Genomic DNA, 72,089 nt, shown 5'->3' on the forward strand with positions numbered 1-72,089 from the left:
AAGACATCATGGATGAGATCACTGGATCATCGGAAATGGGGATAAATATATATATATTTTAAAGCTCATCTGAATGCGATGCTCACAAGTTATGTTCATAAAACGATCAGCTAGCTAGTAAACTAGCTTGGTTAGCTAACGTTAGTTTAGCTAGCTACAAATAGAAAGATGAGATAGATGGGTAATGGCGCATATTTAAGGCGTTAAACGGGAAAAATAGTGTTAGAAGTGGTTTTATATTATATATACCTCCTCCATTGTCCATATATTCACACACACACACCAAATGATTGGGATAACCTGGTTTGGTTCCATCTAGGTGTAGTCGCTCACCTCTCTTTCTCTCTTGTTAAGTGGGTGTGTGTTCAGTAGAGAACAACCTTGTCGAAAGTTCAGATATAAAGAAATTGTCTAGATATTATCTTATGTGTCTCTCTGCCAAGTAGGTCTAGCAATTAATCATATCACCTGTATTCATTACATTTGGCCTTCTACAATCTTCAATGTGTGCATTGTCATCCATCTGAACTCAACCCTGTTGATGCTGTCCTTTATGTTTTTTTATTGAAGCTGGGTTGTGTTCATTACGGCACACACCATAACAAAACGTGTTGCAAACAAAAAACATCTGATATTTCACAAGTTCAGATAGTATTCTACCTCCTGTTTCACTGTGTTTTCTTTCTTATTGTGCCTTCTAAACAGTACCCTGTCCTTTGTTGACTTCTCTGTCCATCTCTCTAGTGGCCTGTTGTTATTGTTGTATAGACAATGTTGTCTTCTGTTCTTATTTCCCCAGTGGCCTAGCTGCATTGGGCCGGGCTGTGAGGTGGTGGTGGTCTCTGGGTGCTGGTCTAGGCGGAGAGGCAGGAGGGGCCTGCAGTGGAGGAGTGGCTGTCGGTGTTGAGCTGGTGCCCATGCCAGTCCATCCCCGGGGGCCAGAGAAGGCAGAGTAGATAGCGGCTCAGCTGCATTGCTCTGCCCTCCCAACAGACACTGGTAGGAGGCAGCCTCAGCAACGGACTCACGAACAGGTGAGAAATGGATGAAGAAGGACGACACACAAAGAGAGACACACACACACGGACATGGTGCAGTACTATACTACAACAAACAGGCTTAATATCCCTTCCCCAAACACACATACAGATACACACACATGCTTTACTTATTTACTCAAGGCTCATTCCATGGGAAATTAAATGTGTAGGCCTATTTGATCTGACCCCCTTTTGCAAAAAATGTACATTGACTATCAGTCTGCAACTACCACAAGATGGTAGTATCTTCTTCCTTCCCATCCTGACTGATTTACAATTTTTGTAATTTAGCAGAAGCTCTTATTCAGAGTGACTTACATGACCAATTAGGGTTTAAAAGTACCTTGCTCAACAACACAGACAGATTTTTCACCTTGTCGGCTTGGGGATTCGAACCAGCAACCGTTCAGTTACTGGCCCAACTTTCTAACCGGTGATGTAAGATACCTGCCTTTTAATATTCTCTCTCATCTTCTCTAACACTGAGGAGGAGTAGAGATTATTTACATTGTCTGAAATATTTCACCTGAGGGATAAGAAACTATGACAACACAGATAGGAGGAGAGATATCTTCCACTGTTCAGTTCTCGCCACAAAATACTCACTCACTCACTCACACACATATTCTTACCCTGAGTCCCAGTCTGTTGGTGCCATCATTCCAACCCCTTGTCACTAATGGTGATGCCAAATGTTTGGCTTGACAATGACAGCAATGGAGTTGGCAAGAGCACACATCTGGGACTAGGCTACAGACACCTAGGCCTGTTCCCGTAGCCAACTTACACTGCACCACAAACACACATACTAACCCCATTACCTCTATGACCCCCCTCCGTTTAGGAGCAGTAACTGTGTGGGTCTCTCGGCCTCGGCCCCCAACAACCCGGAACCTGTCCGTCACTCCCGCATCCCTGACCTACCATTGCATGTGCAAGGGAGATATAAGAGGCTTATCCCGGCAAGAATGTGGGAAAAATGGGACTGTATGGAGTGGTGAGAAGGAGGAGGAGGAGCTCCCCCACTATTCGTGTCCAGAAGTAATTTAGGTGCTCTGTAGAGTTTCTTATGTAAATTGACTTGCGACATTCCTGGATTACTCATTATACTAATAAAGTCTGATTTAAAGATAAGATAACTATTGTAAAGTACATTGTGTCTGTAAATTGATAAAGTATGTATAAGCTGGAAGTAGAAGCCTAAGTGTTGTTGTCCATTAGTTTCCTCCAATTAGGAGAGGGGTGATAGTAAAAATAATAAAGGAAAATATAGATTTTTTTAAATATATACAGCACCAGTCAAAAGTTTGGACACACCTACTCATTACAGGGGTTTTCTTTATTTTTACTATTTTCTACATTGTAGAAATATAGTGAAGACATCAAAACTATGAAATAACACATTTGGAATTATGTAGTAACCAAATATATTTTTGGAATTCTCTCAACCAGCTTCATGAGGTAGTCACCTGGAATGCATTTCAATTAACAGGTGTGCCTTGTTAAGTTAATTTGTGGAATTTCTTTCCTTAATACGTTTGAGCTAATCAGTTGTGTTGTGACAAGGTAGGGGCAGTATACAGAAGATATCCCTATTTGGTAGAAGACCAAGTCCATATTATGGAAAAGACAGTCCATCATTACTTTAAGACATGAAGGTCAGTCAATCCAGAACATTTCAAGAACTTTGAAAGTTTCTTCAAGTGCAGTCGCAAAAACCATCAAGTGCTACGATGAAACTGGCTCTCATGAGGACCGCCACAAGAATGGAAGACCCAGAGTTATCTCTGCTGCAGAGCATAAGTTAATTAGAGTTACCAGCCTCAGAAATTGCAGCCCAAATAAATGCTTCACAGAGTTCAAGTAACAGACACATCTCAACATCAACTGTTCAGAGGAGACTGTGTGAATCAGGCCTTCAAGGTCGAATTGCTGCAACAACAAAAACACCACTAAAGGACACCAATAAGAAGAAGAAACTTACTTGGACCAAGAAACAAGAGCAATAGACATTAGACCGGTGGAAATTTGTCCTTTGGTCTGGAGTCTAAATTAGAGATTTTTGGTTCCAACCGCCGTGTCTTTGTGAGACGCGGTGTGGGTGAACGGATGATCTCTGTATGTGTATTTCCCATCGTAAAGCATGGAGGAGGAGGTGTTATGGTGTGTTGCTTTACTGGTGACACTCTGTGATTTATTTAGAATTCAAGGTGCACTCAACCAGCATGGCTACCACATCATTCTGCAGCGATACGCCATCCCATCTGGTTTGGGCTTAGTGGGACTATCATTTGTTTTTCAACAGGACAATGACCCAACACACCTCCAGGCTGTGTAAGGGCTATTTTACCAAGAAGGAGAGTGATTGAGTGCTGCATCAGGTGACCTGGTCTCCACAATCCCCCGACCTCAAACTAATTGAGAAGGTTTGGGATGAGTCGGACCGCAGAGTGAAGGAAAAGCAGCCAACAAGTGCTCAGCATATGTGGGAACTCCTTCAAGACTGATGGAAAAGCATTCCAGGTGAAGCTGGTTGAGAGAATGCCAAGAGTTTGCAAAGCTGTTATCAAGGCAAAGGGTGGCTATTTGAAGAATCTCAAATATAAAATATATTTTGATTTGTTAAACACTTTTTTTGGTTAAGCAGTGTGACAAAAAAGAACAACACAGAGTTACACGTGGGATAAACAAAAGTACAGTCAATAACACAATAGAAAAATCTATATACAGTGTGTGCAAATGGAGTAAGGAGGTAAAGCAACAAATATGCCATATTAGCGAAGTAATTACAATTCAGCAAATTAATACTGGAGTGATAGATGTGCAGATGATGATGTGCATGTTGAAATACTGGTGTGCAAAAGAGCTGAGGGAGGAGGTAGGTATGTTGGATGGGCTATTTACAGTTGGGCTGTGTACAGCTGTAGCGATCGGTAAGCTGCTCAGATAGCTGTTGCTTAAAGTTAGTGAGGGAGATATAAATCTCCAACTTCACTGACCCTAAACCCACCCAACCTGCGCCTGTGCATCACTAGTGACCACCTTGGCTGGTTATTTTGTTGGCTGAAATTAAGTGTATTTGTGTGTGTACAATAAAGCTGTGTATTATTGACTGTGAGCACAAGTCATGTAATTTCTGATTAGTTACACAATAAAAGTATATTTATTATCTATTTTTTATTATCTTTTTTGATGATTAGTATTGCATGTTTAATTCACAATTACAGAAATTAAGGTAACTTTGAGAAACAACACTTTATATCGGATTTGCCTCGAGATGACTTTACATATTCATGGTACGAGGCTAATAGCATGGCATCTCTGCATTAAATGCAGGCGGTAGAGGGCAACAACATCGAATATTCAAAAGAAGATTACAATAATGAGATGTATCCACCAATCCAAAGAAAGGATAGGCGGGAGCTAGACATCTCGCCTTGCCGCTTTGGGGATAACGATTCTCATTGTTCGGCCAGAAACTGAGATATGTGTCTTGTCAGTATATCCATAATCTTTGGCTCTAATAAATGTATTTAAAAAAAAAATGGAAGGCATCGGGGGGAGGCAAGACTAGGTGAGACCATTCTAGCCAATGCGAAGGGCAGATAATGCGTGTGAACGTCAGGCACAATGGTTTCCACTAGTTACCCCAGCCACAAAGTCAATACTGTCTCTATCGTAAAAAAAGATTTACGGCTGGGATTAGGCATAAAATTAGCACTGAAGGTAAGGTTAGGGTTAAAATCACATTTACGTAGTTAAATTGTAGAAATACACTTCGATTAGGACTTTGTGGCTGTGGTAACGAGTGTCAACTAGGCAAAACTCCGATATAAAGTGTTTTTCTCAAAGTTGCTGGGATGTCACGTGTCCTACTTCTATCAGTACACTCGTCACAACCTAATAATTACTCAACTTCTATTGATCAAATAAGCCACACGTAGCAAATAAACCATTCAAATTGTGTTTACCAAATTAGACACTCATCAACTTCCATTAAAAAAACTCGTCGCTTGGTGAGCAAGAAAAAAAACGCCACCTGCTGGAAAAGACAGATTTAGGGCCCAGGTATCCCTAGTTACCACAGCCACAAAGTAAAAATGAGCTATATAGTAGACAATCAAGAAAACAAAAAAAAGATTTTTGGCCTTAATTTAAGGTTAGGGTTAGGCACACGGTTATCAGTGTGGTTAAGGTTTGGGTTAGGTTTAAAATCACGTTTTAAGAACATACATTTAAGAAATGGGCGGGGTTATGACTTTGTGGATGTGGTAACTAGTGACGACCCTTATCCCTCTCTCTTCGCTCTTCCTCTCTGGTCCAATGAATTTCAACGTTCTACACGGAGACTCATAAGATGGCGACCGCGGAACCGGTGAGTACCTTTACCGACGAAAATATTTTATAACGTTATTGGAATCCGTTGTCCAATATACATTGTTATCCAGAATGTAATATTAATAGCTCGAATCTAATAAATTCGAAAGAAATGCATGTTTACATGGTCGTATTTTCGGCTATTCTTGCCCTTGTAGAAACTTTTTGTGCCACGACCCAAGCAGTGCAAAGACAACTGAGAGGGGAATGTACACTAACTATGTGAATCGCCTACTGTAGCTAACTAACAACAAGTTCGGTACATGTTGTCACAGCTGTTAAATTTGCGCGGTCGGGCATTTGCGCGTACCTACATGTTAGTAGTACATTTTCAACATTATGTATTTTGTCAAACAAATGTGTTTTAATGAAAGAAAAAGTGCACTATAAATGGTATAATTAGCTAGTTGTCAGGTTGGGCTTTCTTGGACTAGTCTGTTGCTTCTACTTTAGGCTAGCTAGCTAACTAGCTGCTAGACAGTTCACCAACTTGTCCAATCATTTCATTATGGCTGGTGCAATACATTTACGCACAACAGTATTTACACCATAGATGAAAGTAAACTGTTTATTTCATTGATTTGAAATACTGTTGGACCATCTAGCCTATGTAAATAGTGTCTGGAAATTATGTTGCAAAAAACTAAAGTCCGATGTCATTACCTATACTCACGTTCAACCCAGCGTTGTATATAAAAACGAAAACAATCAGACTTACCAATGACCCAAGACATGGCAGTCCTGCAAGATCATACTTCTTACTAATTTCAAGTTGTTTTCCACTAGGAAATCAATTTAAATCCACCCCAACATGCTGAAGAAGGAGCAGAAGCAGAGACTGGTCAGGAGATCGTGAGCCCTGAGAGCTACATCAAACACCCCCTACAGAACAAGTAAGTTTGACCCAGGCTACTGCTCTTTGATGACCATTACAGGCTGCTACTCGGTGTTAAGGAACGTTTACCTGTGAAACTTTTTTTTATATATTTGAGATTCTTCAAAGTAGCCACCCTTTGCCTTGATGACAGCTTTGCACACTCTTGGTATTCTCTCAACCAGCTTCATTAGGTAGTCACCTGGAATGCATTTCAATTAACACGTGTGCCTTGTTAATTTGTGGAATTTCTTTCCTCAATGCATTTGAGCCAATCAGTTGTTGTGACAAGGTAGGGGTGGTATACAGAAGATAGCGCTATTTGGTAAATGTCCATATTATGACATGAACAGCTCAAATAAGCAAAGAGAAACGACAGTCCGTCAGGTCTTTAAGACATGAAGGTCAGCCAATGTGGAACATTTCAAGAGCTTTTAACGTTTCTTCAAGTGCAGTCGCAAAAACCACCAAGAAGGAGAGTGATGGAGTGCTGCATCAGATGACCTGGTCTCCACAATCACCCGACCTCTACCCAATTGAGATGGTTTTGGGATGAGTTGGACCGCAGAGTGAAGGAAAAGCAGCCAATAAGTACTCTGCATATGTGGGAACTCCAAGACTGTTGGAAAAGCATTCCTCATTAAGCTGGTTGAGAGAATGCCAAAAATGTGTGCCAAGCTGTTATCAAGGCAAAGGGGGGCTACTTTGAAGAATATAAAATATATTTTGATTTGTTTAACACCTTTTTAGGTACTACATGATTCCGTATGTGTTACTTCATAGTTTTGATGTCTTCACTCTTATTCTACAATATAGTAAAAATAAAGAAAAACCAATGAATGAGTAGGTGGGTCCACAGTTTTGACTGGTACTGTATATACAGTGTGCGACTCACTTTATTGTTATAGCTAATAAGTGTTCATAACACAAGCTGGGTCTGTCTGTGTGATTACCAACTATGCATTTCACTTTGTAACTGCAGTCAAGCTCAGTTGAACTGCCTAAGGATTTGACATTGAATGAATATGGCACAAAGCAGTGAACCATGTGTCAATTCCCCCCCCCCCCCATCCATAACTTCCTAATTTGCTTTGAGGCTTATGGGCTGTTGATTACGTTTGTTTACCAGCCGTTTAATTAGCCAGTGTTTACTTTATGCAAATCCCATTTCTGTTTTGCCCCAACAGATGGTCTCTCTGGTTCTTCAAAAATGATAAGACCAAAACATGGCAGGCAAACCTCCGCCTCATCTCGAAGTTTGACACGGTTGAAGATTTCTGGGCGTAAGTATCAATAAGACTAAAGTAAAAAAAAAAAAAAATGATGACATGGATTGATGGAGTATGAAAAGGATAATTGGAGATTATACCAACATGTCTTCTTTCATCATCCTGATAGCGTTCAGTTCCTTCCCACTATACTGCAATTGTGTGTGTTGTACTAAGAAAATGATCTTGTCATTTCAGTCTGTATAATCATATTCAGTTGTCAAGCAATCTGATATCTGGATGCGACTACTCCCTCTTTAAGGTAGGTTTGTGGCATTTCAAAAAGCGAACAAGGAAGCCATTTTATTCCATGTAACTTCATGGTATCTTTGCAACTAAGCCTAATTGTAAAGTGTGCCTGGAAGGAAATTGTTCAGGACTGTTCAGCCATGGCATCTTCTCCTGTGGTTTTAAACCAAGTAAAGCTGTGTCTCTCCTCTGGTGTGACAGGATGGCATTGAGCCCATGTGGGAGGATGAGCGAAACAAGCAAGGAGGGCGTTGGCTGATCACGCTCAACAAGCAGCAGAGGAGACAAGACCTGGACCGCTTCTGGCTAGAAACAGTGAGTTAGTGTGGGTATATGTCTCAGTGTGTGTGTGCATGGACATTTTGGAATGACATACAGCCTCAAGCTTCTACCTGTGTAGCTGGATTAAGGAATTCTGTGATGCCACTGAAATGTTAATGTATGGTTCCATATTTTTTCCGGGCACATCACTTGTCCAGCTTCTCTGCCTTGTTGGGGAGGCTTTCGATGACTATAGTGACGAAGTGTGTGGCGCAGTAGTCAATATTCGCACTAAAGGAGACAAAATCGCCATCTGGACAGCAGACTTTGACAACAGGGAAGCCGTAACACACATAGGGTAAGTTGGATCAATTTGAAGTCAATGTTTCTTAGTGTAGTTAGCGTTCCAACTTTGCTCTTGCTTTATAAAACAGACTCCTCAGGAAAATGTATTGACTTACTAAAGTGTGTATAGTCTTAGTATTTCAAAATTATTTTGCTACCACCTCCCGTCTCATTGCCCTGTGTGTGTCAACAGGAGAGTCTATAAGGAGCGCTTGGGAATCCCCATGAAGATGACCATTGGCTACCAGTCCCACTCTGACACCTCCACAAAGAGCGGCTCCACCACCAAAAACAAGTTTGTTGTCTGAAAATGAACCGTGTGCCTTGTTTTGTTTTGTCTACTTTTCATTGTGGGTAGGTTTTGTTTACTTAACTGCAATGGCTGCGTGATGAAATCTGGGAAAAACTCATGACTATATACCAAAGCTTCGACAGAAACAGCCCTAGACCTGTGAACACAGGAAAAACGTTATTAACAGGACACACTACTTTCTCTGGAACCCCCCCCCCCCACACACACACACACACACACACACACACACACACACCTGCCAATGCTATTAATCCACATGTCATAGCCACACAGGTGAACATGCAAACCTCAAAACGCAAATGAATACCTTTCATAGAAATGTAAGATGTTCAGAGTTATAAAGAAAATTATTTTGTTGATTTATTTAATGGCAGGGAATTCATTTGAAATGCAAAAATAAAACGAAAACATTTTTCAGTGCCCTTGTATACAGCATTGTAATTGCTGTAATCATTAATGATGTTACACTTTTTTAATTTATTATACCAAATAGCTTTTTAGCAATTTTTTTTACTTGTTCTGTGCTATGGCCTTAAAGGTGATTTGTTTTTTGTAATACGTTTTTTTTTGCAACCAGATCTCTTTAAAAAAAAAAATGCTAAATGACATGTTATAGAATATCCTTTTTTGTGATGTCACTTGTTTTTGAGAAACTTACCCCAACCAGCAAATCACTTCTTCATCCTTGTGTAGTTTAGGGGCCGTTCTATAACATGCCATTTACATCAAAAATAGGGATTTGGTTGTAAAAAAAAAAAAAAGTCTTCTCCTTTAAACCTCAAGCGCATGTAATCAAGCCTTTCTGATAATTTCATGACTCAATTAGTCTTTGTTAACTACATGATTAAAACTTTGGTTTTGCAATTCGGTAGAAGCTGTTTTTATATTATGGAATACTTTTTGCAACTTGTAATTTGTACAGTCCTTGTTAGAAATGGTTTGATATTTGACTTACAGTGATGCTGTATTGCAATATATACATTTCTTAGTGATTGGTTTCTGCCTGCAATGGAAACACAGCACTAATGAGTCTAAATAAAGTTTTTCTGTGACTTCAGATCATTTTTAATTATATAATATCATATAGTATATGCCATTGCCATAGCTAGTTGATCTGCCCCTGTCACCCCTAGAGACTTAATGTAGAGCTGAACAATGTATATAGCAATATTATAGTCGCTACACCTACAGTATATCTCCTGTTGTATCATTTCATGAAAGCCTATAACAATGGCAACCCATGACAATGTCATGACACCAAATTAGAGCGCTCAAATACTTACCATTTCATGGCTCATGAAAGTATGAGTTGCCATTATGCCAGGCATGTTTCATTATTTTGTCCAAACACAAGTGCTACCAGTTACTTTAATAACTGCTGTTCAACATTCATACATTATGAAATGCATTTGGGTATTTTATTCCCAATTCATAAATAAACTGAGCTTTGCACTTCAGTTTGAAGTATTATCCAATTGCTTTACTGTTAGGGTCAGTAATTCACTCATCTGAATGAAGTCACCAAGTTTCATCTTTTCTTCCATCTAGAGGGTGCTATGACCCCATAGTGACGTATAGCCAATCTTTGTATAGGTGCTTATTTGACCAATCAGTATGGGACCTTGATTGTCAGTTCTCTGCAAACCAGCATCAACTAGATCCACTGCATACAACTAGATCTAAAAAATGAATGCCTGATCCAGTGATAACAGGTGAATTTTTGGCTTTCTGCCAAGGTTGCTAATCAAATGGGCAAGGCTACAATTTTGAAAATTGCACGCACAGTGGGTGTCTTTTCCAGAGGTGTTATTTTGAAATGTAGACTTTGAATCAGACATAAAGAAGTCCAACAAAAACAAACCCTTAACAGTAAAACTTTATTTCAAGGGTACCTATGTAAGGAGTGCTTAATTTTTAAAGTTTTATTTAACCTTTATTTAACTAGGCAAGTCAGTTTAGAACACATTCTTATTTACAATGACGGCCTACCAAAAGGCCTCCTGCGAGGACGGGGACTGGGATTAAAAATAAAATATAGGACAAAACACACATCACGACAAGAGAGACAACACAACACTACATAAAGAGAGACCTAAGACAACAACGTAGCATCAACACAACATGACAACAACATGGTAGCAACGCAACATGGCAGCAGCAGAGCATGGTACAAACATTATTGGGCACAGTCAACAGCACAAAGGGCAAGAAGGTAGAGACAACTATACATCACGCAAAGCAGCCACAACTGTCAGTAAGAGTGTCCATGATTGAGTCTTTGAATGAAGAGATTGAGATAAAACTGTCCAGTTTGAGAGTTTCTTGCAGCTTGTTCCAGTCGCTTGCTCCAGCGAACTGAAAAGACGAGCGACCCAGGGATGTGTGTGCTTTGGGGACCTTTAACAGAATGTGACTAGCAGAACAGGTGTTGTATGTGGAGGATGAGGACTGCAGTAAATATCTCAGATAGGCGACCTAAGAGGGTTTTATAAATAAGCATCAAACAGTAGGTCTTGCGACTGGTATACAGAGATGACCAGTTTACAGAGGAGTATAGAGTGCAGTGATGTGTCCTATAAGGAGCATTTGTGGCAAATCTGATGGCCGAATGGTAAAGAATATCTAGCCGCCCTTACCTGCTGATCTATAAATTACGTCTCCATAATCGAGCATGGGTAGGATGGTCATCTGAATCAGGGTTAGTTTGGTAGCTGGGTGAAAGAGGAGCGATTACGATAGGGGAAACCAAGTCTAGATTTAACTTTAGCCTGTAGCTTTGATATGTGCTGAGAGAAGGACAGTGAACCGTCTAGCCATACTCCCAAGTACTTGTATGAGGTGACTACATCAAGCTCTAAACCCTCAGAGGTAGTAATCACATCTGTGGGGAGAGGGGCATTCTTCTTACCAAACCACATGACATTTGTTTTCGAGGTGTTCAGAAGAAGGTTAAGGGCAGAGAAAGCTTGTTAGACACTAAGAAAGCTTTGTTGTAGAGCATTTAACACAAAAACCGGGGAGTGGCCAGCTGAGTATAAGACTTTATCATTTGCAAAACATATTTGATTTCAAGGGGGCACCAGGATAATAATTAATTCATAACTCATATACTGCATTCCAAAGCAGTACATAAACGTTTAATACATCATAGTACTATGGCATTGCTCTCAGGACTGCAGATGTTAGCATACACACAGGAGACAAAGTCCTGTTTAGAGTTTACATATCTATTCCGTTCTGTCCTTGTATTGTAGGCTATAGTGGAGAGGATGACAGGTGATCAATTTCCAGGGGGTCTGGTCGGGGCTTTCATTTCACTCCCGTCAGGATCAATGGGAGAATTTGTTATATGGGATTATGGGGATGGAAAGGATAATCAGAGAACCACTTAAGGACTTTCTAAGGTTGTGTTCCAAGGTGCGAAGGATTTAGTTTAATGCCTTTGGTATAGAATTACAGTCAGGTACATATTTACTGGCAGCCTTGATAAAGAAGAGCAAAAGAGACTGTATAAAATAAATAATACAAATACTGTGCTTTATTTTATTTATAAAAATGTTATAGGGAAATTATATTATTTTATACTAATACAATTGCTCAGAGAAAGACATTTTGTTTAACAAGTAAAAAAAATTTTTTTCCTAGGGGTCAAAATGATTGACACTCATGTTTTCAATACTCCAGCACTCTCCCCTTGCGAGGATAACAACACTGAACCTTTTTCTAAAATGTTTTATGAGATTGAAGAACACGTTGGTAGGGATCTTAGACCATTCCTCCATACAGAATCTTTCCAGAACCTTGATTACCTTCGTCTGCGTTTATGGACTGCCCTCTTCAATTAAAACCACAGGTTTTCAAATGGATTCAAGTCGGGAGACTGAGATGGCCATTGCAAAATGTCGAATTTGTGGTCAATTTTACCGTAGGTATGAGGTACTTTTCTGCATATGCTTCTGTTTTTCAACACCAAATCCACTACTGGTGTGCATGGCAAAATAGCTTTATTTTCTTGTCATCTGACCTTAGCATCGCTTGGAGTTTGATAAACGGCATTGGCACTTCAATTGGAACCAGTGCTATGATCAGATTACATGAAAATAGAGCTCTTTGGCAAAGCACACCAGTGGTGAAGTGTACTCTATCCAAAAGGAAGAAGCAGATGTATGGTTCTGGTTAGAGGGTGCATGAGCCAAAAGAGCATGGATGTTATTTCCTGAAATGGTACATTTGTTGAACTGCTAAATGTAGACCTGCATTGATATTTTATGCCATCTTGCATAGAATTGCAAATCAGAATATGTTGTTTACTTGAAAATACTAGATGGTATTTACATTTAATTATTGAAAACAATAGGGGTTGTACACTAATTATAGAAATGCTTGTGCCTGAATTATGGAACAGCTTAGATGTTTCCCACTGCACATTATGGAGTAACATTGATGTGTTATGCTTCCTACACAAAGCAGCATGGATGTCATGTCATAGTTCTGCCATTTCCTTAAGTCTAGGGCAGTGGGATGCTGCGTCTATTTTGGTCTCCCTCTTCAGTCCTCTGTGTCAGCTGGCTCAGAGGGAGGCAGCAAAGGCGGTCTGTCACCGCGGGGAGAAGCAGAGGGCTAGCTACAGTAGGGTAGCTAACCCTCAGAGATGCTAACCCCACAGGTACATGCTAATGAAGCAAACAGAATCAATAGCACAGCCTTTCCACCCCTATTTCACCTACTACCTCTATTACCACAGCAATCAGGACTCCTCTTTGTACCGTGCACATACCAGTCTCCAGAGATATAGTTAGAGGAGGATGTGTCCGAAAATATTAAGGAAAGAGAGAAATTGAATTAAAGAGAGCGAGATGGAGAGAGGTGAAAGAGAAAGCCAGGGAGAGGTATAAAAAACCTTTTTGAGCAGATGTGTCAGAGAGAAGCTTAGAGGGACAGAGAGAGAGGCTATGAAATAGAGAGGGGAGGAGTAAAAGCCCTCCCTGTAGGTTTTTCTTCACCCATTCAGAGCGCTGAGGTAGGGCGAGGGCTGATCACAGGTGATGAGCAAGAGTAGAGTGAAGAGGGGGGAGGATCAGTAGAGCAAGGGGGATAACTGAACCCCTGCCGCGCCTCAACAAAGGAGCTCACACCAATGAAGAGCCTTTCTCTATTTCTCTCTTTCCCTTTCTCTCTCTCTGCCTCATCTCAGCTCATCCCCCCTCAGTCGCCCGCCTGTTCCAGTGTTTTCACAAGGCTTTCGAGATGGCTCGTTAGAATAGTGGGAGAAATTAGGAGTGCAACCGTGGGAATGAAATGCACAGTAATCAAAGAGATAGTGAGATTAAAGTATATTGTTCCCATGAAGGGCAGAGTAGAAGGGGCTGACACAAAGCGGATTGAGCGGGCACTCGGAAGCTGTGTGTGCATGTTAGAGTAAGTCTGTGTGCGTGTGTCAGCTTGGCTGCGTGACCCTCAGTGAGCTAATCTGGAGTATGGATTTTGGAATGAGGAGCAGCACTTAAAGGTAAGAATCACCTCAAAATATACCTGTCACTGAGAATATACCATATTATTAAGGAATTGTCTTTTTTTCCAGAGGGGAGAATTCTTACCAACTGTACTCGTGTTTCAAATCTGTAACTGACATTTCTAACACAGGGAAGATTTGACTGGAATGATCCTTTCTCCAAAGTCTGTCTTCTCTTGCGCATAGGCACTCTTTCAGAAGGAGAGAGTGAGGGTAGGAGATTTCATAATTTTCTTGTTGAAAACCCTCCTGAAAAGGCGTATTTCTATTCTGTTGTGGATGGGGTATGTGGATAAGTGATATAGGGGCGAGTGGGAACTGTCTGGGTGAAGTGAAATGAGTGGATGAGGTACGTATATAAATTAGGTGGATGCTGTGTGTGAGACTATCAGTGGATTTGGGGAGTCAGGATGAAAGTGTGGTTGAGGTTGACAGAGCGGATAGCTCTGTTGATGAGGTGAGTTTTGTGGATATGTAACTGTTGTAATCAGATTATAAATCAGTGTATAAGTGAGTAATAGTGGGGATAAGATTGAGGAGGAAATTAATGGATGAGGAGTACTGTATGGACGGAATAAATTGATGAAGTCTTTGGATGAGGTTGACGACATGGATGAGGTCTATGGATGAGGTGTGTGTGTGTGTATGAAAAGTACATTGCGGTTGAGATGAACTGGATGGGATGAATGAATGAAGTATGTGGATGATATGAACTGCATTGTTGAGAAACATGGATGAAACATATGCAATTAATGAAAATTGCTGAAGAGGTGAACTGTATGGATGCGACTTATAGATGAGGGAGTCAGTTACCCACTGAGCTGTCCTGATGAGGTGAGCTTAGCGTATGAATTTCTTCTATGTGGATGAGTGCACTTTTGAAAGCTTGCAGATAAGGTGAGATATTGTGTGGCCATAGTCCTTCATGCAGATGAGTGCTCGCAAAACCCATAACTTAATACACACATCTCCCCTGACGTTAAACATGAGCAAATCCATCTGAATTATACATGAGCTATGCTACTGAAGAGGTCTCCAGGCTGGACCTACTGTCTGTCTATTCTGTCTGTTGGAGCTGCTAATGGAGGGAAGAGGAGCCCAGTTTCCAGTAAAGAGGCGTTACCGCTGCCCGCGCAGGGATATGAGAGAGTGTGTGAGGTGTTACCATGGCAACCTGTGGTAACGCCAAGGCAGCAGCTACTCTTGCTGGGGTACAAACAGAAATAAAACAATTACATCACAACAAAAATGTAGCCTACATGATAAATAAACCAATACATCTTACAGGACATTACACTGAACAAAAATATAAACGCAAGATGCAATAATTTCAAAGATTTTACTGAGTTACAGTTATAAGGAAATCAGTCAATTTAAATAAATTCATTAGGCCCTAATCTATTGATTTCACAATACTTGTCACGACTGTCGTATGAATAATTGGACCAAGGCGCAGCATAAGTAGAGTTCCACATTTTAATGATAGTGAAACTTCCAAAACAACAAAGATATAACGATCGTGAAATACGTAGCGCACATAGACTCATACAAAACAATATCCCCCATAGCAGGTGGGGAAAAGGACACACTAAGTATGATCCCCAATTAGAGGCAACGATTATCAGCAGTCTCCAATTGGGAACCATACACACACACCAACATAGAAATATGATACCTAGAAACCCCCCTAGTCAGTGACAATACTGGGAATACATATATGCATCTGTTGGTCACAGTCACTTGGGCTCCTGAGTGGCGCAGTGGTCTAAGGCACTGTATCTCAGTGCTAAAAGCAGCACTACAGATCCTGGTTTGATTCCAGGCTGTATCACAACCGGCTGTGATTGGGAGTCCCGTAAGGCGGTGCACAATTGGCCGGATGTGGCTGGGGTAGGCCGTTGTTGTAAATAAGAATTTGTTCTTAACTGACTTGCCTATTGAAATAAATAAAAGATACCTTAAAAAAAGTAGGTGTGTGGATCAGAAAATCAGGCAGTATCTGATGTGACCACCATTTTTTTGCCTCATGCAAATATTCCACTGTGCCCTGTGGAATGTTGTCCCACTCCTCTTCAATGGCTGTGCGAAGTTGCTGGATATTTGCGGGAACTGGAACACGCTGTCGTATACTTCGATCAAGAGCATCCCAAACATGCTCAATGGGTGACATGTCTGGTGAGTATGCAGGCCGTGGAAGAACTGGGACATTTTCAGTTTCTAGGAATTGTGTACAGTTCCTTGCAACATGGGGGTGTGCATTATCATGCTGAAGCATGAGGTGATGGCGGCAGATGAATGGCACAACAATGGGCCTCAGGATCTCATCACAGTATTTCTGTGCATTCAAATTACCATCGATAAAATGCAATTGTGTTCTTAGCTTACGCCTGCACATACCATAACCATATAGTTAAAGTGGAAATGATTGAGCCAATTGTAAGATGATCAGGTGGCCATCATGGTATGAGTTTCAGAATGGGAATTTAGCCGTGACACACCATGGTTAACACCCCTACTCTTACAATAACTGCCAAGGGATCTTTAGTGATTACAGAGAGTCCGAACACCCATTTAACATCCCATCCAAAAGACAGCACCCTACACAGGGCAATGTCCCCAATTACTAAATTGGGATATTTTTTTTAAACCAGAGGAAATAGTGCTTCCTACTGGCCTTCCAACATCACTTCCAGCAGCATCTGGTCTCCCATCCAGGTACTGACCAGGACCAACCCTGCTTAGCATCAGAGGCAAGCCAGCATTGGGATGCAGGGTGGTATGCTGCTGGCCACTCTGTTCACACTGCCTCCTATCTGCCCGGTACAGTTGAAACCTGGATTAATCCATGAAGAGCACAGTTCTCCAGCATGCCAGTGGCCATTGATGGTGAGCATTTTCTCAATGAAGTCGGCTACGACGCCGAACTGCAGTCAGGTCAAGACCCTGGTGAGGACAACGAGCACACAGATGAGTTTCCCTGAGACGGTTTCTGGTATTGGCATAAATTATTTGCTTGTGCAAACCAACAGTTTCATCAGGTGTCCGGGTGGCTGTTCTCAGACAATCCCGCAGGTGAGGAAGCATGATGTGGAGTTCCTGGGCTGCCGTGGTTACATGTGGTCTGTGGTTGTGAGGCTGGTTGGATGTACTGCCAAATTCTCTAAAACAACATTGGAGGCGGCTTATGGTAGAGAAATGAACATAGAATGTTCTGGCAGCAGCTCTAGTGGACATTTTTGCAGTCAGCATGCCAATTGCACACTCCCTCAAAACTTGAGACATCTGTGGCATTGTGTTGTGTGACAAAACAATGCACATTTTAGAGTGGCCATTTATTGTCCCCAGCACAAGGTGCACCCGTGTAATGATCATGCTGTTTATTCAGATTCTTGATATGCCACACCTGTCAGGTGGGTGGATTATCTTGGCAAGGGAGAAATGCTCACTAACAGGGATGTAAACAAATTTGTGCACAACATTTGAGAGAAACAACCTTTTTGTGAAGATGGAACATTTCTGGGATCTTATATTTCAGCTCATGAAACATGGGACAAACACTTTACATGTTGTATTTATATTTTGGTTCAGTTTACATTATTACTCTATTATTACACATTTACAATTTAACATGTACAATACTACAATAATACAATATTACATTGTGTGTGTGTGTGTGTGTGTGTGTGTGTAGAGTGAGTGTGATAGAGTGTGTGTGCGTATGCGTGTTTGTGTGCATGTCTCTTCACAGTTCGTGTGGTGCCATGAGGTGTTGTTTTATCTGTTTTTAAAATCTGATTTCACTGCTCACTTGAGTTTCTTGATGTGGAAGAGAGTTGCATGTAGTCATGGTTCTATGTAATACTGCACGTTTCCCATAGTCTGTACTGGACTTGGGGACTATGAAGAGACCTCTGGTGGTATGTCTTGTGGGGTATGTATGGGTGTCTGAGCTGTGTTAGCTGTTTGAACAAAAGGTTCACTGCTTTCACCACATCAATACCTCTCACAAAGACATGTGTTTTCTCCCCTGTATCAGAGAGGAGAACAGAACTATATCTCGTGAGGGGCAATGGGCATGTTGTTCTCTCATTTAGCTCTCATATCGTTTTTTGTTCCACACTTTGCAGCCATTTATTCAAGGGAAGCAGTTTGTAAAGCTTTGATTTGATAAAAGTTTACAGCCACATCAGACCAAGGATATGAGCTGAACACAAGGGAGTGGCAGATAGATCAGAATACTGATAACAGTCGGCACACTCAAGCATTTCCTTCTCTCGTACACTGAATATGGATGGTGTGCTACGTAGCACAGTTCTCTGAACGTAGTTGTGCCACTCATCTTCCTCTGAGGCAAGCTGGGGTGTTTGGTTGTTATTGGCGACTGGGTTTGTAGTTCTGACAGGGAGACGAGGCTCCTCTGTAGTGTCCTCAGTCTGGGATAATTAGAATTGCAGATGTAGTCTTCTGTAGGCGTTCGTTTCAACAAACTCAAGGTTTTCCTGTCTGCGGTGAATAGGTTTTGACTCAGAAACACTCTTGTGCAGATAATTCACAAGAGCAAGGGCATATTTGTACGCACAAAGGACCTATTTTGTCTCACACAGGCAGGTACGCTACCCATCGTACCACTGGTATCAATTGGACTGCCATGAAACCTGAATTGGTACAGAATACCCACCCCCGAAACACACACACATACACACACACTCACAACTGTATATGGAAGATATTTTCCAGTGCAGTACAGTATTGTATAAGAACTCATAAAGTGACATACTTTCTGGAGGGTGATTCCAGAGGCTCATGATTTCCCAGGTACTGGAATGTTGTCATGAAATGTAAACTTCATCTTGAGGCTGTTCCTTTATAGCTTGGTGGTTCAGATCTGTTTGTACTCCTCCCAGCCATGTTTGTTGACTGTTACACCCAAGTAACATGCATGGCTTGGCAACGATAGACAGATTTAGCTATACAGACAGCACATAAAAATAGGACTAATGTTATGACATTAAAAAAAGAAGGATGACACTAGTTTGCACCAGAGACTTCACATGCCCTATAATGGTTGTGACCTCTTTTGGTTTACTTACTGTTAATTTGATCCGTGGGCTATATCAGGAAATAATTACTGTTGACACTTTTTTTTGAACCACCTGTGTGTAACACACTTTGAATACATTATAAACCAACTCTTGAAATCCTATTGTTGATTCTTGTTGATATCTGGGTAAAAATTAGACATAAACTCTACATAGATGCAAATTCACTGAACCAGCTACACTGTAAAAAATTATTCAGGGGTGAATTGAAATTGACCCCCAAAAACCATATACTTAATAACATTTATGCAAGTCATTTAAATAATTTTTTTATTTCATTTTACCAAAACATTTCTGAATAAATCCAACTTAACATGTTGCTTAGAATGTAAGTATATTTTATAAGGATAACCACAGATAGAGAATATTGATTTAATTTACTGCATTTTAATAATATTTTAAGTTCTTGCAACAACTTGCCACATGGCTCTGTTTTTAGAGGATTGTGGTTAATTCAACATGATTATTTTACACAATGTTGTATACATTGAGTGTACAAAACATTAAGAACACCTTCCTAATATTGAGTTGCACTCCCCCCTACCCCTTTTGCCCTCAGAACAGCCCTAATTTGTCTGTGCATGGACTCTACAAGGTGTCTAAAGCCTTCCACAGGGATACTGGGGCATGTTGACTCCAATGCTTCCCACAGTTCAATGTCCTTTGGGTGGTGGACCATTCTTGATACACACAAGAAACTGTTGAGCATGAAAAACCCAGAAGCGTTGCAGTTCTTGACACAAACCGGTGCGCCTGGCACCTACTACCATACTCCGCTCAAAGGCACTTAAATGTTCTATATTGCACATTCACCCTCTGAATGGCACACATACACAATCCATGTCTCAATTGTCTCAAGGCTTAAAAATCTTTCTTTAACCTGTTTCCTCCCCTTCATCTACACTGATTGAAGTGACATCAATAAGGGATCACAGCTTTCACCTGGATGTCATGGAAAGAGCAGGTGTTCTTAATGATTTTTACACTCAGTATACATGTTTGAAGAAAGACATGTATACACTACTGTTCAAAAATGTTGGGTCACTTAGAAATGTCCTTGTTTATTAAAGAAAAACACTTTTTTGTCCATTAAAATAACATAAAATTGATCAGAAATACAGTGTAGACATTGTTAATGTTGTAAATGACTATTGTAGCTGGAAATGGCAGATTTTTTAATGGAATATCTACATAGGCGTACAGATCGCCATTATCAGCAACCATCACTCCTGTGTTCCAATCGCATGTTGTGTTAGCTAATCCAAGTTTATAATTTTAAAAGGCTAATTGATCATTAGAAAACCCTTTTGCAATTATGTTAGCACAGCTGAAAACTATTGTCGTGATTAAAGAAGCAATAACATTGGCCTTCTTTAGACTAGTTGAGTATCTGGAGCATCAGCATTTGTGGGTTCGATTACAGGCTCAAAATGGCCAGAAACAAAGAACTTTCTTCCGAAACTCATCAGTCTATTCTTGTTCTGAGAAATGAAGGCATGATTATCCATTACACGTCATGTCTGGTTAGATGGGTCGCTGCATAGCTATTTTCAGGTCTCTTCAGAGATGTTAGATCGTGTTCAAGACCGGACTCTGGCTGGGCCACTTAAGGACATTCAGAGACTTGTCCCAAAACCGCTCATGCGTTGTCTTGGCTGTGTGCTTAGGGTGGTTGTTAAATCTTGGTTTCATCAGACCAAAGAATCTTGTTTCTCATGGTCTGAGAGTCCTTTTGGTGACTTTTGTCAAACTCCTCGCGGGCTGTCATGTGCCTTTTACTGAGGAGTGGCTTCTCTCTGGCCACTCTACCATAAAGGCCTGATTGGTGGAGTGATGCAGAGATGGTTGTCCTTCTGGAAGGTCCTCCTATCTCCACAGAGGAACTCTGGAGCTCTGTCAGAATGACCATCGGGTTCTTGGTCACCTCCATGACCAATACCCTTCTCCCCGATTGCTCAGTTTGGCCAGGCGGTCATCTCTAGGAAGAGTCTTGGTGGTTCCAAACGTCTTCCATTTAAGAATGATGGAGGCCGCTGTGTTCTTGGGGACCCTCAATGCTGCAGAAATGTTTTTGTACCCTTCCCCAGATCTGTGCCTTGACACAATCCTGTCTCGGTGCTCCACGGACAATTCCTTTGACCTAATGGCTTGGCTTTTGCTCTGACATGCACTGTCAACTGTGGGACCTTATATAGACAGGTGTGTGCCTTTCCAAATCATGTCGAATCAATTGAATTTACCACAGGTGGGCCTCAATCAAGTTGTAGAGACATCTCAAGGATGATCAATGGAAACAACATGCACCTGAGCTAATTTTAATACATTTGCAAACATTTCAAAAAACCTGTTTTCGCTATGTTATTACGGGGTATTGTGTGTTGATTGATGAGGAATTGTTTTTATTTAAGCCATTTTAGAATAAGGCTGTAAAGTAACAACATTTAGAAAAAGTCAAGGGATCTACATACTTTTCGAATGCACTGTATATATTAGTATTAGGCAGCTTGTTGTGCCATGAGGTGTAATGGATCATGATGAACGGATATCAAAACCGTCAGGCAAATGGACGTTCAATAATAAGACCACCTATTTCCACAACCATCAGTCTTAATGACAGGCACTGGCAAACTTACCATTAGGCAGAAGAGGCAATTGCATCATCAATGGGCCTCATGAGCTGGGCATAATTATTACTTTGTATTAATAATAATACAAAAAATACAAAATAAAATCTTTAAATAATTTCTCCGCTTGAGGCCTCCACGTCCTCCGCTCAAGGAATTTCATCACGGTAGCACATTTAGAGATTGATTTATAGCCATTCATCTAAAATAATTCATAGATAAAAAATAAATTTAAAAAACACTTTCTGTTTGTCATAGATGGATAAGACTAATATGAGATGAAAGGCGAGTTCCTAAAAAGTGCCGAAAGCCAAGCTAGAGCTCTGTGAGATGTTCACAGCGATGGGGGCAGGTGTTCTGATCAAGAGAAACCTTCAGAAAATATGCACATTTTCTCTAACACTAAACATACAAATATGTATTTTACAGTTATAAGGTGAAATATTATAGTTAGTCGTTTTATAATTTTATTATACTATATTTAGAAAAAATATAAGTCATTTCAAGCCTTAGTCACACAGTTTTATTGAATAGGAAATACATAATATAAAATATTTCATATTTCTGTCATATTTGTACTTTGTACCTGAGTTGGTGTCCTCAAAAGTGACTACACCACAGGAATTTATAACTATTTTTTACCAGAAAGGCTGCGGTTTTAACCTTTCTTGGAGTGTGCAGCATTACATGATAAATAATAACTTTTGGGGATTACATAGATTACATTTAGTTACATTTAACTTTAAACAATGTTAAAGATTAAGATACAATCACAGAAAGTAACTAATCAGAGAGATGAAGTAAAACACATATATGTTTATATTATCAGTAAAACCCACTTATTTTTATGGCTAGTCTTATTTCCCTGGATTATTTACATTTGAATAACTTATTGTGTTTTTACTCAAAAACATAGGAAATTACATATATTCAGTAATATTGTGTATTAATTATTGCCTTAATTTTATAAAAGTAGATTCAACATCTCATTTTCTACAGTGTACTTTGATCGAATGTGATTAGGTTGATAAAGTAAGTAGTGATAGCAAGGAAACACATTTGACTCAACCACTTTTTGCTCAGAGGCAAGGTCCCTGTTGCACATCCCCACCGTTTACTGTAATGTAGGTGCTGCCCTATAGAGGTAATTCCTCGAACATTCTGCAAACAAAATAAATATTCATTGTTTCTCATAATTCTCCAAGCTGATTCATCTGAGGTAATATTCAGGTCCATGGCACGCTGGAGAGTGAAATATGAGGAGAGAATAATGAGAAAGTGAAATATTGGAGTGTTGTGACTGAATTCAGAGTTACTGTTGGGAGAGAGAACGGGCTTAGGGGACAATGTAGGGTAGAGTACATCGGTGGAAAGTGAGTATTTGATAAGCAAGTACTGGGAGAATAATGAGAGAGTGTTCAGAGAGTGAGTTTTGGCAGAACAAATATTTATGAGCATTGCATTGCAGGAATGAGTGACTGAGCTAAGAGCATGGCCGCTGTTGGGACATTGATCATTTGAAGCAGGAGTGTTGCAAGTGTGTTGCTTCTCCCTAATCTTGTGAAATGTGTCAGCATTCCTCGTCAGCTACTTTGGGGATTAATTAGCATACCAGGATCTGAGATGTATCCACTACAGTGTTAAGTGTGACTCTCCCCTCTCCTTCAATCTATAGGCTTCTAGTAACCAGCACACCCTTGTAAATTACATTTAACTTGGGGATGGTAGAGATATATACAGTATATACAGTGCATTTGAAAAGTATTCAGACCCCTTGACTTTTCCTAATTTTGTTATGTTTTAGCCTTATTCTAAAATTGATTATATAGTTTATTTCCTCATCAGTCTACACACAATTCCCCATAATGACAAAACAAAAACAAGTTTTTAGAAATGTTCAGACCCTTCACTCAGTACTTTGTTGAAGCACATTTGGCAGCGATTACAGCATCGAGTCGTCTTGGGTGTGACGCTACAAGCTTGGCACACCTGTATTTGGAGAGTTTCTCCCATTCTTCTCTGAAGATCCTCTCAAGCTCTGTCAGGTTGGATGGGGAGCGTTGCTGCACAGCTATTTTCAGGTCTCTCAAGAGATGTTAATTCGGATTCAAGTCCGCGCTCTGGCTGGGCCATTCAAGGACACTCAGAGACTTTTCCTGAAGCCACTCCTGTGTTGTCTTGGCTGTGTGCTTAGGGTTCACCCCAGTCTAAGGTCCTGAGCACTCTGGAGCAGGTTTTCATCAAGGATCACTCTGTACTTTGCTCCGTTCATCTTTCCCTCGATCCTGACTAGTCTTCCAGTCCCTGCAGCTGAAAAACATCCACACATCATGATGCTGCCACCACCATGCTTCACCATCGGGATTGTGCCAGGTTTCCTCCAGACATAACCCTTGGCATTCAGGCCAAGAGTTCAATCTTGGTTTCATCAGACCAGAGATTCTTGTTTCTCATGGTCTGAGAGTCTTTAGGTACCTTTTGGCAAACTGCAAGCGAGCTGTCATGTGCCTTTTACTAAGTAGTGGCTTCCGTCTGGCCACTCTAGCATAAAGGCCTGATTGGTGGAGTGCTGCAGAGATGGTTGTAGTTCTGGAAGGTTCTCCCATCTCCACAGAGGAACTCTGGAGCTATTTCAGAGTGACCATCGAGTTCTTGGTCACCTACCTGACCAAGGCCCTTCTCCCTTGATTGCTCAGTTTAGCCTGGTGGCTAGCTCTAGGAAGAGTCTTGGTGGATCTAAACTTGTTCCATTGATGGAGGCCGCTGTCAGTGGCGTAAGGTACTTAAGTAAAAATACTTTAAAGTACTACTTAAGTCGTTTTTTGGGATATCTGTACTTTACTATTTATATTTTTGACAACTTTTACGTTTACTTCACTACATTCCAAAATAAAATTATGTACTTTTTACTCCATACATTTCCCTGACACCCAAAAGTACTCGTTACTTAGCTGCTTAGCAGAACACGAAAATTGTCTCGCTGCTTAGCAGAACACGAAAATTGTCTAATTCTCACACTTATCAAGAGAACATCCCTGGTCATCTCTACTGTCTCTGATCTGGCGGATTCACTAAACACATGCTTCGTTTGTAAATTATGTCTGAGGTTTGGAGCATACCCCTGGCTATCTGTAAATAAAAAAACACGAAAAGTGCGCCATCTGGTTTGCTTAGTATAAGGAATTTGAAATGATTCATACTTTTACTTTTGATACTTAAGTATATTTGTCACGGCCGTCAAAAGGAGGAGACCAAGGCGCAGCGTAGTATACGTACATTCTTCTTTAATATAAGAATGAACACAGAACAAAAATAACAAAATTACAAAACGAACCGTGAAGCTATACAAAATGAGTGTTAACAGGCAACTACACATAGACAAGAACCCATGAACACAAAAGGGAAAATGGCTACCTAAATATGATCCCCAATCAGAGACAACGATAAACAGCGGCCTCTGACTGGGAACCATATCAGGCCACCATAAACCTACACATCACCTAGACCTACATACCCTGGACTTACAAAAACCCTAGACAATCGAAACTAGCATACCCACCCTAGTCACACCCTGACCTAACCAAAATAATAAAGAAAACATAGATAACTAAGGTCAGGGCATGACAATATTTTAGCAATTACATTTACTTTTGATACTTAAGTATATTTAAACAAAATACTTTTAGACTTTTTTATTTTATTTATTTATTTATTTTTAACAAAAAAACACAAGGAAGGGGTAACATTAACGTATTAGAACATGAAGGACAAACAATACAGCATCAAAACACTATCAAACATGTATCAGTCTTTCCGCAACAGAGCCATCCTTATGTGTGAGGGTGCGTGTGCATGATAGTGATATAAAATATATGTCATAGTTTCCTTTTTCATGATCACAATCTTGTGAAACCCGAACCCTCCAAGATCCCCCCACAGTTCCCCAATAGCTGTCCCTCAACCATTCGAGACCCCTCCCACAGTCCCCCCCCCCCCCCCGGAAGAAAAAAATAAGAAAATTAATGAATTCCATTCCCCACCCAAGAACCCCCAATGCACCAACAACCAAGAGACTGAACTAAAGAGAAAAAAGGAAAAGACAGAAGAAAACAGCAAACAACAATGCAAAAAAAAAAAAATGTAGTTAAATAAATGTATGTATGTGTAATACACCTGCACGGCATCAGCCTCAGGCAAACGGGCATTAGTTGTAAAAACACTGCCACTTAGTGTCATTCAAATGTACTTTTATTATGTTTTATTTAGACTTTTTTCCCCTTTAACTTTTGACCATCATTCTCTCTCTCTCACAGCAACTCCACTCCACTTGTCTCCAATTCACATACCAACCCTCAGCTTCCTCAGCCCATCCCATCTATCTCTGCTGGCCACCCACTTCGTGTTTCTATGCAACAAATATTTTTCAACTATGCTATGATGTTTAACGTACAATTTCAATCTATCTAATCGAATAGAATCTACAGATTGCGTGTTGAAGATAAATACTTTTACTAAGAGTATTAGTATATTAGTAATTGACTGACCCGGTCTCTCCAGATCTCCTAACATGTACTATCTTCTAGGGTCAATTTTAGATCAATGCTATGCGTTTTCAGCCATTCCTGAACCTGAGACCAGAAAGAGGCTACTGAGGGCAATAACAGAATAAATATTATCTATTGATTCTGTAATCCTCACAAAAAATCTGCAGAGCTTCGATGATTTTATGTCCCCCAAATATTCAACATTTTTTTTGGTGGCAAGAAATTATATATAATTTTAGCTGAAAAGCACAAAGTCTTGAATCTTGCGTTGTTTTATATATTTTCATACCGATTACAATGTACCGATTACATTGTAAAAAATATCTTTCCAACTATTTTGCAATCTGTATGGCACAGTTTTCCAACATCCTGGTCCTCAAATGAAACTGGTATACTCCTTTTCCTTTTTATGCTATTTTTTTCCTCCGCCAGGTTTGATCCTTTATATTGGGCAGACAGACCAGTTCCCTACCTCTTCCCGCTGCCCCCTGCCACCCGCTTCCTCACATTATGGGGCAATGCTGTAATTAATTGGTTGTTGTACTCTTGGATTGAGCAGACCTTCCCGTACAATTCTGATAACTTCCATGAAGGACATAACTCTACATTACAAATTTACAATAATCATTTAAGAACAGAATCTCCCTTTTCAAACATCTTTCCCATAAATACAGGTATTTTATCAACCAGCACATTTGAGTTCAGCCATAATATTTGTTGTAATATTTGTTCCATCTTTTCAAGGGCACGAAATTGAAATTGTAGCCAGCTCTGCAATGCTTGTTTGAAAAAGACAGATACTTTGAAAAAATGAATCGAAAATGAGACATGGCAATCTGCACAAAGGCAAAAAGGCAATGGATGAGCTTTTCTTATAAATCTACTTGAGAACCATTTAGGGTTCAAATAAAACTTTTGAATGAGTGAAGCTTTTAGAGAGAGGTTTAGTGCTTTTATATTTAATAATCTCATCCCACCCAGTTCATATTTATTATATAGATAGGCTCGTTTTATTTTGTCTGGTTTAGCGTCCCAGATAAAGCGAAATATTTTTTGCTCATATGATTTAAAAAACGAATCATCAGGAGTAGGCAGCGCCATAAGTAAGTGAGTAAACTGAGATATGACCAAGGAGTTAATCAGGGCAATTTTTCCATAAATAGACAGGTATTTACCTCTCCATGGTTGCAGGATCTTGTCTATTTTTACAAGTTTTCTATTGAAATTCATTGTAGAGAGCTTATTTATATCTTCTGTGATATGAATACCGAGTATGTCTACTTCATCATCAGCCCATTTTATAGGTAAGCTGCAAGGTAATGTAAAAGTTGTATTTTTTAAGGATCCAATACGTAATATTGTACACTTATCATAATTAGGTTTTAGTCCAGAGAGTACAGAAAAGTTATCTAGATCTTTAATGAGACATTGTAGGGATCTAGCTTGCGGACTTAACATAAAACTTGAGTCATCGGCATACATGGACACCTTTGTTTTTAAGCCTTGGATTTCTAATCCTCTAATGTTGTTATTGGATCTGATTTGAATAGCTAGCATTTCGATGGCCATAACGAATAGATATGGTGACAGCGGACACCCTTGTTTAACATGACAATTCAGAACTCTCTGAGAAGTAGCCGTTATTTACTATTTTACACCTGGGGTTGCTATACATAATTTTTACCCATTTTATAAGAGAATTATCGAAATTGAAAAAATCCAGGCATTTATAAATAAAATCCAGTCTTACTTTATCAAATGCCTTTTCAAAATCCACTATAAATACCATTTCTGGCTTCTTATATGTTTCATGATGTTCTATTATTTCTAGTACTTTTTGATTTTTACTCAGGTAGTATTTTACTTGGTGACTTTCATTTTTACTTGAGTCATTTTCTATTACGGTATCCTTACTTTACTCAAGTATGACAATTGGGTACTTATCCACCACTGGCCACTGTATTCTTGGGGACCTTCAAAGCTGCAGAATTATTTTGGTACCCTTCCCCAGATCTGTGCCTCGACACAATCCTGTCTCGGAGTTCTACGGACAATTCCTTCGACCTAATGGCTTGGTTTTTGCTCTGACATGCACTGTCAACTGTGGGACCTTATATAGACAGGTGTGCTCTTCCAAATCATGTCCAATCAATTGAATTTACCACAGGTGGACTCCAATCAAGTTGTAGAAACATCTCAAGGATGATCAATGAAAACAGCATGCTCAATTTCGAGTCTCATAACAAAGGGTCTAAATACTTATGTAAATAAGGTATTTTTGTTTAGTATTTTTTATAAATCTGCAAAAATGTCTATAAATCTGTTTTTGCTTTGTCGTTATGGGGTATTGTGTGTAGATTGATGAGGGGGAAAAATATTGAATCCATTTTAGAATAAGGCTGTAACGTAACAAATTGTGGAAAGGGGAAGGGGTCTGAATACTTTCTGAATGCACTGCATAATAATAATAATATTAATAATTATTGCCATTTTAGCAGATGCTTTTATCTAAAGTGACTTTCACTCATGTATACATACATTAGATTTTTTTTTACATATGGATAGTCCATTGAATCGAACCCACTATCCAGGCATAGCAAGCTCCTTGCTCTGGAAAGAAAGAAATGAAAATGAGAGAAAAAACGCTTTATTTGGACGTATCAAAACACTTTACTTGTGTGTTATAAAGCCCACATAACACTGTCATAATAATTAAACGATTGATGATAGATGATAGCTGTGGCATCTTGTGTCATATTACAACTCAGCATGTTAGGTCTCAAACCCTTTTTCTTAAATGTACACACCTCTTTCAATTTTCAAAGGCTCATTCTTAGATCATTCACATTAAGCAAGATTCTATGGAGTCTGAAACAACTGAGTCAATGCAAAAGAAGACAAACGTGATAAAATCATAACAGGCCCTAGCTGAGTTTCTCTACTCCACGATCTCAAAGGAGTTGAGTTGTGATGAGTGTACCTCCAAGTGACATTTATTTAACCTTTACTTAACTAGACAAGTCAGTTAAGAATCATTCTTTTCAATGACAGCCTAGGAACAGTGGGTTTACTGCTTTGTTCAGGGGCAGAACGACAGATTTTTTTTACCTTATCAGCTCGGGGATTCAATCTTGCAACCTTTCAGTTACTAGTCCAACGCTGTAACCATTAGGCTACCTGCCGCCCCGTCTAAGGTACTGTATCGCAGTGCTAGAGGCATCACTACTGACCTGGGTTCGATCCCGGGCTGTATCTCAACCAGCCGTGATCAGGAGTCCCATAGGGCGGCGCACAATTGGTTAGGGGAGGGTTTGGCCAGGGTTGGCTGTCATTGTAAATGAGAATTTGTTCTTAAATGACTTGCCTAGTTAAATAAAGGTAAAATAAAATATTTCAAAAAAATGTAAAACGACTGCTACGCCCCTCAGACCCCTCACCACTGGATCCTCTCAAGTACATCGAGTCGCTGTTTGTCGATGCGAAGAAAGTTTTATTAACAAGTATGGATTTAGCAAACAAAGCAAGGCCTGCCTTTACACAGGACAAACATAGTGGGGTCCGGAGTGATTGGATTCCTTGATAAAGATGAGCAAAACAAAACAGTATAAAATAAGTAATGCATACAGTACCGTTCAAAAGTTTGGGGTCACTTAGAAATTTCCTTGTTTTTGAAAGAAAAGCAATTTTTTTGTCCATTAAAATAACATATAATTGATCAGAAATACAGTGTAGACATTATTAATGTTGTAAATGACTATTGTAGCTGGATGGAATATGGAATATCTACATAGGCGTACAGAGGCCTATTATCAGCAACCATCACTTCTGTGTTCCAATGGCACGTTGTGTTAGCTGATCTAAGTTTATCAATTTAAAAGGCTAATTGATCATTAGAAAACCCTTTTGCAATTATGTTAGCACAGCTGAAAACTGTTGTCCTGATTAAAGAAGCAATAAAACTGGCCTTCTTTGGACTAGTTGAGTATCTGGATACATCAGCATTTGTGCGTTCGATTACAGGCTCAAAAGGGCCAGAAACAAAGAACTTTCTTCTGAAACTCTTCAGTCTATTCTTGTTCTGAGAAATGAAGGCTATTCCATGCGAGAAATTGCCAAGAAACTTTGTTTCTGGCCCTTTTGAGCCTGTAATCGAACGCACAAATGCTGATGCTCCAGATACTCAACTAGTCCAAAGAAGGCCAGTTTTATTGCTTCTTTAATCAGGACAACAGTTTTCAACTGTGCTAACATAATTGCAAAAGGGTTTTCTAATGATCAATTAGCCTTTTAAATTGATCTCGTACAACGCAATGTAATACTCCCTTCACAGAGCAGCGCAAACTGGTGCTAACCAGAATAGAAAGAGGAGTGGGAGGCCCCAGTTCACAACTGAGGAAGAGGACAAGTACATTAGAGTGTCTAGTTTGAGAAACAGATGCCTCACAAGTCATCGACTGGCAGCTTCATTAAATAGTACCCGCAAAACACCAGTCTCAACGTTCACAGTGAAGAGGCGACTCCGGGATGCTGGCCTTCTAGGCAGAGTTGCAAAGAAAAAGCCATATCTCAGACTGGCCAATAAAAAGAAAAGATTAAGATGGACAAAAGAACACAGACACTGTACAGAGGAAGATTGGAAAAAAGTGTTATGGACAGACTAATCTAAGTTTGAGGTGTTCGAATCACAAAGAAGTGTGATGATCGTGAGATGCCGAAAAAATGAAAAGATGCTGGAGGAGTGCTTGACGCCATCTGTCAAGCATGGTGGAGGCAATGTGATGGTCTGGGGGTGCTTTGGTAGTGGTAAAGTGGGATATTTGTACAGGGTAAAAGGGATCTTGAAGAAGGAAAGCTATCCCTCCATTTTGCAACGCCATGCCATACCCTGTGGACGGCGCTTAATTGGAGCCAATTTCCTCCTACAACAGGACAATGACCCATAGCACAGCTCCAAACTATGCAAGAACTATTTAGGGAAGAAGCAGTCAGCTGGTATTCTGTCTATAATGGAGTGGCCAGCACAGTCACTGGATCTCAACCCTATTGAGGTGTTGTGGGAGCAGCTTGACCGTATAGTACGTAAGAAGTGCCCATCAAGCCAATCCAATTTGCGGGAGGTGCTTCTGGAAGCATGGGGTGAAATCTCTTCAGATTACCTCAACAAATTGACAACTAGAATGCCAAAGGTCTGCAAGGCTATAATTGCAACAAATGGAAGATAATTTGACGAAAGCAAAGTTTGAAGGACACAATTATTATTTCAATTAAAAATCATTATTTATATCCTTGTCAACGTCTTGACTATATTTCCTATTCATTTTCAACTAATTTCATGTATGTTTTCATGGAAAACAAGGACATTTCTAAGTGACCCCAAACTTTTGAATGGTAGTGTATACTGAGCTATATTGTATGCTCATAAAAATTACATCAAAGATCCACCACCATATTTTACAGTAGGGATGAGGTATTTTCTGCATATGCATTGTTCTTTTGAAGGCCAAATGCACTGCTGGTGTGCGTGGCCAAAGACCTCTATTTTCGTGTCATATTACCATTGCTTCGGTGCATAGTGCCAATAACGTTTAGCAAAAACCAGGCAGTGCTATGGTCAGATGACATGAAAATAGAGCTCTTTGGTCACACACACCAGTGGTTGGTTTGGCCTTCGAAAGAACGATGCATATGCAGAAAATACCTCATCCCTACTGTGAAATATGGTGGTGGATCTTTGATGTTTTGGGGATATTTTACTTCAACTGTTCCTGGGGTCCTTGTTAAGGTCAACAGCAACATTTACTTTACAAAGTACATTTTAGCCAAAAACCTGGTTGCCTCTGCCAGGAGGCTGAAACTTGGCCGCAACTGATTCTTCCAGCAAGACAATAACCCCAAGCATACATCTACATCCACAAATAAATGGTTAATGGACCACAAAATCAACATTTTGCAATGGCCATTTCAATCTACGGACTTGAACCCCATTGAAAACCTGTGGTTTGAATTTAAGAGGGCAGTCCATAAGCGCAGACGAAGGATATCAAGGTTCTGGAAAGATTCTGTATGGAGGAATGGTCTAAGATCCCTCCCAGTGTGTTCTTCAATCTCATAAAACATTTTATAAAAAGGCTCAGTGTTGTTATACTTGCAAGGGGATGGTGCTGGAGTATTGAATAATAATAATTTTCACCCCTAGATTTTTTGAAGCATACAATATACAATAGCTCAGTATTTGTATTATTTATTTTATACAGTCTTTTTTGCTCATCTTTGTCAAGGAATCCAATAATTCCGGACCCCAGTGTAGGTACACAGTAAGGGTTTAAGAATTTACATTTATGCAAGTATCGACTGACCACGATTCGATGCAGCGATGCGATTCAATCCTCCCACAGTCATCGCAACTCAGCTCAATTGAGATGGTATACTGTATATTGTGGAGTTGAGAATCTCAGCTAAACAGGCCCTAGACAACTTTTTAAAGAATGATCTACATGACTTAATTTACTGTCTTCCAAAACTTAATTGGGAAGAACTGAATAGGCACTGGATTACTTTATAAGATTACCACAAATTGTCACGCCCTGACCTTAGAGATCCTTTTTATGTCTCTATTTTGGTTGGTCAGGGCGTGAGTTTGGGTGGGCATTCTATGTCTGGTGTTCTATGTTGTCCTTGGTTTGTGTTTCTATGTGTTTGGCCTGGTATGGTTCCCAATCAGAGGCAGCTGTCTATCGTTGTCTCTGATTCAGAACGATACTTAGGTAGCCTGTTCCCACCTGTGTTGGTGGGTAGTTGTTTTCTGTTTAGTGTGTCGTCACCTTACAGAACTGTTTGTTTGTCGTTTTGTTGTTTTGTCAAGTGTTTCGTATTTTATTAAAAGTATATGAACACTTACCACGCTGCACCTTGGTCCTCTTCTCCTTCTCCCGACGACGTCGTAACACAAATACTGTATATAGCGAGCGAGATGGCCACCACAGTTAATTCTAATTATACATGAATCCTATATACCATACAACCTACACCTTGTAAATAGCAGATATCTCTGGCAAGCAGTGAGGCATACTAATTTGATCAAATTAAATTAAAGATAGACAGCACACCCACTGTAAACCAAAAAGTAATTTATCAGGCACAGTGAATCAAGGCTTGTTTTAGTTTTTTTTAGCTTTTTGGTAGAAATCTGGATCAATGGTAATTGTTGCTTTTTCTTTACCTTAAGGCACAGTTTCAGAGTGACAGATATAGTAATAGTTTATGAACCATACTGAAAAGGGCAATATGGAAAGAACAGATCTGAGCCAGAACTGTACAAGTCAGGTTGGCAAAATAGTGTGAAAAGGGTATAGAGATTTTCCATTCTTTATTTAAATGTCTTGCTTCAGTTTGACGTCAGTCACACCTGTAGGCCAATAACATACAGTAGGGCTAAATCATATAGTGTCAAATGACATAATAGCCTACAGGGCATACAATAGAATAATGTGGGCATTCATTCACTTCAAGTGAAGTGGAACAGAAACATATATTCCAACGTTGAGTATTAGGCTACCCTGCCAAGCAGTGACAGAGAAACAACAGAAGTGGTTGTCTTTCCCTACTCCCCATGTCAACGTGGTTTTCACACAGAGAATAATAATGGAAGCCAGTCAGGCCAAATTCTGTGACAGTACAAGCTGCTAATCCCTTGGTATGATTTGGTGACAGGGGAGAGTGCTAATCCTTCGATACGATTCAGTACCAGTGCGGACTGCTTAATCCCTTGGCACAAGTCTGATGGAACTCTTCAGGAATAAAACATGAGCATGCCGGGAACCAGGGCCAGTCGCTCCAAAGGACTTCCTGTTGTTATCTGGCAGCCATTGTGCTAATTCAAAGGAGGGTTGTCAGCATATCAAAAAATGAAGATCTATGGATTTTCCATGGATGACATGCAAGAATGCCAGTGTATTGTGGATGGCATGCAAGCCTTCGTGACAATGAAATAGGCTAAATAAAATAATAAATGAATGGATGTATTTACAGTGCATTCGGAAAGTATTCAGATCCTTTCACTTTTTCCACATTATTTTACGTTACAGCCTTATTCTAAAAATAATAAATCATTTTCCCCTCATCAATCTACACACAATACCCCATACTGAAAATTATTTGGAAAGGCACAGAACTGTCTATATAAGGTCCACAGTTGACAGTGAATGTCAGAGCAAAAACCAAGCCATGAGGTCGAAGGAATTGTCTGTAGAGCTCTGAGACAGGATTGTGTCGAGGCATAGATCTGGGGAAGGCTATCGAAACATTTCTGTAGCATTGAAGGTCCCGAAGAACACAGTGGCCTCCATCATTCTTCAATGGAAGAAGTTTGGAACCACCAAGAATCTTCCGAGAGCTGGCCACCCGGCCAAACTGAGCAATTGGGGAAGAAAGGTCTTGGTCACGGAGGTGACCAAGAACCTGATGGTCACTCTGACAGAGCTACAGAGTTCCTCCGTGGAGATGGGAGAACCTTCCAGAAGGACAACCATCTCTACAGCACTCCACCAATCAGGCCTTTATGGAAGAGTGGCCAGGCAGAAGCCACTCCTCAGTAAAAGGCACATGACAGCCCGCTTGGAGTTTGCCAAAAGGCACCTAAAGGACTCTTAGACCATGAGAAACAATATTCTCTGGTCTGATGAAACCAAGATTTAACTTTTTTGCCTGAATGCCAAGCGTTACGTCTGGAGGAAACCAGGCACCGCTCATCTCCTGGCCAAAACCATCCCTACGGTGAAGCATTTTGGTGGCAGCATCATGCTGTGGGGAGCACACAAGCAAGACAACGCAAGAGTGGCTTCAGGGACAAGTCTCTGAATGTCCTTGAGTGGCCCAGCCAGAGCCCGTCTTTAATCCAATCTAACATTTCTGGAGAGACCTGAAAATAGCTTTGCAGCGACGCTCCCCATCCATCCAACCTGACAGAGCTTGAGATGATCTGCTGAGAAAATGGGAGAAACTCCAAAAATACAGGTTTGCCAAGCTTGTAGCGTCATACCCAAGAAGACTTGAGGCTGTAATCGCTGCTAAAGGTGCTTCAACAAAGTACTGAGTAAAGGGTCTAAATACGTAAATACATTTACATATGTAAATGTAATATTTTTAAAATATGTTTTTTATACATTTGCAAATAATTCTAAAAACCTGTTTTTGCTTTGTCATTATGGGGTATTGTGTGTAGATTGACTATTTAATTAATTTTAGAATAAGGCTGTAACGTAACAACATGTGGAAAGGGGGTCTGAATACTTTCCGAACGCACTGTGTTTAAGCACTGTATTTATTCATAGATTCATTAAATCTACATTCACCATAAAAGTAACTTCTTTCATCATCATATTTTATTTAACCAACGTTACATGATTTGAAATAACATAGAGGCACTGCACTGAAGACATTCACAGCCAAGCATCTTGCATGAGGAGTTCTTGGAACAATTAATATTGGATGAACAAGCCATGATATATTTCCCTTGTTCTCATTTCCTTTCAAATCCAAGGAATCCACTGTTGAATGTCATATCACAAAACTTTGGTGGTCAATAGTTTGGATCAATATGGCACCACATAATTTCAACAGCCTTCCACGCATGTATTACAAATGTCTCCCCAGGGCTTAGGGGGAACCATAAAAATGTTGACAACAAGGAGAGAGTGCACTTTAAAGAGGTTTTTCCCTCCTTTTTATTTTTATAGCCTCTGAATAGATGTACGTTAACACTTGACCTTTGAAAGGATCCCTTTCTGTCATCTTTCTCTGTCAGTTTATGTTGACAGTTACAGACACAAAGCTTTTAAGAAGCAATATCATATTACAATATTGCACTGCTGTTTCGGGCTGCAAATGGCAATATTCATGCCCATAGGCAACGTGTCCCCTCAGATTTGTCCTGTTAAATGTTTTATTTAATTGTTGTTCTTTCTCTGTAATAGCCACCTAGCACTTTTATGAAGGTGACTTAGCTAACACAGATAGTTTCCCAATTTCCCCAACTCATAACTAGCTATCAAGAAGCAATTTCAGATTGTCAAGCTAGAGTAGCTAGCTTGTCTAACTATCTTAGCTGGCATGCCTGCTGGCAAGGTTGGTAGACGTTAGAAAAGCACCAATAACTACATGTACTAAATAAGACTCACATTCCTTTCAATCTTTACCCAGAGTTTTGCAGAGATGCAGAGAAGCATATACATTTCAAGTCGGAAATTTACATACACCTTAGCCAAATACATTTAAACTCAGTTTTTCACAATTCCTGACATTTAATCCAAGTAAAAATGCCCTGTCTTAGGTCAGTTAGGATCACCACTTTATTTTAAGAATGTGAAATGTCAGAATAATAGTAGAGAGAATGATTTATTTCAGCTTTTATTTCTTTCATCACATTTCTAGTGGGTCAGAAGTTTACATACACTCAATTAGTATTTGGTAGGATTGCCTTCAAATTGTTTAACTTGGGTCAAATGTTTCGGGTAGCCTTCCACAAGCTTCCCACAATAATTTGGGTGAATTTTGTCCCATTCCTCCCGACAGAGCTGGTGTAACTGAGTCAGGTTTGTAGGCCTCCTTGCTCGCACATGCTTTTTCAGTTCTGCCCACAAATTTTCTATAGGATTGAGGTCAGGGCTTTGTGATGGCCACTCCAATACCTTGACTTTGTGGTCCTTAAGCCATTTTTCCACAACTTTGGAAGTATGCTTGGGGTCATTGTCCATTTGGAAGACCCATTTGCGACCAAGCTTTAACTTCCTGACTGATGTCTTGAGATGTTGCTTCAATATATCCACATAATTTTCCTTTCTCATGATGCCATCTATTTTGTGAAGTGCACCAGTCCCTCCTGCAGCAAAGCACCCCCACAACATGATGCTGTGTTGGGTCATTGTCCTCTTGAAAATTAAATGATAGTCCCACCAAGTGCAAACCAGCTGGGATGGCGTATTGCTGCCATATGCTGTGGAAGCCATGCTGGTTAAGTCTGCCTTGAATTCTAAATAAATCACTGAAATGCAATCGAAATGCATTACAGGTGACTACCTCATGAAGCTGGTTGAGAGAATGCCACGAGTGTGCAAAGCTGTCATCAAGGCAAAGGGTAGCTACTTTGAAGAATCTCAAATATAAAAAGTATTTTGATTTGTTTAACACTTTCTTGGTTACTACATTATTCTATATTTGTTATTTTATAGTTTTGATGTCTTCACTATTATTCTGCAATGTAGAAAATAGTAAAAAATTAAGAAAAACCTTTGAATGAGTAGTTGGTGTCCAAACTTTTTACTGATATATATTTTTTTAAGAACCACCAGTCAGGAGGATACAGACAGCTCAAGAGGTATGCTTAGATACCGTATGTAGAAAAATAGAAATCTTTTTTACATAGAATTAAGCATAATGATTATGTCTCTAGATTGCAGGAAAAATCTGTTTCAGGTATTTGAATAATGCAACATTCTCTAACTTATGGCCACCTTCCGGACCGCCCCCAGCCAATCTCACATACTTTGTGCCCCCTTGGAGTGCATGACTCCCCTGAACATCAAGTTACATTTTATAGGACTTTTAAATCCATTATAATAATGTTTCATGCTACATACCTCTGTTAACGGTCTCTGTATGAATCAATACTCTGTGTGGTTTTAGAAAGGTGGTAAAACTTTGGGTGTGGCAGTCTATTTAAAGATGAGCCTCAAGTGGGTGAGAAAGAAAGTGAGCTCTATGAAACAGTGACGGTATATAACATGAAAAATGGATGAGTTCTACCTTCTGAGACTAAAATTAGAGAGAAACCTAATACGCAGAGTGTCCTTCAAGTAACACTTGATTTAAAAGCAACAAGCTGGATGTGAAAATGTGGCATTCAACAGAACACCCGGACAAGATTGGTGGGAAAATGTAGTGCCAGTCGACACACCAGTGAAAATCTGATTTCTGTTAATGGAACCTAAGCTACCATACATTACACGGAGCCTGATTTCTTTGTATCATTATTGTAACTGCTCTCTGGAGAGAATATAAATAGCAAAACGATCATGCAAGCACCCTGTATGGTCTACTGCATCATATAATTACTTGCATCAGGCTTGCATCAGGTGTGTAGGACATGCTCCATGTCGACCTGTGCTGGTAGACTAGACTTAAGCATCCATGAGCACTTGTGAATATTTTTGCAGTGCTTATGTATGTGTAATGCTTTGCTTTTGAGCAGGAAGTTCACTTTTAAGTCCATTTGCTCATAACCCTTGATTATCCCTCCCCTAAGGAAAACAACAACAGACAAATATTTGGTTTGTGTCTTTGAATCCAAAAACTAGGGGCACTGTAAGCCATCTGCAACAGACCTTGTAACCCACAGTGCTGTATGAGAGAGAGAGAGAGAGAGAGAGAGAGAGAGAGAGAGAGAGAGAGAGAGAGAGAGATGAGTTTGAGTAACTCTACAACAGTGCTTGAGAGCATGCAGGTCTAGTGGTGCAGAAAGGAGCTGTTTAATTGGCCAAGTTCAGAATGCACAAACACTAATTAGCACAGAAGCGTACAGATCAACTGCAAAATCTTAACAGCCTCATGATAACCTGGATGACATTTGCACTCTGCAGGACATTAAATTGGTGTTTGCAATTTCCGAAGCAATCATATTTTGGTATAATGGCGCCGGAGGGTATGGCTGCCATTTTACAAGGTCCTAACCAACTGTGCTATTTTGTTTGTTTCTTCGCATTGTTTGTAACTCATTTTATACATAATGTTGCTGCTACCATCTCTTATGACCGAAAAAAGCTTCTGGACATCAGAACAACAATTAATCACCTCGAACTGGACGAAGATGTTAAATGAGCCCGACGCAAAGGATATACTGGTTTGTCAAGACAAGGCCCAAATCCCTGTCATCAGCGTGAAGAAAAGACGGAGGAAAAGGGGGAGGAGGGCGGGGTGCCTTGTAAGAATTTGCCGACAAATTGGTAAACCACCACTTCCCTACGTATTATTGGCCAACGTGCAATCATTGGAAAACAAACTGGACGATCTACCCCCAAGCCTGGTATGGCAACTCCTGAACATCTGACCGTAAGGCGCTACACAGGGTAGTGTGTACGGCCCAGTACATCACTGGGGCCAAGTTTCCTGACATCCAGGACCTACAGTATATACTAGGCGGTGTCAGAGGAAGGCCCAAATAATTGTCAAAGACTCCAGTCATGCAAGTCTGTTCTCTCTCCTACTGCACGGTACCGGAGCGCCAAGTCTAGGACCAAAATACTCCTTAACAGCTTCTTCCCCCAAGCCATAAAACTGCTGAAAAACTATTCAAATGGCCACCCGGACTATTTTACATTGACCCCCTGTCCCCACTGTCCCCTATAGGTTTTTCCACTGCTGCTACTCGCTGTTTATTATCACTTTACAAATTACCTCGACTAACCTGTACCCCCGCACATTGACTCGGTACCGGTACCCACTGTATATAGCCTCGTCATTGTTATGTCATTTTGTTGTGTCACTTAAAAAAAAAAAAAATAATAACTTTAGTTTATTTAGTAAATATATTCATAACTCTATTTCTTGAACTGCATTGTTGGTTAAGAGCTTGTAAGTAAGCATTTCACGGTAAGGTCTACTACACCTGTTGTATTCGGCGCATGTGACAAATACAATTTGATTTGATGTCTGGAATGTGGTCTCATATATACACAAGCACAAATACCTATATATACTGTACAATCTGTGTTTTTTATGCTTGCATTGTCTCTGCAGAATATATATTGCATGGATAATAGGTTCACTATATTGGTGACCAGTCTTATAAACAGTTATTAAATGACCTAAAACAGTTGTTAAATTACAGTTGAACAGTTAAATCACAGTTGTTAAATTAATCTAAATGCTCAGTAATTGGTTAGTGTGCAGTTCATCTCTATTATACAGTAAGTGAACACAAAAGATTATTATGTCTAGCCCAATGATGTCTCACTCCAAGTCAGCAAGGCAAATGTGTGTTGTCATGCAGAACATGTAATGGGTTCTGCTCAAGTCGCTGCGCTAAATGCATACATGTGAACTCTCTCATGTGCAATAATCTCATTCTGAGACTTGACTGTGCATAAATATTGTGTGCTCTGTAGTATGTGACCACAATAATTGTGGGGCAAATGTAAGAAAATAAATAGCAAAAGCCAGGGGTTAACCAAATATAAAAGCTGTTCATAACTACAGTCCAGATCAAAACTATATACACTATATATACAAAAGTATGTGGACACCCCTTCAAATTGGTGGATTTGGCTATTTCAGCCACACCCGTTGCTGACAGGTGTATAGAATCGAGCGCACAGCCATGCAATCTCCATAGACAAACATCGGCAGTAGAATGGCCTTACTGAAGAGCTAAGTGACTTTCAACGTGGCACTGTCATTTTTATTTATTTAATTTTTTATTTCACCTTTATTTAAGCGAGGTCCATACAGAGGTCCATACATAAATAGTTTGTCAAGATTGGTGTGGAAGAACTTGACTGGACTGCGCAGAGCCCTGACCTCAACCCCATCGAACACCTTTGGGATGAATTGGATCGCCGACTGCCAGCCAGGCCTAATCGCCCAACATTTGTGCCCGACCAAACTAATGCTCTTGTGGCTGAATGGAAGCAAGTCCCCGCAGTAATGTTCCAGCATCTAGTGGAAAGCCTTCCCAGAAGAGTGGAGGCTATTATAGCAGCAAAGAGGGGAACAACTCCATATGAATGCCCATGATGAGATGTTTGATGAGCTGGAGTCCACATACTTTTGGCCATGAAATGTACTTTGGACTTCACTTTTTGTAAATGCACCAAAGAAGTGCTTATGTCTGTAGAGAATGCAATTCTCCCAATGCTTGTGTGTACATTTATTTACATCAATGAAAGGGTGGGTAGAATAACATCATAGATGAAACATGCACCACACTTCTGTCTGTAATACTAGTAGCAAATATACACTTAGCAATATGACATCTTCATTTAACGGGATGAGCAACGAAAACAAACTTCAAATCTGCCAAGACGGCCACTATTGGCTCTTCCCGATTTGCGCCCTCTCTGGAGGCATGCCCACAATGTGAAGCGCCAACAGTGCCAGTCTTATCAGATTTAAATTTTATTATTGTGGTTCTCTGTAAGCAGGGAATAACCCTACTGTGCATGATAATACCACATTGCTTCATACATCATGCAAGGCAGAACATGGGTCTAATAAATACCCTCCAGCAAGTCCGAGGCACACAAGTTACATCTATAAGGGTACAAGGTGAGAACCAGATGCAGACGGTTTGAGTCTTTTATATTTATTATAATCCAAAAGGGTAGACAAGGGAATGGTTGTGGACAGGTGAACGGTCAAAATCAGTTCGGAGTCCAGGAGGTACAGAGCGGCAGGCAGGTTCGAGGTCAAGGCAGGCGGGTACAGAGTCCAGAAACCAGGAGGACTATCAAAAAGAGAATATAAAAAGCAGGAGCACAAGAAAAACATGCTGGAACTGGCACAGAGAGACAGGAAACATAGGGATAAATACACCTGCCACGTTCGTTGGAATAATTATCAGACCAAGGCGCAGTGGATGTTGAGTTCCACATAATTTATTAGAAAGTGAAACTTAGCAAAACAAAACAATAAACTAACCGTGACTACAGAGGTGCTACGTGCACTAACTCAAAACAATATCCCATAAACATAGGTGGGAAAAACAGCTACTTAAATATGATCCCCAATTAGAGACAACGATTACCAGCTGCCTCTAATTGGGAATCATACAAATCACCAACATAGAAAATAAACTAGAACACCACATAGAAATAAATAAACTAGATCACCCCCAGTCACGCCCTGACCCACTTCACCATAGAGAAACAATGGCTCTCTATGGTCAGGGCGTGACAACACCGGGGAAAATAAGTGGAGACAATCACAAGGACAGGTGAAACAGATCAGGGCGTGACAATTCCAAAATAATGACTTGTAAATCAATAATTAAACATGGCTGGTGAACATTCATTCTAATTAAATAATTGGGATCTCCCTGTGCTCTCATGCATTGTACACATTGTACACAGAGAAAACACAACCACTAATTGGCTGGTCATGTAACTGATCTGGAATTGAGTGGATATGGCTTGATGACTACAGAAAATGGAGAGGCGGTTCTGAGAGTAAATCAAATCAAGTCAAAATGTATTGGTCACATACACCATTTAGCAGATTTTATAGCGGGTGCGAAACGCTTGTGTTACTAGCTCCTAACAGCGTAGTAAAATGTCAAACAAATACACAAATAATAAATAATAAAAATCGAGAAACAAGAAATCAAGAATGTCAGAACAAATCCAGTTAGCAAACCAAATATCACTGTGTCAGTCATCCAAATACGTTCTATGCGTATATACACTAAAATATATAGTAAGAATGATACGTACAGCGGTATATTACATATACAGTTGAAGTCGGATGTTTACATACACTTAGGTTGGAGTCATTAAAACTCGTTTTTCAACCACTCCACAAATGTCTTGTTAACAAACTATAGTTTTGGCAAGTTGGTTAGGACATCTACTTTGTGCATGACACAAGTAATTTTTCCAACGATTGTCTACAGACAGATTATATTACTTATAATTCACTGTATCACAATTCCAGTGGGTCAGAAGTTTACATACACTAAGTTGACTGTGCCTTTAAACAGCTTGGAAAATTCCAGAAAATTATGTCATGGCTTTAAAAGCTTCTGATAGGCAAATTGACATCATTTGAGTCAATTGGAGGTGTACCTGTGGATGTATTACAAGGCCTACCTTCAAACTCAGTGCCTCTTTGCTAGATATGAAGTATTGGGGTGGCAGGTAGCCTAGTGGTTAGAGCATTGGACTAGTAACTGAAAGTTTGCAAGATCGAATCCCCGAGCTGACAAGGTACAAATCTGTCATTCTACCCCTGAACAAGGCAGTTAACCCACTGTTTCTAGGCCGTCATTGAAAATAAGAAAAGCTCTTAACTGACTTGCCTAGTTAAAGAAAAAAGAAAAAATATATAATGGGAAAATCAAAGAAATATCTAAGAAATCAGCCAAGACCTCAGGCCAATTGACATCATTTGCGTGAATTGAAGGTGTACCTGTGGATGTATTTCAAGGCCTACCTTCAAACTCAGTCCCTCTTTGCTTGACATCATGGGAAATCAAAAGAAATCAGCCAAGACCTCAGAAAAAAAATTACAGACCTCCCAAAGTCTGGTTCATCCATGGGAGCAATTTCCAAATGCCTGAAGGGTACACAATTCATCTGTACAAACAATAGTACGAAAGTATAAACACCATGGGACCACGCAGCATCATACCGCTCACAAAGGAGACGCGTTTCCTCTCCTGGAGATGAACGTACTTTGGTGCGAAAAGTGCAAATCAATCCCAGAACAACAGCAAAGGACCTTGTGAAGATGCTGAGGAAAACAGGTAAAAAGTATCTATATCCACATTAAAATGGGTCCGTATATCAACGTAACCCTGAAAGGCCGCTCAGCAAAGAAGAAGCCACTGCTCCAAAACCGCCAACTAAAAAAGCCAGACTATGGTTTGCAACTGCACATGGGGACAAAGATTGTACTTTTTGGAGAAATTTCCCTCTGGTCTGATGAAACAAAAATAGAAACTGTTTGGCCATAATGACCATCGTTATGTTGGAGGAAAATTGGGGAGGCTTACAAGCCAAAGAACACCACTCCCCAACCGTGAAGCGTGTTGGGTGGTGGGCAGCATCCAATTGTTGTGAGGGTGCTTGCTCGCTGCAAGGAGGGACCTGGTTGCATTCACAAAATAGATCATGCGCATCCCTAGTGAGTCGGAGGGAAACATGATGTGGATATATTGAAGCAACCATTCTCAACAGACCATGCAGTCAGGAAGTTAAAGCGTGGCTCGCAAATCGGGTCTTCCAAAATGGACAATGACCCGCCAGTTAGCATATATCAAAGTTGTGGCAACAATGGGGCTATAAGGACAACAAAGTCAAGGATTGGGGAAGTGGCCATCACAAAAGCCCTGACCTCAGATCCCATAGAACAATTTGTTCTGGGAGAACTCGAAAAGTGGGTGCCAGCAAGGAGCCATACAATGACCTGGACTCAGTTACACCAGCGCTCTGTCAGGAGGAAATGGGCCAAAAAGTCACCCAACTTATTGTGGGAAGAGCTTGTGGAAGGCTACGCCAAAACGTTTGACCCAAAGTTAAACAATTTGAATAAGACAATGCTACCCAAATACTAAATTGAAGTGTATGTAAACTTCTGACCCACTGGGAATGTGATGAAAGAAATAAAAGCTGAAATAAATCATTCTCTCTACTATTATTCTGACATTTCACATTCTTACAATAAAGTGGTGATCCTAACTGACCTAAGACAGGGCATTTTTTCTAGGATTAAATGTCAGGAATTGTAAAAAACTGAGTTTAAATGTATTTGGCTAAGGTGTATGTACACTTCCAACTTCAACTGTATATATATATATATAGTTCCAGTCAAAAGTTTGGACACACCTACTCATTCAGGGGTTTTTCTTCATTTTTGCTTTTTTCTACACTGTAGATTAATAGTGAAGACATCAAAACTATGAAATAACACATTTGGAATCATGTTGTAACCAAAAAAGTGTTACAAAAATCTAAATATATTTTATATTTGAGATTCTTCAAAGTAGCCAAACTTTGACCTTGATGACAGCTTTGCACACTATTGGCATTCTCTCAACCAGCTTCACCTGGAGTTTTTTTCCAACAGTCTTGAAGGAGTTCCCAGATATGCTGAGCACTTTTCCTTCACTCCTTCACTTTTCCTTCAGTCCAACTCATCCCCGGATGGGAGGTCGGGTGATTGTGGAGGCCAGGTCATCTGACGCATCACTCCATCACTCTCCTTCTTGATCAAATAGCCCTTACACAGTCTGGAGGTGTGTGTTGGGTCATTGTCCTGTTGAAAAACAAATGATAGTCCCACAAAGAGCAAACCAGATGGGATGGCGTATCGCTGCAGAATGCTGTGGTAGCCATGCTGGAAAAGTCTGCCTTGAATTCTAAATAAATCACAGACAGTGTCACCAGCAAAGCACCCCCACACCATCACCCCTTCTCCTCCATGCTTCACGGTGTGAACCACACATGCGGAGGTCATCCGCTCACCTACTCTGCATCTCACAAAGACACAGCGTTTGGAACCAAACAACTTATCAGACAAAAGGACAGATTTCCACCGGTCTAATGCCCATTGCTCGTGTTTCTTGGCCCAAGCAAGTCTCTTATTATTATTGGTGTCCTTTCGTAGTGCTTTCTTTGCAGAAATTCTACCCTGAAGGCCTGATTCACGCAGTCTCCTCTGAACAGTTGATGTTGAGATGTGTCTGTTACTTGAACTCTGTAAAGCATTTATTTGGGCTGCAATCGGAGGTGCAGTTAACTCTAATTAACTTATCCTCTGGAGCAGAGGTAACTCTGGGTCTTCCTTTCCTGTCGTGGTCCTCATGAGAGTCAGTTTAATCATAGCGCTTTACTACATTTTTGCGACTGCACTTTCAAAGTTCTTGAAATGTTCCGCATTGACTGACCTTCATGTTTTAAAGTAATGCTGGACTGTCGTTTCTCTTTGCTTATTTGAGCTGTTCTTGCCATAATATGGACTTGGTCTGTTACCAAATAGGGCTATCTTCTGTATACCACCCCTACCATGTCACAACACAACTGATTGGCTCAAACGTATTAAGAAGGAAAGGAATTCGGGCCTCCCGAGTGGCGCGGTGGTCTAAGGCACTGCATCGCAGTGCTAGCTGTGCCACTAGAGATTCTGGGTTCGAGTCCAGGCTTTGTCGCAGCTGGCCTTCAACCCCCCCCCCCTTAAAAGAGTTAGATGCACTATTGTAAAGTGGTTGTTCCACTGGATATCATAAGGTGAATGCACCAATTTGTAAGTCGCTCTGGATAAGAGCGTCTGCTGAATGACTTAAATGTAAATGTAAATGAGACAGCAGCGCACAATTGGCCCACTGTTGTCTGGGTTAGGGGAGGGTTTGGTTGGCAGGGATGTCCTTGTCCCATCACGCACTAGCGACTCCTGTGGTGGGCCGGGCACAGTGCACGCTGACAGTTGCCAGTTGCCAGGTGTACGGTGTTTCCTCCAACACATTGGTGCGGCTGGCTTCCGGGTTAAGTGGGTTAAGTGGGCATTGTGTCAAGAAGCAGTGCGGCTTGGTTGGGTTGAGTTGTGTTGTGTTTCGGAGGACGCACAGCTCTCAACCTTCTCCTCTCCAGAGTCCGTATGGGAGTTGCAGCAATGAGACAAGACTGTAACTACCAATTGGATACCACGAAAAAGGGGTAAAAAAAAAATCCACAAATTAACTTTTAACAAGGCACACCTGTTAATTGAAATGCATTCATGAAGCTGGTTGAGAGAATGCCACGAGTGTGCAAAGCTGTCGTTAAGGCTCCTTTGAAGAATCTCAAATTTAAAATATATTTAGATTTGTTTAACACTTTTTTGGTTAATACATGATTCCATGTGTTATTTCATAGTTTTGATGTCTTCACTATTATTCTACAATGTAGAAAATAGTCCAAAAAAAGAAAAACCCTTGAATGAGTAGGTGGTTCAAACTTTTGAATGGTACTGTATATATTACAGTGAGCTATGTCAAGAATCCAGTATATAAACACGCAGTGTGTATAAGCAGTGTAACAAAAAGGTAATGTATAGTAGTAGATATATTAGAATGAACTACAGTATGTGAAGAACACAGTATATTAATACACAGTATTCATATATCTCTTTATACATAGTCAGTATGTCTTATATTGAGCTTGTATGAACACTGAACAATTTAACAATTGAAAGTAAAGCAAGTGAATATGTAAGATTAAACTAAGTTGAGTTGAGTTGAGTTGTCTCTCTGAACAATAACACAGTCAGTGAGTGTGCACTCATAAAATATAATTCAGAGTTTAAAAGTCTCCTTTTATTTTAACTTGTGTTGCTGGTATAAACTACAAACTCAGCAGGCAAATTAGGCTTTCACCCAATCTAGCACATGCTTTTTTCATAATTTCTTATATTTCCTGTTTATTTTGTTGTCTCTCTCTCTTTCTCTCTTCCTCTCTCCCACCGTGACTCATGCGTCTCACCTCTGCTCTCAATCGCCTGTCAAATTTTCTACAGTTTAACTGCATATCAAATCCAACTGCGTCTCTAATCCTAAAAAGCTCTATACCCTGTAGGTCTGCACTTCTGAATGACCCCTCACCCTTCTCTTCTTAGACTTCTCAGGGTTGTTCTCCATTGTCCAACAATTCTAGTCCAAAGTGGCAACAAACATTCTGGCATAGTTTCAAGGGAGTAAGGATGTGCCAGACCAGACCAAGCACACTGGCATCCTGTCAGAAAGACTGACTAATTGACATACTGTACAGACCAATAGATACACCAGCAGAGAGACAGATAGACAGGTAACTTGATAGTCTGATAGAGACAGATACAGACACAGACTTAGACTCACTGACAGATTGTCGGAAAGACTGATTGGCACACAAACAGACATACACTCACGTACAGAGACAGACAGACAGACAGACAGACAGACAGACAGACAGACAGACAGACAGACAGACAGACAGACAGACAGACAGACAGACAGACAGACAGACAGACACAGACAGACAGAACAGACAGACAGCAAGACAGACAGACAGACAGACAGAACAGACAGACAGACAGACAGACAGAAGACAGACAGACAGACAGACAGACAGACAGACAGACAGACAGACAGGTACCCGATAGGTAAAGGCAGAGGGATAAGAAGACCCAGACCAGACAGGCTTGAAGAAAGGCAGATAGATACCCAGAGATACTTAACAGACCAGCAGACGGATAGGCAATCAGACAGCTCGACAAATAACCAGGCAGGCTGACAGTTTCGAGACACTGTAAACTCGACGCTTGCGTGTTAATGAAGCAGAGATTTTAAATATATTCAATGCATGTTTTGTGCAGACCTTGAGAATATTAAAAAACGAGTCCTCTTTTTTTTCATTAATCTGATTGGCAGACCACATAGAGCGGATGGGAGGGAGGGTTTGTGGTTGCTATGGCAACGGTCTGCTCTTTGTAAAAGGCTACATTCCTGGTATCTGATGTGTCTGTGTCACAATCGATAAAACACAGCCTGTGGGGATTGGAGAATATAGAGAATGGGGCTTCTTCCAGGGCAATGACGGCGAGAGAGAGAAAAGGTGTGAAGAAGATGTGTGAGAAGGGAGGACCATAGGATAAGAGAACAGTAGAGTAGCAGCAGCAGGAGCAAAGAGAGAAAGAGAGAGAGAGACAGATAGATACTGAAGAGAGGGAGATATATAATAAGGGAGAGCGAAAGGGTGGGAAAGAGAGAAAGATGGTAGTGAAGACACCAGAGTGCAGCTCTTCAGAGTCGGGGAGAGGGATGAGTGCTGTGTGTGTTTTTGCGTGTGTGCATGACGTGCGTATCTGCGTACTCACCCCATCTTTCAGTGAATGTGTCACTCACCTCAGCGGAAATGTGCACGTATGTCTGTCTTTGTGCTTACCATCTGCTCACCTCGACATGGTTTTGTGCTAGTTAGTTTATTCTTTTTAAATTGTAACAGGACAGAATAACCGGAGTAGGATCCATAATAGGCAAGGTTTATAGAATACACAACAGATGCATTCAGGCAAACGTCTCAGACCATCTGCTATGCCAACAACCTGTTGACCAGGAGGCATTTTCTTCCCTATCCTTCTCTTTTTTTCCTGTGGGAACAGAGCAGCCCCTGGTTCAACTCCCGTCTCCCGCCTCCTTGCATATCCAATAGGGTCTCTGCCTCGTCTCTGAGGTGCGACCAGGGTCAGTCCTGGCCACAAGCATTGTAACAATGTTGCTCCTGTTTTTTTTTACATGACAGATACCATGTCCTATTCTGATGCAGCTGAACGTCATAGCACATTTTTTCCATGAAGCATATTGCTTTGTGTCAATGCACTTGATTTGATTTGAATTTAATTTGACAGAAATCTGCTGTGAAAGTGTTAGAAAGGATGGAGTGAGAGCAGGAGATGGGGAACAGGTGAAGAGAAACGGAGGGTGGGGGGAAAGAAAGCAGCAGGGGGAAAGCTTTGTTGGCAGTAATGCTTTTTATAACAAACAGTGCTATTTTGCATGAAAATTGATATTAGGTATTCTAATGTGCTGCTCTTTGTGTGTGTTTTTGTGCTGCAGGGCTGTACCGTGATGGTGGTCTGCATGGATACCAAGCTGTGCCGTGACAGAGGGCAGCGTGGGTAAAAGTCATGCGGCGCTCTGCCCTGTACCACTGCTATCCTCTTCTGGGCGGGGCTCTACTGCTCCTGCTGGTTAGCTGCGTCCTGGGTTGCCCCGCTCGCTGTGACTGCTCCGCCCAGACCAAGTCAGTCAGCTGCCACCGCAAGCGACTGCCTACCATCCCCGAGGGCATCCCCATTGAGACTCGGCTTCTGGATCTGAGCAAGAACAAGCTGCGGAGCATTACACCGGACAACTTCTCCTCCTTCCTACAGCTCGAGGATCTAGACCTCAGCGATAACCTGATAGGCGTGGTCGAACCGGGCTCCTTCAAATTTCAGCTCTCCCTGCGCTCGCTGAACTTCCACAGCAACCTCCTCCAGCTGGTCCCCGCCGGTGTGCTCTCTGGCCTGGCCAACCTCACCAGTCTGGACCTCAGCCACAACCGGTTGGTGGTGCTGCTGGACCACGGCTTCCAGGACCTTCGGAGGCTGATGTCCCTGGAGGTGGGTGACAATGAGCTGGTGTTCATCTCCCAGAGGGCCTTTACTGGCCTGCTGGGCCTACAGAGCCTCACCCTGGAGCGCTGCAACCTGACTGTTGTGCCCACTGATGCCCTGGGGCACCTACACAGCCTGGTGGAACTCCGCCTGCGCCACTTGGGCATTGGTGCCCTGAAGCCCTACTCCTTCAAAAGACTTCCCCACCTTCGCCACCTGGAGATTGACTACTGGCCCTGGCTGGAAGTCTTCCCCGCTCTGTCGCTACACGGTCTCAACCTCACCACACTCACTGTCACCAACACTAACCTGTCCTCTTTTCCCGGCCCTGCTCTACGCAACCTACCCTACCTCACGCACCTAAACCTATCCTTCTGCCGCATCCAGCACATCCAGCAAGGGGTGCTAGACAAGCTTCCGCGACTGCAGGAGTTGCACCTGCGAGGGGCTCAGCTGGCTTACATTGAACCCCTGGCCTTCCTGGTACTCCCAAACCTGCGCATGTTGGATGTGTCGCACAACCAGCTGGACTCTGTGGAGCAAGCTGTGTTTGCGTCCCCTGACAGCCTGCAGACGCTGCTTATGGGGGGGAACCCTCTGGTGTGCGACTGCCGGCTCCTATGGTTGCTGAGTGGTCGGAAGCCACCCTTGCTGCAGCTCCCTGACCCCCAGCCTGAGTGCAGTGCCCCTGAGCGCATCCGTGGGAAACCCTTGCGGGACCTCAAGGAGCCGCTGGTGTCACGGTATGTGACCTGCACCAAGCCATGGATCGGGCCCAACACCACCCAGCTGCTGCTGGCAGACGAGGGGCAGCCTGTCTGGCTCAACTGCATAGCAGACGGGGCTCCTCGGCCATCCATGGCCTGGGTGACGCCACACAGACGCTATGTCACAGCCAAGAGCACCGGGAGGGTGACAGTCCTTACCAACGGCACCCTGGAGATTAAGGCTGCGGAGCTGCACGACAATGGTGTGTACCTGTGTGTGGCCAGTAATGCGGCGGGCAATGCCAGCATGTCAGCCTCGCTGGCTGTGAAGAGCCTGGGCATCAGCGATAGATCGCTCTACACCAACAAGAGCGGTCTCCTGGCGGACTCCAACGGGACCTGGGCCAACGGCACCCTCCTGTACAATATGACAAACCCCATAGACCTGAAGACCATCATCATCTCCACAGCCATGGGCTGCCTGTCTTTCCTGGGCGTGGTCATCTTCTGTTTCCTCCTCCTGTTTGCCTGGAGTCGTGGGAAGGGAAGGCACAAGAGCAACTTCGACATTGAGTACGTTCCCCGCAAATCGAATGGGACAGCAGCGGAGGCAAATGAGACAAGCGGGCCCAGACGAGTCAACATGAAAATGATTTAAATTTACAAACGGACCAACACATATGATAGTAACAAACAAAATACAGTGCATATCATTTTCAACGTTTTCTTTGATACAGTGGAGTTGTGAAAATGAAAGTGATGTACCGATATAGTGGTGTTGATATGAAGGTGATCTAGTGATTCAGTGGACATGTTGATATAATAGTGATCTATGATACTGTGGAATTGTTTATATAAAATGATGTTATCATACAATACACTGGATATAATACTATATAGCCCACATATCAATGAGAGTGAGGCAGTGATACAGCGCTGGGCCTGTGCTACGCTGGTGATGTGATGACTAATGATGTTGTAGACTCGGGGTGACACCAAGGTGAGAAAGGAAGTCTCTGGGAGTGACAAGGGAGAAGTTGAGATGACAGTGGAGCTGTCATTGCTCTATCATGTCTGGAGAAAATTGTGTCTAATAACCATCTAAGCAGCAGGTGTGTTTGTTGAGTAAAATGTAGTGTTACGTATGTTTGTATGCACATGCAAATCACTACGAACAATATCCAAGAGACCTGCTTCATAAATATTTTCAAGTGTTCCCCTTTGTACCACCTCAAGATAAGCATAGCGGGATTTTGGCAACTCGAGCTTCAACTGAAGGAAAATGTATACACACGATATTTACAACTTCAAGTGGGATTTCAGCTAAAACCACTAGAAGAACTCAAGGTATCTTCCTGCTGAAGAAATAGTAGCAGCTGAAAATTTGGGTTATTGCTTGGAGAAAAACACAGATGATAAATATCTTATGTTAAATCCCCTTTTATTACATTATAAATCAATTGCAGATTTTCCTGCCAGCAAAATCCCCTGATGTAATGAAAAATAAACGGTCAGTGACTAGACTAGACACAATAGCAAAGAGTTACTGGCCGATGTCCCCTTTGAACAGGACAAATCTCAGCCTGGTGAGTTATGGGTTGTATTGTATCCCCTCTCATTTTTCTTTGGCCCCAATGCTTCAAGCTGGCATGTCCCGAGGCCTCTCTTGGGTTAAAATAGGTTTCTGGGTATTTCATTGATGGCATTTGAAAGTTGTGGTGTTTTTGTTGAAATGTTTTAACTGTTGAAAAAAAATGTGTATTAAAGAATAACATTAAGGGCAACTCTTTGTAAAAGCGGGGATGTAGGTGTCAACATGTGTGATCCAGTTGTGATACAATGTTAAAGGTTGTTTAAATGTTTTCATATGATAAATTTATGGGTATATTTTCAAACGGAAATAAATCGTAATCATAAAGCTTCATGTGGTCATTAATATTTTGTTATTTCCAAGACATATCAGTACTTTCATTTTTACTTGACGTCATAGACCTAAACTGTATGATAGTGTAATAGCAAACCAAAGATGTGCAGACTTCTTAGCTAAATGTAAACTAGAAACTAATATATGGTGTGTTGTTGCAAGGATGGAGATAGGTTGTTGTAGCGATCCTATGACGCAGGCCAAGGAAAGATGACAAATGGGTATATATTGTTTTCCCACCAGATGTTTAATTCAGCGCTCTTTTAAAACCACACCTAATATACCCAACGACCCTGAATCTCTCCGTCTCCTGAAACTCAGATAAATGCAGCTCCTGCTGACGTTTTCATTCAGCACCCTTCTCTTCACAGAGATCTGTTAAAACACTTGATGCTATCACATTAATGGTTAAAAGTTGTTCTATCTTTGGAGAATGCACACAGGGAATATTCAAGAAGACAAGATCAAAGTCCCACCTATCTGATTTTTATCACTTTTGTTGCAGTTGTTTCTCTACAGCTTGTCAAGGAAAGAGTGATCCAGTAAAGAATAGGGAGAAATATCACATGGATAATATGACTGTCTCCTATCCGTAGGCCATTTCTCTTAGATGAAGAGGATTTACTAATCAGTGCTTTAATGATTGGTGCTAACACAGGCGCCTAAGCATCTGTGAATCATTTGAGATGCTCTGCTTTGTGATCTGGAGAGGAAACATTATGTTATTAGCTTTATTTTATGCCTGTAATTAAACTTAGTGTCTCTACATGGATTATAGCAAACATATTCTGTCAGCAGTAAAATAAATTCAATTGAAAATAATGCAGGGAAACATTCCAAAATCGCTTCTTAAAGATTTTCTATAAAGAGCCAGACCAAATAATATCCCCTACAACACTAATGGCATCCATTCTGATAATTGCACAGCAGCCAGGCAGAATTACATCCTCATCTCTACTTAGAATGAGGCCCCAAGCACACCATTAGCTTGAGCATCCCGCTTAACCTCACACGGGTCTAGACCACTAACCTCACTGCTTCCCTTTGCAATTCCCCATTAAAACAAGGCAAGTGTCAGTAAGACGCACACTGTGAAAGACGAGAGGAATAAAAGGATCGAAGCGCATAGCATCATACATTGACGTTGTTATATCAGAATGTGGATTCACACCCGAGGAAAGCACTGGAGGGAGAGTCCACTATGACGTCATCAAGCCCGGGTTCTTATTCCTTGAGCACATTAAATCAGGATGATTTCCCCCTCACTAATTACCTTGGGCTCCGAGACTTTAGGACCCCATTGAGTGTCACTATGAATACTGAGAGAGAGGAGAGACAGAGAGGGGGGGGGGGAGGGGGGGTAGAGAGAGAGAGGTAGAGATGGTAGCACGGGAGGCTACTGAGGGGAGGACGATTCATAATAATGAATGGAATGGTATCAATGTTCCAGCCATTACTATGAGCCCGTCCTCCCCAATTAAGGTGCCACCAGCTACCTGTGGATATGGCTATGGTGTTGCAGAGGACTACAATCACCTTAGGGATGAATACGCCCTGGCTGTGTGAGAACACAAACCCTGTAGGCAACTGAACAACGGGCCGTATTTAGATAGGCATCATAGTGTGATAGCTATTAGATCAATTGGATATACACTGAGGGTACAAAACATGAAGAAAACCTTCCTAATATTGAGTTGCACCCCAACCCCCCTTTTGCCCTCATACCAGCCTCAATTTGCCCAGGGCATAGACTTTACAAGGTGTCCAAAGCATTCCACAGGGATGCTGGCCCATGTTGACTCCAATGCTTCCCACAGTTGTGTCAAGTTGGCTGGATGTCCTTTGGGTGGTGGACCATTCTTGATACACAGAAAACTGTTGTGTGTGAAAAACCCAGAGCGTTGCAGTTCTTGACACAAACCCGTGCGCCTGGCACCTACTACCATACTCTGTTCAACGGCACTTAAAACTTCTGTCTTGCCCATTCACCCTCTGAATGGCACACATACACAATCCATGTCTCAATTGTCTCATGGCTTAAAAATCCTTCTTCCCCTTCATCTACATTGATTGAAGTTAACAAGTTATATAAATTAGGGATAATAGCTTTCACCTGGATTATGCTAAGATGGCGCCGAAGAGGATGGCTGATATTTTACATGCTCCTAACCAACTGTGCTATTTTGTTTTTAGTTTTTTTGCGTTGTTTGTAACTTATTTTTGAACTTAGTTTGTACATAATGTTGCTGAAAATGACTGAAAATAACTTCTGGACATTAGAACAGAGATTACTCACCTCGAACTGGAAGAAGCTTTTTCCTTTACCGAGTCCGACAAGAAGGATATACTGCTTTCCCGGGAACAGGCTCAATTCCCCGTCATTTGCGAGAAGAAAAGACGGCGAAAAAGGGGGCGGAGGTCGGGCTGCCTTCTGAGAATTCTTAGGCGAGTGAGTAAACTCCCACTGCCATCCGTTCTATTGACTAATGTGTAATCATTAGAAAATAAAATTAATGACCTACGATGAAAATTATCCTACCAACGGGACATTAAAAACTAATATTTTATGTTTCACAGAGTCGTGGCTGAACGACGACACGGATAATATAGATCTGCCGGGATTTTTCATGCACCGGCAGAACAGAGAAGCTACGTCTGTTAAGACGAGGGGTGGGTGTGTGTGTCTATTTGTCAATAACAGCTGGTGCGCGATGTCTAATATTAAAGAAGTCTCGAGGTATTGCTCACCTGAGGTAGAGTCCCTTATGATAAGCTGTAGACCACACTATCTACCAAGAGAGTTCTCATCTATATTATCTATATCAACCAACTCTATAAGGCACAAAAAAATGCTCATCCAGAAGCGGCGCTCCTAGTGGCCGGGGACTTTAATGCAGGCAAACTTAAATCAGTTTTACAAAATTTTTACCAGCATGTCACGTGTGGAGCCATAAGGAAAAACAACTCTAGACCACTTTTACTCCACACATAGAGATGCATACAAAGCTCTTCTCTGCCCTCCATTTGGCAAATCTGACCATAATTCTATCCTCTGATTCCTGCTTACAAGCAAAAACTAAAGCAGGGAGTACCAGTGACTCGCTCAATACGGAAGTGGTCAGATGACGCGGATGCTACGCTACAGGACTGTTTTGCTAGCATGGACTGGAATATGTTCCGGGATTCATCCAATGGCATTGAGGAGTATACCACCTCAGTCATTGGCTTCATCAATAAGTGCATCGCTGACGTCGTCCCCACAGTGACCGTACGTACATATCCCAACCAGAAGCCATGGATAACAGGCAACATCCGCATCGTGCTAAAGGCTAGAGCTGCCGCTTTCAAGGAGTGGGACACTAATCCGGACGCTTATAAGAAATCCCGCTATGCCCTCAAACGAACCATCAAACAAGCAAAGCTTCAATACAGGATTAAGATTGAATCCTACTACACGGGCTCTGACGCTCCTTGGATGTGGCAGGGCTTGAAAACTATTACGGACTACAAAGGGAAACCCAGACGCGAGCTGGCCAGTGACGCAAGCCTACCAGACGAGCTAAATGCCTTTTATGCTCGCTTTGAGGCAAGCAACACTGAAGCATGCACGAGAGCACCAGCTGTTCTGGACGACTGTGTGGTAACGCTCTCAGTAGCCGATGTGAGCAAGACCTTTAAACAGGTCAACATTCACAAAGCCGGGGGGCCAGACGGATTACCAGGACGTGTACTCAAAGCATACGTGGACCAACTGGCAAGTGTCTTCATTGACATTTTCAACCTCTCCCTGACCAAGTCTGTAATAGCTACATGTTTCAAGCAGACCACCATAGTCCCTGTGCCCAAGGAAGCGAAGGTAACCTGCTTAAAGGATTTACCGCCCTGTAGCACTCACGTCGGTAACCATGAAGTGCTTTGAAAGGCTGGTCATGGCTCACATCAACACCATCTTCCTAGATACCATAGACCCACTCCAATTCGCATACCGCCCCAACAGATCCACAGATGAGGCAATCTCAATCACAATCCACACTGCCCTTTCCCACCTGGACAAAAGTAACACCAATGTGAGAAAGCTGTTAATTTACTACAGCTCAGCATTCAACACCATAGTGCCCACGAAGCTCATCACTAAGCTAAGGACTCTGGGAGGTCAGAGAACTGGCAGTGTGGTGCCAGGACAACAACCTCTCCCTCAATGTGAGCAAGACAAAGGAGCTGATCGTGGACTACAGGAAAAGGTGGGCCGTACATGCCCCCATTAACATTGACGGGGCTGTAGTGGAGCGTGTCGAAAGTTTCAAGTTCCTTGATGTCCACATCACTACCAAGCTATCATGGTCCAACCACACCAAGACCGCCGTGAACAGGGCATGACAAAACCTTATCCCCCTCAGCAGACTGAAAAGATTTGGCATGGGTCCTCAGATCCTCAAAAAGTTCTACAGCTGCACCATCGAGAGCATCCTGACCGGTTTCATCACTGCCTGGTATGGCAACTGCTCGGCATCTGATTGTAAGGCGCTACAGAGGGTAGTGTGTACTGACTTGTACATCACTGGGGCCAAGCTTCCTGCCATCCAGGACCTATATAATAGGCGGTGTCAGAGGAAAGCCCATAAAATTGTCAGAGATTTTAGTCACCCAAGTCATAGACTGTTTTCTCTGCTACCGCACGGCAAGCGGTACCGGAGCGCCAAGTCTAGGACCAAAAGGCTCCTTAACAGCTTCTACCCCCAAGCCTTCAGACTGCTGAACAATTAATCAAATGGCCACCGAACTATTTACATTGACACCCCCCCTCCATTTGTTTTGTACACTGCTGCTACTCGCTGTTTATTATCTCTGCATAGTCACTTCACCCCTACCTACATGTACAAATTACCTCAACTAACCTGTACCCCTGCACACTGACTCAGTACCGGTGCCCCCTGTATATCGCCTTGTTATTGTTATTTTATTGTGTTACTTTTTATAATTTTTTTATTTTTGTTTATCTGGTAAATATTTTCTTAACTCTTCTTGAACTGCACTGTTGGTTAAGGGCTTAAGGGCTTGTAAGTAAGCATTTCACAGGTAAGGTCTACACTTGTTGAATTCGGCATGTGGGACAAAACAAGTTTTATTTTATTTTATTTGATTCACCTGGTCAGTCTATGTCATGGAAAGAGCAGGTGTTCATAATATTTTGTACACTCAGTGTATTTTACTTAAAAGGACAAAGGGCGAGAGAGAGACTGGAGACGAGTACGAAATTAACATAGTTATTAATTTGTTATCAATATATTATTAATTCATTAATTTATTTGACATCTGTTGCAGTTAGACAGTCTACAAGTTTTAATGTATGAATGATTAATTAGCTAGTGTGACTTTCCACCACCTTCCCCTACAGCAGACACTAAATCATAAGGGAAGACAACCACGATGATAGGTTCTGATTAATTCCGTCTTTTATTCTCCTTAGATCTATCTTAAAAGTGTGCTTTAAATAGTTCCATTCTATTGATGCTTGTTTGAGCTGGTGTAGCCTTTTCAATTCATGATTCCTGTTGCTAAAACACAAAGGTATTCATTTTTATGAAATAAGTATATTTTGGTTGCAATACCAGGGCCTATAACTTAGAGCATATTTTAAAGACACAAAACAGCTATTCCTTCATTTTGGTTAGTGGTTGCATGTCAGACAACTGTCAAGGCAGTGAGGCAGAAGTCAAGCACTTTAGCTGATGGAGAGGTCATAGCAGTGCTTAGGGGGTCATGGCTAATTAGTGAGAATGAATGACCATGGCCTTGAAGGCGAAACACAATTACTGACTAAATGGAAAAGTAAGGCACCAGTTATCAGTAATGGAAAGTTTTAGCTTTAAACTCCTATTACCTCAAGTCCTAGGGAAATGTTAGCAATTAAATTGTTTTTCTGTGTGGGATGAGGTTTTTATTGAATACAACAGCAGACCACAGGAGGTTGGTAGCACCTTAATTGAGGATGACGGGCTCGTGGTAATGGCTGGAGCGGAATAAGTGAAACGGTATCAAATACATCAAACACATGATTTCGATGTGTTTGATGCCATTCCATTCTCTCCTTTCCAGGCATTATTATGAGCTGTCCTCCCCTCAGCAGCCTCCACAACAGCAGACATACCACCCTGGCTGTCTTTTCGCCTGAAGCTAAAGCAGGGCTGGGCCTAGTCGGTGTTTGGATGGGAGACCCCCTGGCTAAATCAGACAGATGCTGGGATCAGTGGCTCAGGCTAGCAATGGAATACATTTCCCAATGGTAAACAAATTGAGACATAGTGACAAGCACAGAATAAATGCAACCATTCATCATCTGTCCATTCATGGGTGTTGTTATTGGTCTTTCAAATACTCTAACCCAAGATGATGCCTAAGAGATGGCCTGCTCTGTGTCTTTCTCTGATCATTGTCAGTCTGATAGTCTTATCCAAAATCCACAGTTTATTGGCTTGTTAGTTTTTCCAGTATGGCGTCGAAGTGCAGCTGTCAAAAAGGGATTTAAGCCAGCTGAGACTGGATTCTTTGAAGTTCTCTGTTTCCAACCATTACAGAGATGCTTGTGTGTGTGTCTCATTTGGAATGAGAGTAAAAGGGCTCTGGGTTATTATTGTGCCCAGCATCCACAGTTTCTTCTTTGAAATATGGCAGTTGAACCCTCTTGAGAAGCCTGAGTAAAATTGCCTATCATCACTTGAAAAAAAATTGTTAATGTGATTTGTGCTTATAACAGCTTATTTTCACAGCCTGCCTCTTTTTACACTTTTATCTGACAATTTCACAACATAACCAAGGATTCCATGATCCAATATTGTTTGATGTAATCCAATCCCAATAATTTTAAGAGAAATTGTTGATGATCTACAATGAGTACTGTACTTCGTTACAAGGAGAGGGTGGTAAAGAGGCCCTGGGAAGAGGAGTGGATGAGTTGCTACCCTAGACACTCAGTGATATAAGGTCAGTTCATAGACCATATATAAACATATGGTCAGTTGCACATTTCCACCCCTACTGGATTGGTGAGGGTAAGATTATCCTACATGGCTAAAAGGGAATTAAAAAGTTAATTTTAAATGGGCCTGGCTGGAGGCATAATTCATTGACCTTCATTCAACAACAACAAAAATCCTCCCTGCCTCACTCAACGCAACCCAGATACCTGTTGCTCATGCAGTGATGTTTGTTTGTAAAGCAGGTGTAAGTCAAGTAAATATAAACAGAAAGATATATGAATCACCACCTAATTTGTATACTTTTTTTTGCAGGGGAAATGACATAATCTCTTTTAGATACCTTAATATTTCGCCAGAGGGCAGTATGCCTCACGGCAAATTACGTAGTATTGACAAATGAGTAAGTGATTATTATGTTGTTTTTTTCAACGCTAAACCTTCTGTGGCTCTTCATGGGAGCTACAATTGAAATACGATGAGACTTTGGTGAGTAACTCCTCTCTTTCAAATGTAGATATAATTGAACATGTATTCAGACGAAATGGCTACAAGTGGGATGCGCTGTTGAGCTCTACATCCCGAGGGGTTCATACTGGTTGTGGCAGCCGGTTAAATGGCGTCCCTTGACAAGGCAAGAAGAAGAAAAAGAAGATGTATGTCAGGAGAAGTGTAGTATTATCACAAGGAGACTTCTACTTGGAATACGGAGGTGGAATGGATGGAAATGAGGATGCAGAGGAGGTCTAAGAGCAGAAGGGATAAGAGAGTGAGCTTGAGTCGGTTAAAAAGGGGAGATGGTTTGTTAAAAAATAATGGTAGAAAGTGTAAGCAGGGTGAGTTGAAGACAGGAGGAGAAATGTAAATGAATGAGGGTGTGGTGAAGTTCTCGGAGTCCGAGGCTTGCACCGAAGGTCGGGATAAAGATGAGTCTGTGACAGTAGGAGTGACATTTTTGGAAAAGGTTGACTCTTGCCTTTTGGCTGATCCATTTGTGATTTCAGGGTGGGTGAAAACCGACATGGGTGCTGTGGAATCGGTGAGGGTAACCAGAAGTGGTCTTGTGATAATTGTTTTGTGTTTCTGCTGGTCAGAGGGACCAGGCGCTCCATGTTAAACGAATGGGGGCAAGAGATGTGAATTGTTTTGCTCTCAAGAAAAGGGCGCCATTGAAAGGAGTGAATACTGACCAACTGAAGGGGAAGATTCCCGGTGTTTGTGATGCTCGTCGTTTGGTGCGACGAAGACAGGGTGGCGTGGGCAGTGAAACATAAGTCATTGTTTGCCCTACAAATTGATGTTAGGATATAAGTTATCCTGTACGAGCTTTTGTGCCGAATACATTGTTGTTACAGGTGTCAAGCTTATGGTCATGTGGCAGCAGTGTGTAGGAGGCAGATTCCTAGGTGTGCAGAAGGGCATAAGACAAAGGAATGTGAAGCATTGGGGGAAAGTAGTGGTCTGTGTTAATTGTAGGGGTGCCCATGTGGCTGGGGATCAGAAATGTCCAGTGCGAGATAGGCAGTTTGAGGTTTCCAAAGTTAGTGTAATGCAGAAGTTGTCATATGCTGAGGCAGTGAAGAAGGTAGATGAAGATGGGTCAAGGGGGAGGGATACTGAGAGGAGTAGTGTGAGTAGTCTATCTGTACCAGTACAGAGGGATGAACCAACAAGTGATATTTGCATCAGTAAGATTGGCTTTTTGGCATTTATAGCAATGGCTATCAACTGTACTGCAAGGATGGAACGTAAGTCGCAGATAAGAGGTTGTGGTGGCAGCTGCAGAGAGGTATTTGTGTGTCCGAGTCTTGATGTCAGAGTTACAGGGTGTGTTGAGTGGTGGTGTCCCATCCTTTCAGGCTGTTGGCCTGAAGTAGGACTAAATAGATTTAAATAGTGGAGTATGGTATTTATTTAAGTGAGTGTAGTGTTAGATGGTAGGGTATTTTTTTTATTTATTTTTTATTCAGTGAAGTACAAGGGAGTTATACTCCAGTCTAGTAGGTGGCGGTAATGCAACATGTATTGGATGCCAACTGCCGTTAAACCTCATAGAAGAAGAATGTATTCAGACGTGCGGCATGTCAGGATGTGTAGTTCGTCTTTTATGTTTCACATTTATTAAACCCCTGAAAAACATTAACCTTGAACGCTGTAGACAGTAACCCTAAACCTTCAAAATAGATTTCAAAACAGTGTTGTTTTTTGATGGTGATTGATTTGTATTTGTGAAGGTGCTAGAGTGCAGTATTATAGGTGATACTATATTCTAACATGTTTATTTTATCTTCCTATAACACAGGTTGAACAATAAAGAGCTGCATATTTCTACCGACCAGGCTTAGGCCTGGTCACACTACGTTCCACCTGTCTAGTCTTCTTCTTGACCTCCCCCTCCCAGGAACAGTAAATAGTTACAGTATAATGTCTTCAGGCCCACCTCAGTCGCCCACAGTGGCTAAGACAGAGGTGACTGTTGAAGGAGAATGCCCTATCTTCGCTGCCACCTTTGCCTACTGGGACAACATCCTGGGCCCGCGGGTGTGTCACATCTGGGCTCCCAGGTGTGAGCAACCACTGTTGCTGAGCGATGGCGAAGTCACCTTCCTGGCCAATCACACGCTGAACGGGGAGATTCTGCGCAGCGCAGAGTGCGGCGCCGTAGACGTCAAGTTCTTCGTCCTAGCCGAGAAGGGTGTCATCATCATCTCGCTCATCTTCGACGGCGAGCTGAAGGGTGACAAGAACACCTGTGCCCTGTCCATCATCCTGCCGCAGACAGAGCTGGCCTTCTACCTGCCCTTGCACATGGTCTGTGTGGAGAGGCTCAAACACATAATCCGCAAGGGACGCATCTGGATGCAGAAGGTAAGTATTCAGATGCCATGTTCCAAATCTGCCTCATACTAGGCCATCCCCTTAAGGCAGTGTTTCTCAATCCATTCCTAGGGAAATGTATGTTCTTGTTCTAACCCAGCACGTGAATGATCTATGCTCTCCAAAGAGCGAAATGGTTAAAATCAAGTAAGTCAGCACTAACACCTGAATCATGAAGCCTGCCATGCCTTTTTTTGTCATTGACGTACAGGGCTACAACATCATTTCTGTGCTGTCATCAGAGATTGTCCCCATCATGGAGCTGCTGTCATCCATGAAGACACACAGTGTCCCAGAGGACATAGACGTGAGTATCTGAAGCAATCATGCACATTGGGCAACACTTTCATCATGCAAAACAGTACTTTGCAAATACTACAGTAGAACTCTGCATACCCATTTATGTAGGAACTTTTCTTAAACAGTTACCTCCACGAGAAGGAGACTATTATCACTACTGTCACATTATTACATCCAAGAATGACATCGAACTAGTTTCACTGATTTGTTAAGTGTCACACGGCTTTCGTTACACCCCCCCAAAAAAACGTTGAAAATGAAACTAAAACTTCAAAGCCTCCACATCATTCATCTATGTTAAAAAAGAAAGCTCAAAGTGCTAACCACTGAGGCTCGACTGAAGCTTTGATAAACATTTTGATGTTCATCAATGAGACAAATTGCTAACTCACTATTCCACTTTAATTTTCTGTATGTCTCGCTATAGTAGGTATAAAAAAGAAAAAAAAGATCTTGTCCTTCGTGTCGATGATTATTTCACCAAGAACCGTGTTTGTTCCCTCCGTGTTAGATCAAAGACACCATCCTAAATGACGATGACATCGGAGACAGCTGTCATGAAGATTTCCTGCACAAGTAAACACTTTTAGGAAACTTGTCTGGGATTCAGTCCTAGGCCTACCTTGTATAGAAATGTAATTATGAAAATTGGAAGCATCTGCTTGCGAGTTGTCTACCTGGTATTTTTGCAGTGGCCAAAACCATTATTTTAACCAAAAATTATGCGTAATCTTACTTGCCCACTATCAAGAAACAACTTTGAGTGCTCCTGTGGTTTTATTTTCTGGGATAGTCACAGGGTTGAAGAATGTTTCACTCTCCCTCAGTTTAGCACCTTTCCTCTCCTTTTTTGTCCAAGCTGGGTTGGTCCATTGGGTACACATTGCTTACCTTGCACACTATATTTGTGATTAGGTCGTAGTTATCAGTGGAGTGCAGTTATGCACCCCTGACAGATCTGTCGAAACAATTATCTTAGCTGCCTGTGGAGATGACAAATGCACTGCAAGTCACAATTTATTTACTCAGCTTTTGAGTGTTCTTGCAGTAGTCAGGAAACACTTTTGTGTCATGAGATTTATTTGATTAATCCTCTTATTTGGACATTTAGAGGCCGATATTGAATGACAGACACACAGCAAATCTTTTACTATCCTTGTGGGGACCTAACATTTATTTCCATTCAAAATCCTTAACCACTAAACCTCCTAACCCGAATGTAACCCTTAACCTAACCCCCAAACCTAAAATAGCCTGTGTATTCGTGAGGATCTGGGAAATGTCCCTGGACTTTTGGGGATTTCTGGTACCCACAAAGATAGTAATACAAGCCCACACACACACACGGACACATTTCATTACATTTTAATCTTGCTCATGTTCTCATTATACTAAATTAATATCAAGTGACCATCCCTCATCCTTGTCATTAATAAATAATACACCAAATTAAATTTGCCTCCGTCTCTCAGGGCAGTCAGTTCTCATCTCCAAACTTGTGGCTGCTCCATGGTGGTCGGAAGCAACCCAGACAAAGTCAACAAGGTACTGACAGGCTGCCAATACTCTGTGCTAAGCACATGCATACACTGGCTGATGTATCAGCATATGTATTCACACTCATCCACACACTAGCTGTATCAACATAAATGTTCTAGACACAGACGTGTCTGCATATGTTATTGTGTATCTAAAATATTACAGCATACAAAATCCCACTACTGGTTCACACACATCTCCAAATCCTCTCTCCCTCTCGGAAATGTGGATGTTGTTGAAAGGTATTCCACATTGATATTCATATGTTTTCTTGCGCTCTAGATAGTGCGCACACTGTGCCTCTTCCTCACCCCTGCTGAGAGGAAGTGCTCTCGGTACTGTAAAGCTGACTCTACTTTCAAGTATGACACAGGACTGTTTGTACAAGGCCTCCTCAAGGTACCACACCACTCTAAATTACAGTTTTCCTACTGGATGTGCCAGCCCAGCACTAACACACCTGTTTCAAATAATAAACTAATAATGAGCTTCGGTTCAATGAGAGATACATTAAAGCCTTGTTTTACTCACATCGATATTATCCCATTGTAAGTGCATGTAAATGTAATGCAAATGAATAGTCTTTATTCAAACCAAGGCCTCAAAAAATGAACAAAAGCTCATACCTTTACAACAGACTGCCACTTTGGCATTGTGATCCCCCTCATTACTCTCCCACTCCTTTCTCCCACCCAGGACTCCATGGGCAGTTTTGTCTTGCCCTTCCGCCAGGTGCTGTACTCACCCTACCCGACCACGCACATCGATGTGGACATCAACACGGTGAAGCAGATGCCACCCTGCCACGAGCACACATACATTCAGCGACGCTACATGCGCTCAGAGCTCAGCGCGCTCTGGAAGGCGGCCAGCGAAGAGAACATCGCCCCCGACACTGGCATCCACACCGAGTCCTTCACCCCCGACCTGTATGCTCTCTTCTCTCCTGTTCTTCCAATTAGATAGGAATTGGCCATGTTTATTTTGCTGCCTAACGCATTGCTTGATTTATTTGAAATGTATCAAATTTGTATTTGTCTTGTTTACATTAATGAAAGAAATATGGATGTTATTCTGTTTTTTATGACCACTAAAAGCTCCACTCTTTTCTCAGAAATGTATTTCAGGACGTTATGCATAAAGACACCCTGGTAAAGTCATTTATAGATGAGGTAAGACACCGGCACAAAGTAAGCAACAATATTTGTGGTGCGAAAAATGTTCTTGTCATTTGTCAGCCGTTAAAGGCTTATCACGGCCAACTGTAATAGTTAATTCTGTTTTGTTCCCAGGTGTTCATGCTGAAGCCAGGTCTCAATCTGCGAAGTACTTACTTGGCGCAGTTTTTGCTGATCCTTCACAGGAAGGCGCTCGTACTACTCAAATACATTGAAGATGAGACGTGAGTTACCTCTCACTATGGAAGCAGATGTAATTGGTTTTAATATGACTTTTGCCACAGCACAGCAGCACACCATGTAGTACAACTTTTGATAACAGTTTGAATTCGCCACCCACAGGCAAAAGGGAAAGAAGCCTTTCCGCTCCTTGCGCAGCTTGAAGACCGACCTCGACCTGATGGTGGAAGGTGACCTGAATATCATCATGGCGTTGGCTGAAAAGCAAAGGGCTGGACTGCACTCCTTTGTATTTGGGAAGCAATTTTACACCAGTGTACAGGAGCGAGATGTGCTCATGAGCTTTTGACTCTTACTCTCATCCTCATGAAATGTTTTTATCAGCTTTTAAGAAATGGGAAAGAAATTGACATATGACTTGTCCAAAAGCTACCTTTGCTAGGTGACATGTTTTGTCCACTAAAGAGGGTGGAAGTGTTAAAATGTGAAGAAAAAAAAAATACAGTATGACAACCAGAATATTGAAATTTCAGAGGTCAATTTAAAGTCCAAAAACTTCTTCAGTTGGATTTGTGCTGCTGTCCTTTATTGCTAATATTCATTGTTTTATTCAAAGCATGAGTCTAGTGTCTTCCATGTCTGTGTTGTACAACAAGCCCTTGATGGGACTCCACTTTATTTGTGAAACATAAATGTTTGGATACCATTTATATCAATAATGGCACAACAATCTGGACTTCCTCTATCTATTGACTGAATGACCACAACAGCCATGTCCAGGTTATGAACCATGTATTGCAGTATGCACTGTATGTCTGAGCATTCATGCTGATTGTTGACTAGAGACAGGTTTGTTTAAGTAAGTTTGAAATGTACATCATGTGTATAGAATTAATTATTAGCGTACCTTATTTGAGGTATAATGTGATATACCAGGCCATATCATATCGGTATCATGTCTTGACATTATTTTGTCATCATAATTACCCTTTGACATGATACTAAATGTATCGGAATGTGTGTAAGGCTTTATCATGTGGCAACTTTGACTCATCTCACAGTGGCCTTAACTTACAGTATTTTCTCACTAGCTTTCATTTGGTAGATCAAATTTATTTATATAGCCCTTCTTACATCAGCTGATATCTCAAAGTGCTGTACAGAAACCCATCCTAAAACCCCAAACAGCAAGCAATGCAGGTGTAGAAGCACAGTGGCTAGGAAAAACTCCCTAGAAAGGCCAAAACCTAGGAAGAAACCTAGAGAGGAACCAGGCTATGAGGGGTGGCCAGTCCTCTTCTGGCTGTGCCGGGTGGAGATTATAACAGAACATGGCCAAGATGTTCAAATGTTCATAAATGACCAGCATGGTCAAATAATAATAATCACAGTAGTTGTCGAGGGTGCAGAAAGTCAGCACCTCAGGAGTAAATGTCAGTTGGCTTTTCATAGCCAATCATTAAGAGTATCTCTACCGCTCCTGCTGTCTCTAGAGAGTTGAAAACAGCAGGTCTGGGACAGGTAGCACGTCCGGTGAACAGGTCAGGGTTCCATAGCCGCAGGCAGAACAGTTGAGACTGGAGCAGCAGCACGGCCAAGTGGACTAGGGACAGCAAGGAGTCATCATGCCAGGTAGTCCTGAGGCATGGTCCTAGGGCTCAGGTCCTCAGAGAGAGAAAGAATTAGAGAGAGCATACTTAAATTCACACCGGATAAGACAGGAGAAGTACTCCAGATATAACAAACTGACCCTAGCCTCCCCGACACATAAACTACTGCAGCATAAATACTGGAGGCTGAGACAGGAGGGGTCAGGAGACACTGGCCCCATCCGATGATACTCCCAGACAGGGCCAAACAGGAAGGATATAACCCCACCCACTTTGCCAAAGCACAGCCTCCACACCACTAGAGGTGGTTAATGGTATATGCTAGTGAAACCATAATGTTATTAACCCCACTGGCCTTCATGCTGATGCAGCATAATTCTCTAACATTTGTAAATGCATCCATGATGATAAAAACATGTCAATACAAAATGGTATGCATATTTACTACAATTAGTTTACACACATTTACTACAGTCTTCCAGAAAGTGCCTTGAAATTTCCTCATTCTGTTGTCTGAACGACCTCTTTGGTACAGCCTCTCCCATAGGCTGTTTGGCAACCTTTTACGAAAATGAAAGAGAACGTTGGATTACCTTGGGTCTGAGTAGAGTAACGGGTCGCCAAACAAGTCATGTGAACTCCTTCCTGTCACGCGATGTGATTGAGATAAAGATGTATACATGTAACCGATGTGAAATGACTAGCTAGTTAGCGGTGCTGCGTGCTAATAGCGTTTCAATCGGTGACGTCACTCGCTCTGAGACCTTGAAGTAGTTGTTCCCCTTGCTCTGCAAGTTCCGCGGCTTTTACCAAGGCAATCCAACGTTCTCTTTCATTTTTGTAAAAAGGTTGCCAAACAGCTGCCAAACAGCCTATGGAAGAGGCTGTACCAAAGAGGTCGTTCGGACAACAGAGTGGGAAAACTCACCATTTAACTTAGTCCAGATGAGTCCCTAACAGGGTAACATAATTTCAACTGTGGTATACAACTATGTACACACGGAAGCTGAAAGCTTGAACTTAAAACATGATGCTTCACCAAGAGTGGAAGGCCTCTGTATAGAACATCCATTTCACTGACGGTTGATAAGTATGTACAAGGTTCTCGGCATGCTCACTTTTCTGGGTTGAGAGCGTGCCATGCTCAGAACCCCAGACCCCACTGCTGGTGTGGACATAACATTAGGTCTGTAGTACCTCATGAAAGTCATGGGTGTTGACCAACTTGCAGCAACACAGAGTCCAGGGAGCTCCATCTGAACAGTGCTCACGAATAGACCATACCCCTGGTGGAGTGGGCTACTACGCCATCTGGAGTTGGTCTATAGCTCAAATGCCAGACAGCTAGATCCAGATAGGTCCGGCTGGCCAGATAGCTAGGCTGTCATTGTAAATAAGAATTTGTTCTTAACTGACTTGCCTACATTTACATTTAAGTCATTTAGCAGACGCTCTTATCCAGAGCGACTTACAAGTTGGTGCATTCACCTTATGATGTCCAGTGGAACAACCACTTTACAAACTAGTTAAATAAAAAAGCTAGGTCCGGCCAGATAGCTAGGTCTGACTTAGCTATCTGGCTGACCGGACCTTGCTTTCTGGACGGCCGAACCTTGCTATCTGGCCAGCAGGCTGGACATACCTATCTGGACCTTGCTATAGGAAGATTGCTAGGTCCGGCCAAAAGGCAAGCCAGTAAACATCTTTGATATTAAGCAGCTCAATCACATGCGTGAATAGGAAGGAGTTCCCACAGGTTATTTGGCGACCCGTTACGAAAAACAAAGAGAACCAATGCATTAGGTAGCGTCCATGCATAATAATACAACATTACAGTTGATACGCTGAAATAAATGCCTATCTTCAAGTAGGATGTACAAACTCCTTTCTATTGGTTGATTCATCGACCACCATTTACCCATTGGTCGAACTTTGCATGTGGTGTTTGCGACAAAAAAAACAGTAAACTAGCTAGATCAGAGATACTTTTGAGGAGATGGGAAACTAACGGATTCTAAATTAGCGCCATTTGTGTACGTTGCCCATGCTACGTCAATGGGCCGTGCGGTGCATTCTGGGCGATTCTGGGACATGGAGAGCTCTCCTTCAAGGAGTGAATGGGAGTCAACTGGGCGCTAGCTCAAAAACCCAACCGTAGCATGAATTTCGTTAACAAGAAGTACAACATTACAAATATTTACCAAGATGTGAGATAAGTAACTTGCCGTATGTAATATTGTATAGCATTGGAATCGTACAATTGCGTACTTTTCAGTAAAATAAGCACGTTTCTCGACTCACCCTGACTTTGAGAAGGGATTGCTTAGCATCTGCGTGACGGATCATAACAACGTGATCGCGATTGGTCGATAGTCTGCTGGGTTATACGTTCATCCATTCATTTCCCAATTAGATTCCTATCTCCTCCTTTCTGTAATATCTCTGGCTAGATGCCATGTAAATATTCTGGAGAGCCGCTAAGGATGTCTAAATGAACAAAAGGATAGAACTCCCGAACAATTGGAGCAAAATGAAATCGAATGCCATACAAAGTATATCAAGGTTTGTGTTATCTGTTTTTGCCCTTATACTTTCTATACGGAGAAAGACCAAGTCGTTGGGTGCGGCCTGGCTGTTGTAACATGCTAACTAGTCTAGATAGCAAACGTCATTAGCTTGCTTACCTGAAGCTTTGGGGAACCGTGGCTGTCAACGATGCTGCAAGGCAGACATGGCGTTGCAAGTGTCTGTTGGTTTACTTGAAATGACCCTATTCATGTGTTTTGTTCATAACATGTAGATACATTAATGACCTCAGAATTCCCCAAATCTCAAATTAATTGTTAGCGTACGAGTGTATAAACTGGCGCTCGTGCCCACACAGCAAACAAACCGAGCTAGCTAATTTGCTAACTGACTAACTGAAGTAGTTTTCAAAATGTTGATCATTAACGGGGACCCTCCCCTGGTCGTTGAATACGATCGATTCGGGACCCCCCCCCCCCCAAACATGGATGTGCACAGCAGCCAGTATTCATTGCAATCGTGAGAGTGCAAGGTCGTTCACTCTTGTTCTGAAAGCCACATAACGTTAGCTAGCTGGCTAACTAAGCCAGCTTGCCTCTTAGCTAGCTAACTTACAAACAGAAATACTCCCATTTATGACCGTCACAGTATATTTCATCTGGCCAGACAAAACTATTTGTCATGATGGTTGCTTCACTTATGCTGTTGTCAAACATCCAATTTACCATTGCAACATTTTTGAGCCTGCCTTGAAAGATTTAAGCAGTAGAGGCTCTTTAGAGGAGGAAGGGGAGGACCATGCTCCTCAGTGAATTTCATAAAAATAGTAAAACATTAAAGCTATCCTTTTAGATAACTATACTAAATTTATTCACGTCACCAAATAATTTATCAAAACACACAGATTTGCAATGAATGTCTACAGTGTCCCCAACAGCACTCTGTAGGATAGCACCATGGTTAGCCGGAAGACAGCTAGCTTGTGTCCTCCTCTGTGTACATTGACTTCAATACTAAACCTAGGAGGCTCGTGGTTCTCACCATCTTCCGGCTACACAGTAATTATGACAAATTCCAGAGGACGTCCTCCAACCTATCAGAGCTCTTCCAGCATGAACTGACATGTTGTCCACCCAATCAAAGAATCAGATACATAATCTACTACTGAAAGCACAAGCTACAGCTAGCTAGCACTGCACAGTGCATACAATGAATGTGTTGAGTAGTTGACTCAGAGAGAAAAAGACAGTAGTTTAACAGTTAACTAATTAATTTCTTCAAAAATGGAGCACCGAGAGAGGTATATTTCATCTATTTGTTTTACTTCCACTTACTTAGCTAGAAAATGCAGCTAGCTAGTTTAGTGTACTCAAACACCATGCTCAAACAGCTATGCTATGTTAGCTAGCTGGCTTTGACTATCCAACACAAGACTGGAACAATTCAAAGTCGAGGTTGAAATACTGTCTGCTTGCATAAGTGTTAAAGAACACAATTCACGCCCAAGAGATGCTGAAAGAAATCCTATTTCTCCACTCGTGTTCCCGAGACAAAATTAACATTTGTTTAATTTCACTGCGAGAAATGTATAATTCTGCAGGAGTTGATATTACAGTTGAAGTCGGAAGTTTACATACATTTAGGTTGGAGTCATTAACTTGTTTTTCAACCACTCCACAAATGTCTTGTTAGCAAACTATAGTTTTGGCAAGTCGGTTAGGACATCTACTTTGCTCATGACATAAGTCATTTTTCCAACAATTCTTTACAGACAGATTATTTCACTTATAATTCACTGTATCACAATTCCAGGTGGTCAGAAGTTTACATACACTAAGTTGACTGCCTTTAAACAACTTGGAAAATTCCAGAAAATGATGTAATGGCTTTAGAAGCT

The 72,089-nt window shown here is 41.5% G+C and overlaps 4 protein-coding genes across 24 annotated transcripts in view; all 4 read left to right on the forward strand.

The window, feature by feature from the left end:
• Positions 1 to 5,333: 5,333 nt before the first annotated feature.
• On the forward strand, positions 5,334 to 8,962 carry LOC111968618 (eukaryotic translation initiation factor 4E). The gene is made up of 7 exons (XM_023994316.2): positions 5,334 to 5,415; positions 6,204 to 6,310; positions 7,479 to 7,574; positions 7,758 to 7,821; positions 8,010 to 8,123; positions 8,288 to 8,427; positions 8,608 to 8,962. Exons 1-7 carry the CDS (start codon positions 5,398 to 5,400, stop codon positions 8,720 to 8,722), a joined length of 654 nt encoding a protein of 217 aa, XP_023850084.1. The 5' UTR covers positions 5,334 to 5,397; the 3' UTR covers positions 8,723 to 8,962.
• Positions 8,963 to 13,848: 4,886 nt separating this feature from the next.
• Positions 13,849 to 52,164, forward strand: LOC111968619 (leucine-rich repeat and immunoglobulin-like domain-containing nogo receptor-interacting protein 2). Its single transcript, XM_023994317.2, has 2 exons — positions 13,849 to 14,236; positions 49,836 to 52,164. The coding sequence occupies exon 2, from the start codon at positions 49,907 to 49,909 to the stop codon at positions 51,740 to 51,742; it is 1,836 nt and encodes a 611-aa protein (XP_023850085.1). The 5' UTR covers positions 13,849 to 14,236; positions 49,836 to 49,906; the 3' UTR covers positions 51,743 to 52,164.
• Positions 52,165 to 60,361: 8,197 nt separating this feature from the next.
• Positions 60,362 to 66,792, forward strand: LOC111968620 (guanine nucleotide exchange factor C9orf72-like). 4 transcript variants are annotated; one of them, XM_023994318.2, is made up of 10 exons: positions 60,362 to 60,471; positions 62,285 to 62,850; positions 63,071 to 63,166; positions 63,671 to 63,735; positions 64,632 to 64,704; positions 64,981 to 65,097; positions 65,395 to 65,627; positions 65,813 to 65,870; positions 65,991 to 66,100; positions 66,219 to 66,792. In XM_023994318.2, the coding sequence occupies exons 2-10, from the start codon at positions 62,407 to 62,409 to the stop codon at positions 66,403 to 66,405; spliced, it is 1,383 nt and encodes a 460-aa protein (XP_023850086.1). In that variant the 5' UTR covers positions 60,362 to 60,471; positions 62,285 to 62,406; the 3' UTR covers positions 66,406 to 66,792. The 4 variants fall into 4 exon arrangements, with proteins under 4 accessions (XP_023850086.1, XP_023850090.1, XP_023850087.1 ...); XM_023994322.2 differs by lacking the exon at positions 60,362 to 60,471 and adding an exon at positions 60,519 to 60,638; XM_023994319.1 differs by lacking the exon at positions 60,362 to 60,471 and adding an exon at positions 60,645 to 60,751.
• A 3,294-nt stretch (positions 66,793 to 70,086) lies between these two features.
• LOC111968621 (bridge-like lipid transfer protein family member 1) overlaps positions 70,087 to 72,089 on the forward strand; it is a 143,185-nt gene continuing 141,182 nt past the window's right edge. For 16 of the 18 annotated variants that reach the window (XM_023994323.2, XM_023994325.2, XM_023994327.2 and 13 more), the window contains exon 1: positions 70,093 to 70,228. Coding sequence is in view for 1 of the 18 variants with exons in the window: in XM_023994331.2 (XP_023850099.1) it covers positions 70,207 to 70,228 (22 nt within the window). In the remaining 17 variants the exon portion in view is untranslated. Of the gene's footprint in view, positions 70,229 to 72,089 lie in introns of all 18 variants that reach the window. The other 2 variants (XM_023994337.2, XM_023994331.2) reach the window with 2 other exon arrangements.

The sequence above is a fragment of the Salvelinus sp. IW2-2015 genome, linkage group LG9 (genome assembly GCF_002910315.2).
Source record: "Salvelinus sp. IW2-2015 linkage group LG9, ASM291031v2, whole genome shotgun sequence".
NCBI lineage: Eukaryota > Metazoa > Chordata > Actinopteri > Salmoniformes > Salmonidae > Salvelinus > Salvelinus sp. IW2-2015.

Excerpts from the sequence above, each read along its gene's own strand:
- LOC111968618 (XM_023994316.2), top strand. Across the intron at positions 7,575-7,757 it reads ACGGTTGAAGATTTCTGGGC|TCTGTATAATCATATTCAGT; the intron begins GTAAGTATCAAT and ends TTGTCATTTCAG. Across the intron at positions 7,822-8,009 it reads GCGACTACTCCCTCTTTAAG|GATGGCATTGAGCCCATGTG; the intron begins GTAGGTTTGTGG and ends CTGGTGTGACAG.
- LOC111968619 (XM_023994317.2), top strand. The coding sequence starts at position 49,907 with ATGCGGCGCTCTGCCCTGTACCACTGCTATCCTCTTCTGGGCGGGGCT.
- LOC111968620 (XM_023994318.2), top strand. The coding sequence starts at position 62,407 with ATGTCTTCAGGCCCACCTCAGTCGCCCACAGTGGCTAAGACAGAGGTG. Across the intron at positions 65,871-65,990 it reads TAAAGTCATTTATAGATGAG|GTGTTCATGCTGAAGCCAGG; the intron begins GTAAGACACCGG and ends TTTTGTTCCCAG. Across the intron at positions 66,101-66,218 it reads AAATACATTGAAGATGAGAC|GCAAAAGGGAAAGAAGCCTT; the intron begins GTGAGTTACCTC and ends CGCCACCCACAG.